Genomic DNA, 69,736 nt, shown 5'->3' on the forward strand with positions numbered 1-69,736 from the left:
CACATCAATAACCAATTCTGTTGAGCTCCTTGGATGTGTGTGATGTTATCTAGACCCTGAAGAGCTTACTAAACAATAGTCACTGATTTTTCTGAAAAGAAAGATCTGAGAGTGCAACTTCCTCAGATTGATAGTCACACTTCATTGCATTTTGACTCTTTTCAACCCGCTTCAATACCCGCTCCTTGCCCCATCCAGCACCCACTGGGCACCCTCCCTCAGGCACTGGAATCTCTCATCTCAGGAATTTTATTGGTTTCCTTCTGCTCCCACCACAGTCTCTCCATCCTCAAAACTCACAAAATCATTAGTTCTTCAAAGCCTTGCTCTCACTGAACTTTCTCCAAGAAACCTTCCCAGATGTGCTCCTTGTCAACCCAACACCCCCGTCCTCCCACTGCCCGTGATGAACACAGACCCTGAATTGTTCTAGGAAAGTCCTGATAACAAACACTCCCATCATCCCTGTAAAGAGCCTCATTTCTCAGACTGCAGGTACGGTTGCCATGCCCCTGGGCTTTTGTGCCTGTCATTAGGGAAAAGGCTCTTAACAGTGTGTGTGCCATGGTCCCCTTTGACACACAAGCAAAGCCTATACACTCAGGATAATGTTTCTAAATGCATAAAATAAAACATACAGGGTTACAAAATAAGCCAATTTTATTAAAATAGAGTCATCAGAAATGACAGTGCAGAGTTCCCTTTGCGGCTCAGTAGGTTAAGAACCCAACTAGTATTCATGAGGATGTGGATTCGATCCCAGGCCTTGTTCAGTGGGTCAAGGATCTGGTGTTGCTGCAAGCTCCGGTGTAGGTTACTGACATGGCTTGGATCTCCCATTGCTGAGGGTATGGTGTAGGCTGCAGCTGCAGCTCTGATTTGACCCCTAGCCCAGGAACTTCCATATACCACAGGTGCAGCCCTAAAAAGAAAAAAAAAATGACAAAGGGTATTATATAGTAAATGTGCTTCTTTATTAATGCATCAATTAATAAGATCTAACAGTGGCCCTATAGACTACTGACATTTCTAAGTGGCGATGATTGTAAATATGTTGAGATGTCTGAAACAATTGTAATGGGATACAAAATACCTGTGATTTCTTTTTTTTTTTTTTGTCATTTATCTTTTTTAGGGCTGCACCTGTGGCATACGGAGGTTCCCATGATAGGGGTCTAATCGGAGCTACGGCTGCCGGCCACGGCCACGGCCACAGCCACAGCAACGCCAGATCCAAGCTGCGTCTACGACCTACGCCACAGCTCACCGCAATGCTGGATCCTTAACCCACTGAGCAAGGCCAGGGATTGAACCCACAACCTCAGGGTTCCTAGTCGGATCTGTTTCCGTTGCGCCACAAAGGAAACTCCAAAATACCTGTGATTTCTATAAGTGATGAAATCACAGGCACCACTAAGAGTACTATGATCTATGTTTGATTCCTAACTTAGTCATAAAAAAAATGAGGTTTTGGTTAGGTTAAGTTAGTGAAAAGATAAGATATAGATTTTTTTTCCCATTGGCCTTTTGCCAGATTAAGAGCATCTGCGTTAGAGCGTCTGTTCCCCTCACCACACTCTGAGGTCCCATGAGAGGGCCCAAGAGACCATTTCTACACCAGTATTCTTGGGTCATCTAGCTCGGAGCTTGCACATAGGCGTCTCCACACTGGTTTGCAGAATTAAAAAGAAAAAAATTGAGGAGTTTCTATCGTGACTCAGCAGTAACAAATCCAACTAACATCCATGAGGATGTGGGTTTGATTCCTGGCTTGCTTAGTGGGTTAAGGATCCAGTGTTACTGTGAGCTGTGGTGTAGGTCGCAGTCGCAGCTTGGATCCCATGTTGCTGTGACTGTGATGTAGGCCAGCAACTGCAGCTCCGATTCAACCCCTAGCCTGGGAACCTCCATATCCCACAGGTGTGGTCCTAAAAAAATAAAATATAATATAAATACAAAAATGAAAAGAATTGAGTACCTCCCAACTCTCCTAGGTGAGGAAACTTAATTCAGGTCTCCTCCGGATTTTGTTCCCAGACGCGATGTCCAGGAGAGGCTTCCTCCCCTCCCCCAGTGGCTCCCGTTGGGTGGAAGGAGTTAGCCAACTCTGGGGACCCAGGCACGTCAGAGGAAATCTCAAGAGAAAGGATGGCAGCAAGTCGAGCTGGTTATACATACACGATGAAAACAAAGCAGGAAAGGGAAATGACATCACTCGGTTTGTCAGCTTCGAGGACTAGGAACTGAAAACGCACTGCTTCTGGTGGAGTCAGCTGCTCCACCCATCCCCACCCTGCAGGGAGGTAGCAGGGGCTGCAGGCAGGTGAAGCTGCCAGCACTGCCGACCTGAGAACGGGAAAGGCTACCACCTGCCTACCCAGTGAGCTGAGGTCCTTCCTCCGGCGGAATCTTCATGGCTCCGTGTTTCCTTCCAAAATGATGCACCTGGGCAGGAAGCCCAGATGCCAACAACTGTGACATCATCCCAGACAGGGAAAACCCTAAACTGCCAACTCAGGACTTGCCTTGGGAGAAAAGGAGTGGCTGGGTTTTCTTCTTGGTTTCTAGAAAATTGTTTCCTGCCTAAAAATGGCTTGGTTAAGAAGCCGAGTTTATTTCATAAGACGGAATGCCTCTCTCTCCTCTGCCCAGCTTAGCTTTTCAACTACACAGGCCCTGAGGTGATGCTGACCCCCAGCATGGAAACTGCATTTCTTAAAGTTAGCTTGATGAGCTCAAGATATGTACCCCCATTTTTCCACCACAACCGCATCATCCCCCATCCATTCCATGTGAGCTCTGGCTGTGTGCCAAGCACTGCACTGCCCGTGAAAATCTCCCGGTTAGCGCACAGCTATTATCAAGGTCTCACTCTAAGACCTTACGTGGCTCCCTATTGCCTCAAGGTAAAAACAAGGAATTATAGCATCGAAAGGCCGAACTGAAAGAGACCTGAGAAATTATTTATTTCCCCCAATTCACAGAGGAGGAAACTGAGGCCCAGGGAAGGGAATGGGTTTCCCCAAAGCCACATGGTGGGGTGAAGGTGAGGCTAGAGCCAGTCCACAGGCTTCTAGACAACCAGTCTGAAATCACGTTTCTTGGCATGACATTCGTGCTCCTTGGTGACGCAGCCCTTTCTCCAACTCGATCTGCTGCTCCTCTACATGAAATCCAGCTCTTGCCAAGACAGTTCACAGACCTGTCTTCATACCTGTGGGTTTTGTTGCCCCAGTCATCTCTGTCCTGAATGCTCTTTGCTGGGCCCCACTCCTCCTACCTTCCCTTCTCCAGAGTCTTTGCCCATTTAAATTCCTCCTGTCCTTCAAGGCGCAGCTCAGGCCCTCCTCTGGGCACCTCAGCTGGTACCTTCTGCTCACTCAGTAGTACTGATTTTCTCTGTGGTTCTGCAAACACACGCCTTATTCCTCCAATGAGGTTATAAGTGGCCTGGGGCCAGAGACCTCCTGAGGCATCACTAATCCTCCCAGTGTCCAGCACAGTGTCTTACAGATAGTGGGCATTTAGTAAATATTGATGGAAAGAATGCCTCAGACACAAGGAGTCACGAGGAGTGATAAAAGTATATTTTCATGCTTAGAGGTTTGCATCACTATATATATATATATATATTTAAAATCCTCCTGACAAAACAGTGGGCCAGACAGGCAAAGTAGGGTGGTTTTTGGTTTTTTTTTTTGCCTTTTTATGGCCGCTCACTCTTATGGCATATGGAAGTTCCCAGGTTGAATTAGAGCTGCAGCTGGCGGCCTACGTCATAGCCACAGCAACGCCAGATCCAGGCCACGTCTGTGACCTACACCACAGCTCGTGGCAATGCTGGATCCTTAACCCACTGAGCAAGGCCAGGGATCGAACCTGCATCCTCATGGATACTAGTTGGGTTTGTTAACCACTGAGCCACAGAGGGAGCTCCGCAAAGTAGTTTTATCCTCCATTTTATTGATGAATCAGTGAATGCCTAAAATGTAAGGATGGGTCTTGGTTTATCCAAGGTCACCCTGAAAGTTGGTGCTGAGAAAGTGGGTATGAGAACAGGGTCGGTCTCCTGGCTCTCAGTCCCATGCGGTCCCTGGTCAACACCCTCTGTGCTGAGAAAGCTTCCCTCTTAGTCTCATTTTTCAGGGACCCTACTTACTGCAGAAGAATAGTTCATAATGAGCTAAAAATGTCATGGAAGAGGAGATCCCGGTGTGGCTCAGGGTTAATGAATCCGACTAGGAACCATGAGGCTGCGGGTTTGATCCCTGGTCTTGCTCAGTGGGTTAAGGATCTGGCGTTGCCGTGAGCTGTGGGGTAGGTTGCAGACAAGGCGCAGATCCTACATTGCTGTGTCTCTGGCGTAGGCCAGCCGCCACAGCTCCGATTAGACCCCTAGCCTGGGAACCTCCGTATGCTGCAGGAGCGGCCTTAGAAAATGCAAAAAGACAAAAAAAAAAAAAGTCATGGAAGAATACTTGATTGATTTTTAACTTCTGAGTCTTCCATTAGCTGGGTGACCTTGGGAAAGTTACTTAACCTCTCCAAACCATAGTCTCCCCATTTGTAGAATGAGGGCATTGGACCAGATGTACATGAAGTCCTTTCCGGCTCTAACAGTCTGGGAGGGATAGTCTATAATTAAATTAAAAAAAATTTTGCCAGGGGATAGAATTCCCTAAGCCAGAAGACTCACAAACCTTCTAGGTCCTATTCGAGAGGACATAAGAGGTGCCCACACATTAAATTATGAGATACACACATTGCAGACCACTGTCTTCTCTAGAGGATCTGGGATTTTACCGGCTGTCAGGGGCCAGCTTGCTATGGGCAGAGACTCACAATAAAACCCCGTGTCACATTTAGCCTTACGTGACAACTTGAGAAGGGTCATGTTACAGATAGTGTGGCAATAATTTGCAAGGATTTCCGGCAAATATTTGCAGCACTGAATCAACATGTTCTTAGAAAGATATGATTAAAATTAATGCTCTAAGAAAAAGTGAATTTCATTATATTGGGAAGTTTGAAAACCTTCTGATTTCAGAATGGTTGCAACAGTTCCTTGTTTGCTTCACAAACTCTGTAACTACACCCATCCTGTGCTTTGCCTGTGCATTGGGTCCTCAAGCAGCTGGGTATTGGCTACGATAGGATGAAATTATCCTAGTGATTCAGGAATCCTGGGAGGGATGGTGAAAATTGCTAGAGTGAGAAAGATTGTATTATTGTGGGTTCAGTGTGTTAGTTTTAGAAGGTTCTCAGACAAATGAGATGGGTGGTCTGTTTCTTTGTTTTTGTTTTTTTCCTTTTTCTTTTAACAGCCCCACCTGCTGCATACAGAAGTTCCCAGGCTAGGGGTTGAATTGGAGCTGCAGCTGATGGTCTATGCCACAGCCACGGCTTCACCAGATCCAAGCCGTATCTGCAACAGATGCTGCAGCCTGCAACAATACTGGATCCTTAACTCACCGAGCAAGGCCAGGGATTGAACCCTCTCTCCGAGACTGTGCCGGGTACTTAATCTGCTATGCCACAATGGGAAATCCTTTTTTTTTGGCCACAATGGTGGCATACAGAAGTTCCTGGGCCAGGGATTGAACCCAAGCCACAGCAGTGACAATGGCAGATCCTTAACCTGCTGAACCACCAGGAAGTCTGGTGCTTTGCTCTCTTAACTAAACATCTTGTCAAATCTCTCCCTTGTACAAAGGACCAGAAGCAGAACTGGGAATCCTGTCCCCTGCCACATTCATACCATTTTTCCTGGGCTCTCTTGTCCCAGAGGACACACAATTTAACCTAAAGAGTAATACATTCCAAATTAAGAGACCTAGGCTGACATCTCCATTCTGCTGTGGTCTCTTTGATCTTCGTGTTAACTCCCTGGGTCTTCGTATCCTCACATCCATAACAGTGGTAGAAAGAGATGCTATTTTTTGAGTAACTTCTGTCATTTACTGGCTGGGGGAACTTGGGAAAGCCCTTCAATCTCTAAGTTTCTTCATCAGAAAATTGGGTTAGGAGATCTGCCTCAATGAGATTTTTTATTCAACACATACTTATTCAAAGGTTACTATGAACTGGGCTTCATTCCAGGCATTTGTAATATAGTGGGAGATAAGACAGACACAATTCTTTTTGTTCTTTTGTTTGTTTTTTGGTCTTTTTAGAGCTGTACCTGCAGCATATGGAGGCTCCCAGGCTAGGCGTTGAATCTGGAGCTGGAGCTGCCAGCCGACACCACAGCCACAGCAATGCAGGATCCGAGCTGCATTTGCGACCTACATACATCACAGCTCACGGCAATGCTGGATCCTTAACCCACTCAGCGAGGACAGGAATCGAACCTGCGTCCTCATGGATTCATTTCCGCTGCACCATGACGGGAACTCCCACATGAGAATACGCATATTATACATGTATTAGTATATACACAATATATGTTTTATATATTATGATTATAATGTATAATTCATTATAATTATGACTATAATGAATATTTAAGCCCATGTATTAGGCTTAGGATACTCTCTAATAATTATTGTAATAATACTTATTAGGTTGAACCATATGACAAGGCCATTACCAGACCAGTCTTGACCTACACTTTTGGAAATTGCATCTGTTCAATTTAGCAATATTTTGACTGTCTTTGATACCTCCTCTCCTTAACCTGCATATTTAATCAGTCTCTGAATATTTAAAAAATGCGTTTAAATTCTCTCAAGTCCAACTACATCTCTCTCTGCTGCTGCTGCTGCTCCTAGTTCAGGTCACAGTTAAATCTCTCCCTGACTATTGCAATGGCTGGCTTCCCCATCTCGGGTCCTCCCTGCTTTGGGTTGATTTTCTAGGGTGCCTCTCTGATCACATGGCTCCCTGCGGAAAGCCCTCATATCTCCTTGCTTTTGGATAAAGTACCAATTTCTTAACATGACCAGTCCTACTTCTGACCTCCACAGAAGTAGCATTCACAGCATATCTTTCACTTGCATGTCCCCTTCGTCCTATTTCACTCTAATTTTAGGCCATCTGGCCATTACTGATGGGTTTCTTTTTTCTTTCCTTTTTTCCCCCTTTTTCAGCTACCCCTGAGGCAGATGGAAGTTCCCAGGCCAGGGGTTGAATCCAAGCCTCAGCGGCAAACTACGTCACAGCTGCAGCCACCCCATATCCTTAACCCACTGCACCAGGCCTGGGATCAAGCCAGCACTGCCACAGAAACCAGCTGGATCACTTAACCCACTGTGCACAGTGGGTGTCTGTGTCTCCATGTTTAGGTTCAGCTAAGCCTGAGATCCTGTGGTTTTAGGATGTACAGAGAAGGAATTTTTAAATTAACATGTGCATTCAATAGGTGCCAAGTTTTGGTGTTTTTTTAAATTTATTTTAATTTTTTAGTTTTTTTTATTTTATGGTGAACCCTCAGCATATGGAAGTTCCTAGGCCGGGGACAGAATCCAGACTGCAGCTGTGACCACATGGCAGCTGCGGCAATGTCAGACCCTTTTAACCCACTACACCAGCCAGGGATTGAACCCACACCCTCACAGTGACCCAAGATGCTGCAGTCAGAGTCTTAACCCACTGCACCACAGTGGGAACTCTGGCACCAAGTATTAAATGAGCAACTACTAGGAGGTGTTGCGTGTTGGGACCACAAAGTTGAACAAGGATCTCTTGTGGGTTACAGATAGGTAACCAAACATTGCAATTCACTGTGAAAAGTACAAAAAAGGTATATAAAGAGGAGGTTCAAAGAGGTGGGGGATCAAATTTGCCTTGGTAAATGGGGGTGAAGAGAGAGAGAATTTAGGGTGAGGCAAAAGAAGTTTTTTTTTTTTTTAAATAGCAGGTAAGTTGCATTGGTGTCTGTGCAGAATATGGAATGGGATCTATTTGAAAATAATAAAGTATTTTGATAGAGGAAACAGAAAGACTTGGTTATTAAAGTAAAAAGTAAAATTGGGGTTGCGCGAGAATAATTGTTTACTTAATCATCACGGGTAACTTAGAACAAAAGCGCTGAGTTCTTGGTTAACAGAAGGGAAGCGCTTATATTTTCTGAAAGTTTGGGATTCCAAATATTCTTGTCAGATCATGTTTCTCAATTTTACTTTAATCGCAGTTATGGCTGAGAAATTGTTTACTTAGCACGAATGATGGAACAACAGGCACGAGCTCAAGAGAGAGTTATATTCGATATTCACACATATTTTCACCATGTGTCACGCATTACAATGAAAGGTTATGGTCTTCCTTCTCGAGGAACTTTGGGAAGACATTAAAAGGAGGGTTCTGATCAAAAGGTAGAAGAGCAAAGCACCCTAATGACACTGAAAGTCCGAATGGGAAAAGATCTTCTACTTATCTAGTCTATTGCTCTCATTTTACTGATATGTACATTGAAATCCAGAAAGATGAAATAATATGCCAGTCATCCTGCAAACTCTGGGATCCCTCGACTCAAGCACAGGATTTCAGAGTGTGAGATACTGAGGAGGAAAAAAAGTTGCAAAGGAATTTATTATACTCTCTCCCATCTTAATAGTTTTCAAAGCATTGCCTGAGGTTAACTGCAGGTGCCTTGATTTAGTTTTGTCTGGATGTGTGGTCCTGCCTGATGGATTAGTTCCTGTCTATGAAAATCTTCCAGTGCCATTAGAGACAAAAGGCTAAGATGCATGAAAACATTAGATTCCCTTGTGTGTCAAAGAAAAAGCTGCTACTGGAAGTCAGAGAAGGGAGGGATGGCTTTGGACCAGAGTAGGTCAGGAATAATGAATTGGGGTGCACTCTTAATGGTAAATGGAGGGAAAGTAGAGAAGCCCTTGTTGGAAAGGAATGGTGAGAATAGCAGAGGCAATGGAGAAACAGCAGGGGTGAGCCCACGGTGTCTGGGGCTGGGGAGAAAGCTGGTTTTAGGTGAACTGGATTTAGAGGAGGGGGCAAAGTCACCTCCTGGAATTCTCTTCTGGTTTTGTAATTCCGTGATTTTTTTCCTGTCCCCATGACCTTTTTTCCCTTCCTTCTGGAAGAGAGCCAGAAAGAGGCATCCTTTAACCAATAACCATAACCAGCAATCTCCAGAGACATGCTTCTTAAAGGAGGAAGGTGTTGAGGTAATCCAGCCTGCGATTAAACTGCCTTAGGCTAAGAGGAAGTGCAGTGCCACCAGAGAAATTCCAAGGGAGTTTCAGCCTCACCTGTGGAAGCTGACTTCCTTCCTTCATGGGACATATATATACACACAGTGGGAAGCCTGCTTGTTTGAGATACTCCTAGAAGACCAGAAGCAGCAGTGCTTCCTGAACTCAGGTAAGAGAACTCCCTACCTGCTACACCGTTCACACACTTCTGGGGATCAGCCCAGTTCTCCCAGTCGTTTACTCAGGGGTGTTCAGGGTCATGTCTAAAGGATCCCTTTCCATTAGGACAAGATATTCTGGAGGATGGGGAATTATCATGTTTATTTTTGTACTCCAGTACCTAGCATGATATTCAAGACGGGGGGTACTCAATAAATGATAAATTGTTGAATGTGAGATATATTTACCATACACCCACTATGTTCAAGGCAACTCACATCATTCTCTATTTCAAATGAATCGATCACTCTACTGGGTGCTTGGTGTATAAATCATGCATCATTTTATTTACATGTCAAAACAAATTTCTGGGGTAAGTTTAAGTCTCACCATCTGGGGGCTAAGAAAACAAAACTCCGAGAGGTGAGCAGGCTTGTCCAAGATCACATAGATGGAGAGTGACTAATTCAGGCAGATTTACCCGTGACTTTTCTAGTTTAAAAAGTGAAAGTCCTACATCTTGGATCGCACCCCCCCACCCCAAGTCCTGGGAAAACTGGGATAACCTACATCGGTGGGGACTTGTAGAGCAGGCGTTTGGACTTAATTCTCAAACCCAGAGGTCTGATACTCTTGGGCTTGGCTTTCTACATGTGGCAGCATTCCAGGTCGACACCAATGTAAAGTATACCTAGCCTATTACCTGGCATGTAGGAAAAAACCAGTAAGCGGTAACGATTATTAATGTATGCTGTGCCAATCCATACTGAAGCTTAAGACAAAGGGGAAAGATCCACGTATCGATCGATTGATTGATCGATCTACCTACCTATCTATCTATCTTTATATATTGTTTTTATTATTTTATGTATGTTATATGTTTTTATTATTTTATTTAATAAAATAGTATGTTCTATTATTTTATATAATAAAAGAATATGTTTTTATTATTTTGTATAATAAAATAATACACGTTTTTATTATTTTCTATGTGTTATGTGTTTTTATTATTTTATGTGTGTTACTATATATGTTTTTATTATTTTATGTATGTTACTTTTTCCAGGACTTTAAAGTAGTTGAAAATCATTAAAAAAAGGAAAAGCAGCTGTATTGCAACTCATATTATTGTTAATTTTAAATGTGTTATTTATGTCTCAAACAGAACTGATTATAATTTTACTTTCTGGGTTTTAAGGGAAGAAAACTCATCATTAATATTTTCATTATAGACTTCTGGGAAAAATTAACCACTAAAGCTACCTAAAGACATAGATGTAGATAAAGATACATAGGTAGATACAGATGAGTGGATAAACATATAAATATAGATGGAGAGATTGATGATAGATAGGTAGATAGGTAGGCAGGAGCTCGCGTTTTCCCTTTTGTCTTGGGTTCTGAGACGGCTCAGCTTGGCATTGTCAGATCCTGCCTTTATTCAAATTGTTGAAATTTTATTCATCATGGATTTTTTTCCATTAATTTTGACACCACATTGAAGTATTATTTATCTTGATTTTTGTCCCCTTAAATTTTGTACCTGAGTACTTCACTCCTTCCTACTCTCAGCTCATTATCATTTGATCTTAAAACCCAGCGGATACTGTAAAGTGCCCTTTTACAGCCTCTCCCCAAGAAGAAATGTGTTCTCTCCTACCTTTCTTCGCCTCCTTTCGGCATCACTTAAGTGATCTTTCATCTGAGTTAGGCTAGGAAAGTGCATACTCTTGGATTAGTCCTATGTGTGCTTGACTACAGTCTTCCTGCAGAGGGCACTGTGGAGTCCAGACACCTCAAGAGGGTGGGGAAGAGTTGGGTGGAATCAGGCTGATTGCCCATGAGAACTTGCCCTTCCCTGGCAGATGGATTGTTATGAAACCAGTGACTTTCTATTTGCCTCTGGGGCTGAAATAAATTTGTTATCCCCAAATAACCAATCTGATCTTAGACAAATGCCAAATACAGCTAAGCTCCTCTGCTCTGGGGATGGCCAGATAATCCAGACATTTGCCCTAAATGGCTCAGCCACAGTTGCTATGAGGTTGTGTTTTCCCCCAGTCCCCTGAGAGTCCAGGGGGACCAGAAGCGGGAGCTGCATTGGCATTCTGGAAGGGAAGACTGTATACGTCAATTCCCCAAAACAAGTTTTAACATTTTCCCCGAAATGTCATCCTCTCTCTACTCACTGCAAGTACCTGCTGCTTCAGGTTTTACGTGCTGGGCAATGACGATGAGGTTGGGATGGGGACAGAATAAAGGAGCCAGGGGCTGTAGCACCAGCACATACTTGGTCCCTGAACAAGCACTTGAAGGCTTCTCTTCCAGAAGGCTCAGCAGCGTTTCATAGTAAGTTAGATGAATGGGCCAGACAGTCTGAAGCCAGATAAAGCTATTAGGTTTCACCAGGAGACACTGGGGATGGGGGGGTTGGGGGGGAGGCACTCCTTGGTGACTGGATTGGTTTCTTAAGGCCTGAAAATGGGAAATCATTAAGTCATGCTCTTTCCTTTGAATTCCTAGCTCTTGTGGTCTCCAAATTTTGGCACAAGATGAACCGCTCTGGTCTTCCCCTCTGCCTTCTCTCTGCTGTGTTTTATCTCTTTTGGACACCTTCTGCCGGGCTGAAGACACTCCATTTGGGAAGCTGTGTGATCACCGCAAACCTGCAGGGAATTCGAAATGGATTTTCAGAGATACGGGACAGTGTGGTAGGTGAGGGAGGCACTCTCCCTTTCTCTACTTGTTTTTCTCTGTCGCCCAGCAGTGTGATTACAGAGGAGGCAGGCGGGGAATGCATTCCCAGGAAACAACTGTAGTTCCTAATTTAAAAGGGTTTTGGAGACGGACTCTGCCCACTGGGTCGTGGCAGAAGGGGGTGGAAAGCCTTGACGTCTAAGATTCTGGCAGCTGTCACTGACCTGTAATTTCTTGTCTTGCCTTCTGTTTAGCAAGCCAGAGATGAAATCATTGACATCAGAATCTTGAAGAAGACTCAGTCTTTGCAAGACACAAAGGTAAGTGCTTGGTCCATGTGAGTTCTGGGAGGAAATATGAGTCTGGGAGGGGGGGCATCTCAATCACCCCTGTCCCTGGCCCCATCCTCTGCCCCCAACATCTGGTCTTCTTTGTAGCCTGCAGATCAGTGCTGCCTCCTTCGCCATATACTGAGACTCTACCTGGATAGGGTATTCAAAAACTATCAGACCCCTGACCACCATGTCCTCCGGAAGATCAGCAGACTCGCCAACTCTTTTCTTACCATCAAGAAGGACCTCCGGCTCTGTGTGAGTAAGGGTCATGGGTAAAATGACCCATCTCAGCACATAGCTTCAAGGACTTAGCAATTAGGCGCGTTCTTAGCTCCACGTAGTGGATAGAAAAACTGAGTCCAAGAATTCTAAGAATCTGTGTTGAGCCATGTAACTAGGCAATAAGAACTCAGTTATATTCACTTTGGTGGCAACATTTTATTTTATTTTTATTAAAATATTGTTGATTCACAGTGTTGTGCCAATTTCTGTACAGGAAAGTGACTTGGTCATACATATATGTACATATACATTGCCTTTCTTATATTATCTTTCATCGTGGTCTATCTCAAGAGACTGGATAGAGTTCCCATGTTCACTTTTGGATAAATACTCCATGAAAAATGTCTCAAGAGCTATTTGATGTCGCTGATGATTACCTGGTATCCATGAAATTATGCTTCTTCTGTAGGCAAGCTATCCTATGGTGTACTAGTGCATCCTATGTCCAGGCAACTCATCAGCAGACCACAGGAATGAATATCAAGATAGGACCCAGGGATCCAGTTCTCTCTTCCCACGGGGGCTTTCTGGAGGGAATTAGACTAGAATTGGGCCGGAGGTGCAGGACAGGTGGGATATAGTAATCAGAAATATCTTCCAGTGCTGCCTGTTTCTAGAAAGAAGAAATGAGCTCCATATTTGAACCAAAAAAGCTGGCTTCCTCTTCCAGCTGATGACTAGTTCAACAGTCCCAAATAATAAGGTCTGAAAGGACTTTTGTAGGTGAAAGAATAGAATGCCAACCTATGGCAAGGGCAGAAAATCAGCATCTTTAATATAATCTATCATTCTTTGGTATTCTTTTCAGCATGCCCGTATGACTTGCTCTTGTGGGGAGGAAGCAATGGAGAAATACGGCCAGATAATGAGTCACTTCGAAGAGGTATGTGCAGTTTTGGCCTTGATTGGGATGAGGATGTTTTTAGAACTGAGATTATAGAGGGGTGGGATGGGCACTCATACTCAAAGAAATCCTACAGCCCCCAGGTTAATTGCTCTCTGAGCTCACATGGCCCATCCCTCTGGTTTTACTCAAGGAATACTCATTCAGGCTCTAGAAGAGTATTACCTCTGAAAGATCTCTGGGAATCAAGAAGGAATAGCCATGATTTCCATCAAGTCACTTCAGACACATCTGGACCTTCCAGCTATACAAACAAGAGGCAATTGTGTTCCGACATTCGCACACTTATCCATACCCTCAAAACAGTGGTTCACAATTTCACACAGGCCCACACCATGATGTTTCTCACCTCAATGCCTTTGCACATCTGCCAGGAAGGCCAGAGTCCTTTCTTCACTCACTAATTCCTACGCATCCTTTAATACTCAGCCTAGGCATCACCTCCAGGAAGGGTACTGTCTGCCTCCCTTGGAGTCAGGTGTCTTCTTGCCATCCTGTAGGGATTCTCTCATCTATTCACCACACTACATTTTAATTCCCCATTTCTATTTTTCCCCCTCAATTGATTATACATGCCCTGTGGCCAATGGCGGTGCTATTCATCTCTGAATCCCTAGCCAGCCAAATGTCTAGCACAATACGTATTTATTCAACTGAAGGATGCACGTAGGCACACACACACACACATGCATGTGAACGCACACACACACACAGAAACACACATCTTGCTTTAAAAAACAGCCCGCCTGATTCAACAGGCTTGGATTGTGGTCCCAATTTTGGTACCCACCCTGGGGTCTCAGTTTCCTGGTGTAAAACTAGGGTGATGGACTCAATGATTTTTCCTTCCTCTTGTGAGATCTTGAGGTTCCATTACGTCCTGGAAGCTTTTCATTTTGGAAAAAAAAAAAAGCTCTGCTGACAAGCCCCAACAGATCTACCAGGGAAAGGAGAGGATTAACTTGGAGCCCATGTTGTCTCTTCATGAGCTGCTCATCACTTCACTTTGTGTCTTCCAGCTTCAGCCTCAGGCAGCAGTGGTGAAGGCTCTGGGGGAACTAGACATTCTCCTGCAATGGATGGAGGAGACGGTCTAGGAGGAAAGTGATCTCGGCCAAGACTCCCAGGCTTTGCACCCATGGAGGCGTGACTCCTAACCATCATCCCTTTGTTATGTATATTATTTATTTATCATTTGTTTCCTTAGTGTATTGTCTTCATGTGTTTCTACTGTTATTCCAGAGCACAGTTTTGTAAGATTTTCATAATATCTTTTCTACTGTTGAATGTATTTATTGGCTAATATATTTATTTATTTTTGCTATTTAACTTATTTATTTTTGTATTCAAAGATAAGACTTTTAAAAACAACTCACAGATTGTATTTATAACCTGACTAGAGCAGGTTTTTCGTATGGTAAACAAACCTCTAAATTCTAGAGGAATCGCTAGAATTTGATTAAGGATGTTTACTGACTGCTGATGCTCTATGAGACATTAAAGACTCAACCAATGGCGGGTTGTGGAAGAGGAAGTTCTGACATGAAATTATAGCTTTGTCTTACAAGTACTGACCACTCCAACTCAACTCCCAGCCCCCAAACTGCTGTATCTTCTGGCTATGGAATCCCGTGTAGCCGGAATGTATTTTTACAAATAAAGTTTTCTTTGTATAATGTCTGCTTGGAGTTTGAAAATGCTTCCAGGGCAGAAGCAATGGTGGGAATGAGCTTGAATCTCATCACTGAGAGACCTCTTGCTCCTTTGGGGAAGGTGATGCCAGAGGGAACCACAGCCTTCTCTCCCCTGCAAATGCATTCCCAGCTCCATCTCCTGATCCATCACGGCTCTGACCCCACGACTCTGCCTCCCTTATAAAGGGACTGTGACTGGATGAGGCCCATCAGCCCTCCCTGCTTGCGCCTTGCTGGCGTTGAGCACTGTCTTTTCTGTACTGCTGCTTTCTTTCTCATTTCAGGCTCTCACACTTTTGCATCAGAGGTCTTTTTATTTTTTTCTTTGCATCAGAGGTCTTGATTGCGGCACAAATCACAATGGCCGGGAAGCTCTATTACAAGGGTTAAGAACACACAGGTGCAAAATGTAGTTCCTAAATCCAGCCCAGGGAGGTGCATGAACCCTCCCTTGAGGCCTTCCCATTTTGGATTCTGGTCAGCTCCACGGTCTAGGTCATTCCTGGATCAAGTTTTTGTAGGTGGGATCCATTATTAAGTTAGTAGTGTCTTTCCAGGCCCCTTTTCCAAGGAATGCTGAGCTTCCCTGGGCTCCAATGAGCCAGAATTCTGTCCTGCATGGCTTGCTGCCTCCCTTCCCAGCTTCCTCTGAACTGCACTTCAGCCTAGCAGTTTCATCTTCTCAATTTCAGGATTAGCTGACCAATGTTTCAATAGTGGATTTTCCTTGCTGCTTCTGGTGTCTGCTCTCTGTCCTCATTCCCAGTGAAGTTTAAGTCACTTTATTGATTTTTTTCTCATTGTAAAGTAAACATACCCAATAGAGAAAAAAATTTGGAAAGTACAGTGAAATATAAAGAGGAAAATTAAAATCACTCATAATCTGGAGTTCTTCCCATTGCAGCTCAGTGATAATGAACCCAACTAGTATCCATGAGGATGTGCCTTTCTTATTGCTGATGTCTGCCACCCTTGTGGCTGAAGTTGGTATGGGGGCTTGCTGTGGGCTTCCTGATGGGAGGGACTGATGCCTGCTCACTGGTAGGTAGAGCTGATTCCTATCCCTCTGGTGCCTAGGGCTTTGTCTCTGGGTGAGATTAGAGGCGGCTGGCTATGTGCCTGGGGGGTCTTTAGGCAGCCTATTTACTGATGGGCGGGGCTGTGATCCCACCCAGATTGTTGTTTGGCCTGGGGCTTCTCAGCACTGATAGGTGGAGCCAGATTTTCCCAAAATGGCCACCTCTTGATGTGGCCTCCTCTTGGTCTTCTGGAGTAGGTTATCTTTTTGAAAGTTTCTAGTCCATTTGGTTGAAGATTGCTCAGTATTTGTTTGTAAATTTTGTTGTTTTTAGGAGAGCAGTTGAGCTCCAGTCCTTCTATTCTGCCATCTTCATCTCATCTCCAGCATCTTGTGTTCAGAAGCACAGTAGGAAGGAATAAATGAGTTTGGGCTTTATAGAGATATGAGTGAAAATCATGATTCAGACACTATCTTGGACAAGTGACATAACTATCCTTAATTCCTTCATCTGCAAAGTAGAAACTATACTACTTACCACAGACGTACCACACTGGATTGATGTGAAGATTAAATGATTAGTTATTGTCATAGCTAATTTGTACAAGTACGTGTCAAGTATCAAGGTATTGCTCTAAATGTGTTGCAAGTGTCCGCACGTTTAATTTACACAAGAGCATGAGACAGGTGCCATTGTTATTCCCACTTTACAGATGAGGAAGACCAAAAAGTTTAAGTATCTTGTTCAAGGTCATGCAGCTAACAGGGGTGGAAGTCAAATATGAATAGAGTAGACATCCTGGAGAACCATGCATTCGGCCACTTTGCTTTGCTGGCTGGTTAGAGAGAGCACGCGATCAATAGAGGCTCTGGCTAGAGCAGGCATTCTGCCTAGAGAAGAAAGTGATGAGCCTTCCTGCCAAGCTGCCAAGCCAACTATTGACTTGGTACAGCTTATCTCTATGACATTGGTATTGAACTTCATTTTTCCGTGTCTCCTCAACAAGTGGAACAAGTTCCTTTGGAGGTGATAGGATAAATGGTGCTAAACCTCAGGTTGACCTATCAGTTTTGGTTACTCTTAGCCCTTAGGCCTTGGATAAGAATCTTAGACCACTCTATTTCTCTGCATCTCAGTTTCCGATGAGTGATTGCATGTAATAATGGACAAGGGCTAGACCATGCATAAAAGTAGAACTCTAATTCACAATCTGCAGCAACCAACCCAGGAAACCAACCCATTATCTGCAGCAAGCAGCCCAGGAAGTCAGTTTGCCATCTGTAAGTCAGACTTGGATGGAATCACACCACAGTCTCTAGCAGCCTGCCTAGGAAGCCAAACTATAACTTCTGTAGCCACTGGCCCCAAATGGCCAAGACTTGATTAAAAACTGATGACTTCTCTAATTTTTGTCCCTGCTTGAACTAGAAAAAGTCAAATAATGCACCTCTCACCAGTCACATAAGATGCTCTGATTCTAGTTGGCTTAGAACTAGAATGATGACTCCCCCATGCCAATAGTCTCCCATCAAGGGACACCTGAAATCTTCCTTGTTTTCTCCTGTAAAGCTTTCTCACTCCTGCAGACCTTCGAGTCTGCCAACACAGTGGCTGACTCCCTTGCTATCACAAGCTCTGAAGAAACAGCCCTTGCCTGTTCTCACTTGGTTGGTCTTCATTTATTCCACACTGCATTTGTAAAATGAAAGAGTTGGAACATGATTCTGAATTCTAGAAACAAGATGTGCTACCTCTGCCTCAGGAAATCAGATGTAGCTACTGATGCCTTTATTACCAGAAGGGGCTTGCATGGTTCCTGTACCACTAGTTTGGATTTAGAATTTGAGGTGAGCACATCTGATTGGAAAGACCTAGGAGATGCCCTAGATGCCAGGGAGGCTGGATATGCTTTAGCTCTGATGGGAGGTAGGCTCAGAAGGAAGAGCATCTCCTAAACCTAGGAATGAGATCCAGATGCAGCATGACACAATACAATTTAAAAAGTCTGTTGTGTCTCTCACTCCCACCAAGCCTTCGGATTGTCTCAGTCCCCCATTTTCAAGGACTCAGGCCTTCTCCAGCATGGTCCAGTGCAAATTTGTCTGCCCTTTCCTCTTCCATAGAGATGGGGAGCTAAAGGACAATTCCCTCTCTGGACTCTAAAGTTCCTGCAAGACAGGACTGTGTGTTTTAAGCTCTCAGCATAGTATAACATTGCATTATAGATAAGGACTGCATTCAACAGCAGGAGAATGGAATGTGCTTTTAAAAACTGAAAAAAAAAAAAAAAACCAAAACAAATCCCAACTAAAGGAAATGTTTTTTTCTCTATGTGTGGCCCTTCAGCTTGTTTTTTCATGAATTAAAGGTTTTGGCTTCTGCTAGAAAACAAATAACACACCTTGCAGTCTGGGCCTTTCCAACAGGAGGCAGCAAAACAGTTGGTGAAAGAATGACTTATAGGGCCGCTCCCCTATTTCACTGAAAGGTTGGGAGGAGAAAAGGTGACACTCTCTGATTCAACCCAACTGGCAGGAGCACAGTGAATCAGTCACTTAACGGGAAGAGGGTGTGACGCAGAGGCCCGGAGGCAGGAAGCTGTGGATTACAACCAGAGTGCTAATACATCTTGGAGCACATTGTTTGTCTCACTGAACATTAGTTAGAGGTGGGAGAGAACTTACAGTTCACTTTACAGGGTGAACTGGGGTTCAGAAAGGGAGGGTGCCTTGGCAAAGTTTACACAGTGAGTTATGGCAGAGTTGGCATTAAAACTCAGGTCCCTATACTACCAGGACCACTAAATCTCAATTCATTTCAAGGAGAAATAAGTCACTCAGATTGGAGTTCCCATTGTGGCTCAGTGGGTTAAGACCCGACTAGCATCCATGAGGATGCAGGTTCAATCCCTGGCCTTGCTCAGTGGGTTAAGGATCTGGTGTTTCCCTGAGCTTTGGTGTAGGTTGCAGATGCAGCTCAGATCTGGTGTTGCTGTGGCTGTGGCATAAGCAGGCAGCTGCAGCTCCAATTAAACCCCTAGCCTGGGAACTTCCATATGCCGTGGGTTTGGCTCTAAAAAAAAGAAGAAAATAAAAGTCACTCAGATTGGAAATGAAGAAGTAAAACAGTCTTTATTCAGAGATGACACGCCCATCTAGGTAGAAATAGTCAATGGATTGTACAAAACATTAATGAGAAAGAATCATTTGCTGGCAGAATATAAGATCAATATACAAAGATCAATTATATTTTTATACACTAGTAACATACAATTGGAAATTGAAATAACAAAATCCTGTTTACAATAGTGTCAAAAAATTTGAAATCTGGAGTTCCCTCTGCAGCACAACAGGATCATCAGTGTCTTGGGAGCCCTGGGACACAGGTTTGATCCCTGGCCCGGGGATCAAGTTAAGGAACCAGTGTTGTTGCAACTGTGGCTTAGGTCACAATTGAGGCTTGGTTCTAATCCCTGGCCCAGGAACTCCATATGCTTTGGGGTGCCCAAAAAAGAAACGATTTCTTTTTTTGAAATCCTTGGGGATAAATTAGGAATGAAAGGTGTAAAAAAGATCTCTACACTCAAATTTCCCATTGCTGGGAGAAATGAAAGATGATCTAAGTAATGGAGAGAAATACCATAATTCATGGGTTGGAAGTCTCAATATTATTAAGATGTTGATTCTTCCTGAACTGATCTATAAATTCAATACAATCACGAAAAAATTTCAGCAGCTTTTTTTTAAAGGTAGAAATAAAAAAATTCACTTTAAAACTTGTATTAAAATACATCATACCTAAAATAGATAAAATAATTTGGAAAAGAACAAAATTGGAAGATTGATATTTTCAGATTTCAAGACATATATGGCTATGGCAATCAAGATACTATGTTACTGGTGGTGAAAATAGATAGGTCAATGGACCAGAACAGAAAGTTGGAAAAAGACTCACATGTCCATGTGCAGTCGATTTTCAACAGCCATTCCCCTGGGGATGGAATAATATTTTCACAAAATAGTGCTATAATAATTGGATAGTGTATAGAAAAAAATGAGCTTGAGTCTATACTTCATATATACAAATTAATTCAAAATGGACCATCAATCAAAATGTACAATCTATAGCTATCAAACTTCACAAAGAAAACCAGAGGAAAAAACCTTCGTGACTTTTAAGTTAGTCAAAGATTTCTTAGATACAACACTGCCGGAGTCCCGCTCCAGCTGGACCAGGGTTTCCCGAAGGATGGGCAGTGTCGGCTTAGGAATGGACACAGGTCTGGTGGTTATGCAGGACTGCTCATTTATTATTTGCACAGGCTCAGCTTATATACAATTTTTGTTTCCTTATATTATGCGTCACACATCCTTTGACATTTTTTGACTTTCCAATCCATCAAATATCTCCCCATGATTTTACGCATTAGGGGGACATACACAATGTTCCTTTTTCTTGTACCTTCCTCTTGACTGCTTAAAATCAGATGTATTCATGATTACGACCTAGTTCTCATACAGCAGAAAAGTGCAAACTTATCAGCTATCTTACTACAGAATCTCTTTGTTAAGTCTTAACTACTTTCCATAGCAAAGGTAAGCTATATTTATCAAAGGTTATTTTGATTCTTATAGAACTAGAAACCATAGCACTGACACTGCTTAGGGATGGGCCAATAGGCCTGACATATCAGCTCACAACTGGTTGGCCTTCTGCAGCAGCCCAATATTTCGCTAACTTGTTTCCACTTGCTAGGTACTAACCCGACCAACTTTCCTGGTGTCAGTGCCCAGTAACAATTTGTAATTGTCCACCATTCCCTGGCAAGGAAAATGAGATTTTCTTTGTAAATTGAATGACCTATGCCCTGGCCTATTATCAAACTTGCATGAGTCATACAATTTGTACTCCAGGTCTGTAAGCATTCTATTGGGGACCTTTTTAGAAAAACAGGGGCGGGAGGGGACCTCAGAAACAGATGATGATCATAGAACAAGGGGACAGCAGGAATTTTTTTTTTTTTTTTTTGTTGTTGTTGTTGTTGTTGTTGCTATTTCTTGGGCCGCTCCCGCGGCATATGGAGGTTCCCAGGCTAGGGGTCGAATCGCAGCTGGAGCCACCGGCCTCCGCCAGAGCCACAGCAACGCGGGATCCGAGCTGCGTCTGCAACCTACACCCCAGCTCACGGCAACGCCGGATCCTTAACCCACTGATCAAGGGCAGGGACCAAACCCGCAACCTCATGGTTCCTAGTCGGATTCGTTAACCACTGCGCCACGACGGGAACTCCGACAGCAGGAATTTGTAGGGAAGCACGAGGCCCCGATGTTTACCCTTCCTGGGGTCTTTTTTTGGGGAATTTTTATTTGACAGCAATTCCCCCAGCTCTCACAGTTTTTATTAACAGCATAAGCAGGCAGAGAAGAAGAAGTGGGACCGTCGCTTTCCCAGACATGCTGTGCAGACTGGGGTCCTTAGTCTCCTGGGCTTTGTCGGCAGGCAGAACTTCACAAACAGCTCCCGGCACAACACCATAAAGAAATGGAGGAGTTCCTGTTGCGGCGCAGTGGTTGGCGAATCCGACTAGGAACCATTAGGTTGCGGGTTCGATCCTTGGCCCTGCTCAGTGGGTTAAGGATCCGGCATTGCTGTGAGCTGTGGTGTAGGTCACAGACATGGCTCGGATCCCGTGTTGCTGTGGCTCTGGTGTAGGCCTTTGGCTACAGCTCCGATTCGACCCCTAGCCTGGGAACCTCCATATGCCGCCGGAGCTGCCCTAGAAAAGGAAAAAAGACAAAAAAAAAAGAAAAAAAAAGAAATGGATAAAGTTGACTTTATTAAACACTTCTGCTCTTCAAAAGACACCAAATGAAAAAACCTCCCATAGTCTGAGAGTAAACATTTGCAAAACCTGTATATAATAAGAAATGTATGTCTAGAAAATGTAAAGAATACTCAAAACTCAATTATAAGAAGACTCCCTGAATAATAATAAAAAAAAAAGGAGTTCCCATCGTGGCGCAGCAGAAATGAATCTGACTAGGAACCATGAGGTCGCAGGTTCGATCCCTGGCCTTGCTCAGTGGGGTTAAGGATCTGGTGTTGCCATGAGCTGTGGTGTAGGTCGCAGACAAGGGTGGGATGTGGTGTTGCTGTGGCTGTGGTGTAGGCCGGCAGCTGTGCACCGATTAAATCCCTAGCCTGGGAACCACTATATGCCTCAGGTGTGGCCCTAAAAAGCAAAAAGATAAAAAAAAATACTAAAAATAAAAAATAAATAAAAGCTTTGAATAGACACCAAAGAAGATAAATATATAGCCAAGAAGAAAAGCAGCACATGAAAAGATGCTCAACATTATTTGTCATTAAGCAAACACAAATTAAAACCACAGTGAGATACTACATCATACTTATCAGAATGGGTATACCTAAAAAGATCAACCATACCAGATGCTGGGGGAAGGTGTGGAGGAACTGAAACTCATATACTGCTGTTGGGAAGGTAAAATGATGCAATCCCTTTGAAAGTAGTTTGGTAGTTTATTAAAAAGTTAAATAAACAGCTGCCCTATGACCCAGCCATCCCACTTCTAGGTATTTTTCCAAGAGAAAAGAAAGCTCATGTTCATGCAAAGACTTGTACATGAATGCTCACGGAAGCTTTCTTTTTTCTTTTCTTTTTTTATTACTCAATTAATTTTATTGCATGTATAGTTGTACAATGATCATCAACAACTAAATTTTATAGCATGTCCATCCCAAACCCTCAGTGCACCCCCCACCCCCCGCAGAAATTTTATTTTTAATAGCCCCGTATTTGCAACAACCTAAATGTCTACCAGGAAATGATGGTTCAACTGTGATGAATGTGTTCCTTATCTAGATGGCGGTGAAGGGTTTTCAGATGTTTAAGTATGCCAAAACTTATCAAATGGTACATTTAAAATATGTGCAGCTTGGAGTTCCCGTCGTTGCTCAGTGGTTAACGAATCTGGCTAGGAACCATGAGGTTGCGGGTTTGATCCCTGGCCTTGCTCAGTAGGTTGAGGATCCAGTGTTGCTGTGAGCTGTGGTGTAGGTCACAGACGTGGCTTGGATCTGGCAGTTGCTGTGGCTCTGGCATAGGCTGGCGGCTACAGCTCCAATTAGACCCCTAGCTCAGGAACCTCCATATGCTGCAGGAGTGGAAAAAGGCAAAAAGACAAAAATGAACAAATAAATAAATAAAATAAATATGTGCGGCTTATTGCATGCCAGTTGTGTATCAGTAAAACTCTTTTAAAATAACTCAGTTTGAGGTAATTTCTCCTTTTAAGCATTGTGGAGGTTAAAGGCAGATAAAGAGTGACGCTGGTAACAAGTCACTGCCAGCAACATAAGACTCAGTGTGACTAAGGAAAGACATCCAGGTGGGGAGATGACAGAAGGCTTTTGAAGGATGAGCCAGGTGTCGAGAGTGGCATAAAAGGACAAAGGACCTTGAAGTCCTGCTACTCCACGGAAGTGATTCTGTCTTCTGCTAATATCAGTATTCACTGTCACACATACAGCCCACAGCAGTTCAAAATACATTTACTTATTTTATTTATTTATTTATGTCTAACCTTCTATCAAAGTGATCCAGAATACCTCATAAGGATACAGACAAGATTGAAGGGAACTGGATGACACACTTGGAACACAGCAAATACAATGAAGCTGAGCTCAGATTGTGCCACAAAGGATGTGTCATAAAGTTCTGAATCATAGGATGCTAGAAGGATCAAAATTTGGCTCTGAGCTGTATTGAGGCTGGAACAAAGAGGGAAACACGTTTATTACAAAACTCACAAAGCTCTTGGTCTGGGTTATCTCATTTGATCCTCGTGGATCATGCCTGGCAGGTATGTCTCTCCTCCCAGTGGCAGGATACAGTGGTTTTTCTGAAGCTGTTGGGGAGCTGGTGAACATGTGGAAGAATCCTCTTCTTCATCTCTTCTGCCTGAAGGAGGAAACTTCTGCTGGCTTTTAGATGAGATTATTCACTGAGAAGAATTCAAGAAAAGTAGGAAAAGTCAGGAAATACAAAACAAACAAACAAACACCCCCCCCCCCAACCCGTTTGAAGGTTTTAGAGAAAAAAACAAGACAAGCATAATTCCAGGGCCAAGATTTGGGAGGGAGGAAATCCAGAGGCGTGAGCCTCTGGGGATGGCTTTTCCCTGAGTGGGGGGGGGGTCATCAAAATTTAGAAAAGTTGATGAAAGGTTGGCAGACTGAGAAGTGCAGAATTGACCTCAGATTTACAGGATCAGGGCAACAACAGTGGGTGCTCTGAGTCTGCTGATGAGGGACCCTAGTAATTTCCCTGCCAAGCTTCGGGTTGAGATCCCAAAGTGCTACCCTCTAGGCGTCATGGTAATCCATGGTAACCCCTACCAGGGACAGGAAATCAGCCTTGAATCATCTCAGTCTATGACTGGATTAAACTAGTATGAAATTACCAATCCCCTACCCTCCATCCAGAAGCAAATATAAATCCACCTCCGAGGAAGATAATACTCTAAACTTGAAAATATTTTTATAATTTTTCAGGTACAATGCCCAGAAACAGTCAAAACAGGCAAATCTATAGGGACGGAAGGAAAATGAGTGGTTTCCAGGGACTAAGGGGAGAGAGGGGTGGGGTGTGATGCGGATGGGGATGAGGCTTCCATTGGCGGTAACGAAGGCGTGCTGAAATCAGATAACGGTGCTTGTTGCACAATTCTGTGAACATATTGAAAGCCACTGAATTGTACACTTTAAAACAGTGAATTGTATTTCAACAAGGCTGTTATTATGACGATGTTTTTTTTTTTTTTGGTCTTTTTGTCTTTTGGGGCCGCACCCATGGCATATGGAAGTTCCCAGGCTAGGGGTCCAATCGGAGCTATAGCTGCCGGCCTATGCCACAGCGACAGCAACGCCAGAGCCGAGCAGAGTCTGCGACCTACAATGCCTACAAGTCTGCGATCTTGGCAATGCCAGATCCTTAACCCACTGAGCAAGTCCAGAGATTGAACCTTCATCCTCACGGACGCTAGTCGGGTTCATTAACCACTGAGGCTTGACGGGAGCTCCCATTTCTATTATTTTTAAACAGGAAGATGAAATAAAAACATTCAGATCAACTAACTTTAGAGGAAAGTAGAGGTAGTTAGGGTATAATGATTTTAGTACAAAAAGATTTGGCTTATTAGGAAATGATTTAGTTCTCACGTACTTTTATTACAACTGTTAATAAAAAAGAGCCCACTCAAATGAATCTGGTCCTGAAGTTTCCATATCGTATTCTCAAATGATTTCTCTTGGGGCTGGACTATTATTTTTTAAAGCTTTCTTAATATTTTTCTTTATTAATTGAAGTGGAGTTGACATACAGTAATATATTAGATTCAGGCATATGACATGAATGATTATGAAATGATCCCCATACGCAGTTTAGTTACCCTCGGTCACCTTATGAAGTTATTACAATAATGTTGACTATATTCTCTATGCTGTAATTACATACGCAGGACATTTATTTTGTAACTGGAAATTTGTATCTGTGATCACCTTCATCTATTTCTCTTACCCCCATTGTCATTTTAAAACAACTTTGTTCCACAAATAGACTGATTAAAAACTGGGATTAGTCACAGTATATTCTAGTATATTATACTGTTTCCATGTGGGATACTGTTATGAACACTGGGAAATTTTTTTTCTAAACAGGAGTTCCCTTGTGGCACAGTGGGCTAAGGATCTGGTGTTGTCACCGCTGTGGCTCAGGTCACTGCTGTGGCACAAGTTTGATCCCTGGCCTGGGAACTTTTGAATGTCATGGGTGTGGCCAAAAAGAAAAAAAAAATCTTTTCCCAAGTATAAGATCATATACTTAGAGGGTAAAAGTTGTTTGTAGCCACCCAAGCTCTTTTCATTAATAAAGGCTTTATGGTAATGTATAAAAAACAATTGTAGTAATATTTTAATAATAGCGACCCTTTCTTGTACTTCCTAATATGTTAGACTGTCTTCTATGTACCTTGCATGTATTTTCTCATTTTATCCTCACAAATACCTATGAAAAGGATAGTGTTGTTATCTCACTTTCCAGATAAGGAAAATGAAACATGGAAGAATCCAGTGATGTACCCAAGGTCACACAGCTAGTAAGTTGCAGAGCCAAGGATGCACACACAGAGTGTGACTCTATGGCTACACACTTTCTAGTGCACAGTAGTGCTCCCATACACCTGGGCTTGGAGTCAGAGACCTGGGGTCAAGTCTAGAGGGTTCCATCTGCTACTAATATGAGCTTAGACAAATTGCTGTTCAGTGAACTTGGCTTTCTGATCGATAAAACGGAGATAAAGATCTAGCCTCTGTTTCATAAGGGTTTTGTGAATATCAAATTGTGGAAGTATTTGCTAAACTACTACACAAGAGGCTGGTTTATTGGATTAGGGCAGAGAGGTACCCCCAAGAAATGATGAATTCCAGTCCCCTGCTACCAGAACCTGTCCCAGACCAATCACTCTGGAGGTATGTGGCACCTGGAGCCAAGAAAGTCTCAGTGTAACTGGGAAAGCTGCTTACTGAACTCTGTGATACTTTGGGCTCAAATACTCCATGAGGGGTGAGTGTGACCTTGCAGCATTTTTAGGCTGGAACCAATTGGCACTGAGTACCTAGTGAGGAGAGTCCCACTCTCAGATCTCTGGGACAGCAGCTGGAGCTTGCCATCATTGGCTTAGTCAGCCCTGATGGCACAGATGGTTCATAGATAAACTTCTGAGAAACACCTCTTTGCAGATTCTCAAAACACTCTAGAGAGCAGAACTCTGCAAGAGCCTGCTAGCTTTGCATCAACATGTGGGACTGCAGCACTTCAAGATGTTTTTTGAGAATTTTATTGTGTTTTATTTTTTTGCCTTTTTTAGGGCCACCCCCCCCCCCAGCATGTGGAGGTTTCCAGGCTAGGGGGCGAATCAGCTACAGCTGCTGGCCTATACCACAGCCACAGCAACGTGGGATCTGAGCAGCATCTGTGACCGACACCACAGCTCACGGCAATGCTGGATCCTTAACCCACTGATCGAGGGCAGGGATCAAACCCGCATCCTCCTGGATACTAGTCAGGTTCATTACCACTGAGCCACAATGGGAACTCCTGAGAATTTTAATTTCCAATTTTTCATCATAGGTTAATGAAGGGTGGACATTCAGATTCTGGTAATCCAGGTTATTTTTATTTTTGGAAAGCAATCCATTCAACCAGGATTAAGCAGCGAGATCCATTAGATCTGCTTGCTTGTGGGGCCACCTATCTGATTTGGGAAGAGGTGGGTGAATTTTCAAGGGAGGAAACACTCACGGGGAAAACACCCTCTCTTCACTTGAATGAGTAATACATTTTCCAAGAGGATAGTTTTTGGAAGTTAGAGTCAAAGTCTGGGTAGAGAGCCCCGCCCACTCTTGCTGGAAACAGCTTCTATTCATCACCAATCAATTGATTTTTGATGATTCTCTGGATTTAATCATTTATCTGTGGGCAAAAGGCTGTCAAAAAATCTATTTTGGTTTAAGAGTTCAAGTCATTTTGCATTTCCAGTACACTATGTAAGCCTTTTCAGGGATATAATTGCTCCTTTTTCACATTCTGGGGCAAGATCAGACTTGCTGGACTTTAGCCTGTCTTTCTCTGCCAGTTTTAAAATTCATATAGTGGAGTTCCCTGTGGGCTCAGAAGGTTAAGTATCCGTCATTGTCACTGCTGTGGTATGGGTTCAATCCCTGGCCCTGGAACTTCTGCATGCTGCAGGTACAGCAAAAAAGAAAAAAAAAAATCCATGTAGTAAATGAGTAATGTGAGCATGTGTGGTGGGAGTTTGTATGTGCGTTGGCTTCTCCGAAACTTTTCACTGGCACCTGCAAGTAGAAAGGTTCCGTCACTCCTGCTGAGAACACAGGGCTTTCCCCTGCAGATAAGGTTTTCAGACTTCCATCCATGCTCCATTCCAGAGCTGTTGCCCCGTTATGTGACTCCTGAATGACGGAGCAGCCAATTCTTTGATCTCAAAGTGGTCAGTGTCCTGCCATAACCTGATCTCATCCTGCTGCATGCATAGTTTACATAGCATTTAAGGAGAACACAGTATATTCCATCAAAGAAGGATTTTGAGACTCTCTGTGACTTATTATGAGTTGTCTAAATAGCATGTTGGATAACGGTTTTGCCTAGGGCAGAGTCTACACTCATTTTCTGAGGGTTGAAAGGAATTTAAAGGTGTTTAAATCCCTCTCCCCTCTAACATTCCTTCTGTGTTAGTCAGGTTAAGCTAAGTTATTTTTATTTATTTATTTTTGGCTTTTTGTCTTTTCTAGGGCTGTACCCACCAGCATATGGAGGTTCCCAGGCTAGGGGTCTAATGGGAGCTGTAGTGGCTGGCCTATGCCACAGCAACGCGGGATCCGAGCCGTGTCTGCAATCTATACCACAGCTCACAGAGACACCGGAGCCTTAACCCACCGAACAAGGCCAGGGATCGAACCTGCAACCTCATGGTTCCTAGTCGGATTCGTTAACCACTGAGCCACGACGAGAACTCCGAGGTTAGGCTAAGTTATGCTGCAGTGGTGAACAATACCTTAATCTTTCTTCGTGAATTATCATAACAATAATAGTTCTTTCTCTCTTATGTTCTGTGTCCAATACGTGTTAGCATGGAGAATCTGCTCATTATGGACACTCAGGGACCCAGGAGAAGGAGACGCTTCCATCTTATACTGCTGCCATCTCAATGAAGCAGGAGATGAGAGAACACGGAGGCATCTACACTGGCTTTTAAATACTTCTATCTGAAAGGAGACATGATTCTTCTATTTATTTTTCCACTGGTCAAAATAGTCACATGGCCGAGCTGAGCTTCAGTGGAGCACCAAAGTGCGAATTTCCTGTCTTCAAAGAAGAGGGAAATTGCAAACGTGGGGAGCAGCTGCAGGGTCTGCCATACTTCCAAGTGGCTACCCCACCTAGAATACTTTCAGAGATTTAAGCATTCTTTATTCATGCGATGAGATTAGCTCACCAAACTGCAGACTCCACATCATTCTGAACACTTTTCTTATTGAGTGTCTTACTATTGGAATTCCCATCACGGCTCATCAGAGATGAATCTGACTAGTATCCATGAGGACACCGGTTCGATCCCTGGCCTCTCTCCGTGGGTTAAGCATCTGGTGTTGCCATGAGCTATGGTGTAGGTCACAGATGCAGCTCGGATCTGGCATTGTGTCTGTGGCTCTGATTCAACCCCTAGCCTGAGAACCTCCATAGGCCGCGGGTGAGCCCCCAAAAGGACAAAAAAAAAAAAAATCTTACTATTTATTTATTTAGTAACCTATTCTGCTGTACTGAGCAATGTGAAGAAAAGAGAAAAACGTATCTGTTCCTGTGCCCACCCAGGGTCCTCGGTGAGGAGGAGGTGTGGGAGGGGGAGGGAAAGAAGAAGGAGGGGGAAGGGAGGGAAGAGGAAGGAGGAGAGGAGGAGAGAGATGAGATTTGATGCCACAAAAATCAAATCGCTGTGGCCTTCAAGGGTGATAACAATTCCTTGCAGCTTTTGAGTGTGGTTTCAAGGAAGAGACCCTGAAAAACTGGTAACATACTAATGCAAGTCTCTCTCTTTCTCAAATGGTAGATGTTTGCTGAGTTCTTTTGTTTATACAAAAAGTTAATGTTTATAGATGCCAGTTATACAAAAAGTTTAAAGATGAAAGTAAACATGTACCCAGCCTGTAATATTATTCCTTCAAAATAAATATCATTAACAGAATGCATGTGTGTAGGAGTGTATATGTATGAATACATATATATATAAATGCAATCTGTTTTGGGCAGTCAACAACATATCACTGCCTCTTTTTTTTTTTTTTTTTTTTTTTTTGCTTTTTAGGGCCCTATCCACAACATATGGAGGTTCCCAGGCTAGGGGTCTAATCGGAGCTACAGTTGCTGGCCTATGCCACAGCCACATCAGTGCAGGATTTGAGCCACGTCTGCTACCTACACCACAGCTCACAGCAACGCCAGATCCTTAACCCACTGATCGAGGTCAGGGATTGAACCGGCAACCTCATGGTTCCTAGTCGGATTTGTTTCCATTGAGCCACAAGGGGTACTCCCTCACTGTCTCTTTCCATGTGGAGGCAATAGATGGTAGTTATTGTTCGGCAGGTGGTAAGGACATCCAGGTTCTGGGAGCAGGAGATGGAGGTGGGCAGCACAGTTTGGCCGGGAGCATGATGAGCTGAGGTGTGGGAAGAGATAAAGCTGGAAAGGTGAGTAGACCAGGTCTCAGAGAATGTGCACTTCCATGCCAGGAATTTCAATAATTTTCTGTGGGCCATGGTGAAACTAATTATTTATTTAAATTTTAAATAACTTTAAAAAAACCTTATACCTGTATTAAACTTGTGTAAACTTGGAAAATACAGGTGAGGAATTCCCTGGTGGCTCAACAGGTTAAGGATCCAACGTTGTTGGTTCTGTGGCTCCAGTCACTGCTGTGGTGCAGGTTTGAGCCCTAGCCTGGGAGCCTCTGCATGCCCTTGGTGCAGCCAAAAAAAAAAAAAAAAAAAAAAGGGAAATATGTATAAGCTATAGAAAAGGAAAACAGTCATTATCTCACCACTCAAAAATAATCCCAACATCTTGGTATTTATACTTCTAGATCGTTTTCAACACATACATATGCTCACTTTATTTTTTATAAAAGTGGGACCAAACTGCATATGTCATTCTGCAATCTGGTTTTTAAGCCTAAAACGTTATAAAAGTTTTTTTTTTTTTTTTAAGAACGTAAAGACAAATTATATTTAGTGACTGAATAGCATTCTGTAACATGGACTCTTACTCATAGAAATAACCAATTGGAGAGCATAGGAAAGTAAAAATCCATTTAACTTATCCTTCCTTTTAAATGCAATTAATTTACCTGGTTCTGAAATTAAGAATTGATTCAAGAACAACCAACCTATCACTATAGACTAATTTTAGGCCATTCTCCTTATCTACCCCTCAAAGAAACCTTGTACTCATTAGCAGTCTCTCTTAATTCCTTCTGTCTACCCAGTCCCCCAATCTCCAAGCCCTAGGCAGCCAGTACTCTATTTTCTGTCTCTATAGATGTGTCTTTTCTTGGCATTTTACATAAACTTTATCATAGGCATTCACTTCTTTGTGTAGCCTCTTCTGACACTCAGTAGATGCTTAGGGACTGTTTGGTCAGGAAGTGAGGGAATACACACAAGATTGAGAAGCTGACACAGAGCAGTGAAGAGGAAAGGATACTGGATTGAGAACCAGAAGACCTGCACTCTAAGTCTGATTCTGTTGTTTGTTTATGTGACCTCAGGAAAATTATTCGACTTTTCTGACTTGTTGCTTTTTCTTTATTTTTTTTTCTTTTTCTTTTTTTTGTGGCAAGCAAGTGAAGTTTTTATTACAGGAAAGCAAACAGCTCCCAGGATAGCTGGGAGGGAGGAGAAGAGCCCCCCTCTCTATTGTCTTATAGGGGAGTTTATCCCTTAAAGATGAGGGGGTACCAACATGGGGTCCACAAAGATGTGGTTTTCTCCCATTGGCCTTGCCCAGTTTCCTCTATCAGTCCTTGTCCAATAGGGGTCTTAGGGGTGGAAATGTCCCCTAAGTCTCATGGTTTCTTTGCCCTTCTCTTTCTGTAAACTGAGTCACAGAGGGCTAGGGATTAATGTCCATCTGGGCGTAGGTACACTCCCTATAGCAAACAAGGCCTGTGGGGATGTTACTCCCTGGAGCCCTTAAGCCACAAATGTTAATCAATAGCCCTATCAAAGAATGCCTCGAAGCCCATGCTCCTGAACTGACTACCTGAGTGACTCTTCTGTTTCTAATCTGCAAGACTGCTCATAATATCTATCCTCCTTCTCTCAGAAGGCTAGGGTCACTCTCAAATGAGAAAGATTACTTGGAGGTATTTTGTGCATCTAAGCATGCTGTGCAGGAGTTCCTGTTGTGGCTCAGCGGTTAACGACACGGGTTCGATCTGGCGTTGCCATGAGCTGTGGTTAAAAAAAAAAAAAAAAGACGTACAGATGTAAGAATGGTCTACATTTGTTTTCACTCTCTTCATTTGAAATGCCCGAGATAATAAATCATTTGTCACACCAGTGACAGAGGACAAGGTGGAACGGCCGAGTGACAGTGTAAGGGGGCCAAGCAGTGGACAGCCACCCCTCATCTCTGCTCCTGGAGCGATGGCAGCTGACACAGGGAGAACACTAACAAAAGCCCAGGAATCCCACATCTATCCGTGTGTGTTTCCCAGCCAAATAAGGAGATAACAATCTATCTTTGAAGATTAAATCAGTTCACTGGAAGAAAAATGGTGATGTAACTTTTTTTTATCTCTTGGTGCTCAGGAAATCCTAATTCATATTTTCATCACTTCTGTCCTGCAGGGCATTTCCATCAGTCAGAAGAAGGGGAGGGGATTCAGGTTTACCTGTGAACTATTTACTGCCTGCCTTACCTGGGAGTGGAGAAGGCACCCGGCTCCTGGTTCAGTTTTTTTTCTTTTTTTTTCTTTTTAGGGCTGCACCCGTGGCACATGGAGGTTCCCAGGCTAGGGGTCGAATCAGGGCTATAGCTGCCGGCCTACGCCACAGTCACAGCAATGCGGGATCCAGCCATGTCTGCAACCTACACCGCTGCTCTTGGCAACACAGGATCCTTAACCCACTGAGCCTGCATCCTCATGGATCCTAGTCGGATTCGTTTCTGCTGATGGGAACTGCAAGGGTTCCCTTCTTATCCTTCGCTGTTCCTAGGTCAGATCTTTCCCCTGTAGCCACTACTTTCCTCTGGTCCAGGATTTCTTAACCTCAGGACTGTTGGCATTGCGGGGAAGGGGACACTTGACTCATTGTGGTGAGGGGCAGTCCTGTGCTCTGCTGGGTGTTTTAGCAGCATCCCTGGTCCATTTCACTACCCGTCAGTAGCACTTCCACTTCCCACCCCCATCCCTGTTATGAGAACCTAAAATATCTCCACATTGTCAAATGCCCCTTGGGGCAAACTTGCCCCATTGAGTATCCCTGCTCTAGTCCCTTATTCTTCACTTGAAGTCCTCATTTGTTAAGCCTTTACCCTGTGAAAGATACTGGATGGTCCTCTGTGGCTTTTATGTAAATTCTTATCAAATTTTAATATACACAAGAATCACCATGGGAGCTTTTAAAAGGCATATTATGGTTCAGTAGTTTGGAGGAAGGGTCTGAGATTTTTGCATTTCTTTCTATTTTTTTTTTCTTTTTTGCTGCCTCATAAAATATGGAAGATCTCTGGCCAGGAACTGACTCTGAGCCAGAGCTGTGACCTATGCCACAGCTGCAGCAACACAGGATCCTTAACTCACTGTGCCACGGTGGGAACTCCCAATTTCTTACAAGCTTTTATTTATTTATTTATTTATTTATTTATTATTTTTCTTGTCTTTTTGGGGCTGCACTCACGGCATATGGAGGTTCCCGAGCTAGGGGTCTAATCGGAGCTACAGCTGCCGGCCTATGCCACAGCCACAGCAACCCCAGATCTGAGCCACGTCTGCGACCTACGCCACAGCTCACAGCAATGCCAGATCTGTTACCCACTGAGCAAGGTCAGGGATTGAACCCGAAACCTCATGGTTCCTAGTTGGATTTGTTTCTGCTGCACCACGATAGGAACTCCTTACAAGGTTTTAGATATTGCTATTCTGCTGGAGCACAGACAGACCACAAGTTGAGCAGCAAGGTTCTCTCTGTGTCTGTGGCCCCATGAGCACTCGATTTTACAGTTGAGGAAGCTGGGGCTCAGAGAGCCCATAGGGGCTTATATTTTGGACCCAAGTTTGCTTGCATGCAAAGCTCGTACTCGTAACCAGCGATCGCAGTTGATGTTGGGCCAAGGTCCTTGAGTTCTTCCCTTACCCTCCCTTCCTGGGGAATCTTGCTCTGATAAGCCCTGCCAAGCCTGAGACGCAGGCACGTGTTTGCCTGGAATATCCATATTGCATTATTCTTCCCTTAGACAGAATGAGCTGCTCATGACCCCAGGTGGATATCCTGGAATTACTGAGCTCTATCCATGACCTCATGCCTCTGTCCTAGCCTGCCCTGCTAACAGCTCATCCCTCCTACCCTCCTGCCTATCAGCAGACGGTTGTCTAGGACTGCAGCTGCCCTAGGGGCTTACTTTTCTTCTCAGCTTCCTGCCTTAACTGTGGAGTTTCTCCAGCCCTCCTCTGCCTCCCCCTCCTCTATTGCCCCAATACCCTTAAAAAAATTTTTTTTGTTGGACTATAGTTGCCTTACAACACACTGTATTGTTTTCAGGTGTACAGCAAAATGAACCAGTACTGCATATACATAAGTACATTTTTTTCAGATTCTTCTCCCATGTATAGATTATTACAGACTATAGATTTCCTTGTGCTACAAATAGCTCTTTATTAGTTATCTAATTTATATATGGTAGTGTGTATATATTTATCCCAACCTCCTAATTTTTTCCCTCCACCACGCTTTCCCCTTTGGTAACCATAAGTTTGTTTTCTATGTCTGCAAGGCCATTTCTGTTTTGTACATAAGTTCATTTGTATCACTTTTAAAGATTCCACATATTAGTGAGCTCATATGGTATTTGTCTCTGTCTGACTTACTTTACTTAATATGATGATCTCTAGGTCCATTCATGTTGCTGCAAATGTCATTATTTCATTCTTTTTTTATGGCTGAGTAGTATTCCATTGTCTATTTGTACCAGATCTTCTTTATCCATTCCTCTGTTGATGGACATTTAGGTTGCTTCATGTCTTGGCCATTGTAAATGGTGCTGCAATGAACACTGGGCACGTATCTTTTCGAATTCTGGTTTTCTCTGGATAGATGCCCAGGAGTGCGCTTGCTGGGTCATTTGATAGTTCTGTAGGTTTTTAAGGAACCTCCATACTGTTCTCCATGGTAGTTGCACCAATTTACATTCCCACCAAAAGTATAGGAGGGTTTAGCGCCACAATCTTCTTGCCTTCTCCTCTGTCTTATCAAGCCTCTTGGCATCTTCTTCCCATCATAGTTACAGATTTTTAGGAATGACCTAGACACTGAAGGGGAAAAGTGGGGGTGATGTGGGTCCCTGTCTAGGACTAGAGGACAAGACTCAGGCTTCCGAGAGCAAAGGACCCGAGTATGGTCTCTGTGGTAGCAGTGGCCAACAGGCCAACCTGGGGGCCTCAGCACATATTTGCTAAAGAAAACAAACAACATTGTGTGTGATGGAGGGGAGGGGGGCTGGTGCTAGAGAGATTAAGGGTCTACCACCTGGAAAGATGGGAAAGGGCTGCTCCTCCCAACATTTGTCCCCTGTTCTTCCTTTCCACCAAGCTGGTGACAGTGACCCTGCCACTCCCATCATGTTTCTACTCCTGTGTCTTTGCCTGGACACAAGTTAAAGGAAACTCTTAGAATGTTTGTGCAGGGAGGTAATTCAGAGCAGGGCTTGGCGACCTCTCTCTGTAAAGGGCCAGATAGTAAATATTTTTGGCTTTGTTGTCATACGGCCTCTGTCATAAAACTACCCCTCCCTGCCATGGGAGTACAAACCAGCCCGAAGCCACATGTAAACAAGTGGTGATGGCTGTGTCCCAACTCACATTTATTTATGGACCCTGAGATTTGAATCCACATATTTTCATTGTCACCAAATACATATTCTTCTTTGGATTTTTTTCCTCCTAATCATTAACACATATAAAAGCTATTCTCTTGTCACCGGGCTAGGCCCTTCTTAGCATATTCTTGGCCAGGAGTTTGCCAATTCTTCATTCAGAGTCCTGTGTTTCTCAAAACATGTTTCTCAGGGTCATGGTCAAATAGTTGTAGGAAAGCCTGGGTTAAAGAAAGTTAAAGAGGAGTTCCCTTGTGGCATAGTATGTTAAGGACCTGGTATTGTCCCTGCAGCAGCTTGGGTTGCTGCTGTGGTGCGGGTTTGATCCCTGGCCCAGGAGCTTCCATAGGCCATAGGTGCAGCAAGAAAAAAAGAAAAGAAAAGAAAAAGAAGAGAAAAGAAAGTTAAATGTATGCCTGGCCCCCTGCCTCTCCAGGGCACTACAGCCTTCCAAGAGGGGCTAGAACACGCCAGCCTTCTCTAAGTTACTGACAGTGAACTCCCTGTTGCACAGAGAGTCTTGCAGACAAGCATCCCTCAGGGCTGGATTCTGTGGCACATGCTTTGGGGACTTTGCTCCAGCCTGCCCCTCATTTTACACACGGAGAACCCGAAGCCTCAGCGCCTAGCTAGCTGGCACATGGCCAGGTCGCTTGATGGCACTGGTGCTCCTGACACCCCACACTGCCACATCCCCTGGGTGATCCCAGGCCGAGCAGCAATGGCCGAGGTTAGGCCACCAGCACACCATGGTCCCCAAGCTTTCCAGCAGCTTCCTTAGTCTTCCTGAACCCAAGACAGGGCACATGTCCAAAGGGTGGGTATACACCCGTATGTCAGGAAACACGCTTAAAATTCTTGTCCTTGACTGATTAAAGAAAGGGAATTTCTCGGCTATCCTTGGCCTCTGGGCTACTGTCACATCATAAACAGGGCATAATTATTGAGTGATTCCAGCAGTAAGGGGACTAGTGCACCCTGTACAGTAATATTTTATTTCCAGGTGTATTGGATTTACAAAGCACCTCTGTGTCATTTTCGCCTTTGCACCTCGCACTGCCTTCTGGGGGTAGCCAGACAGCTTTTTGTTTGCTTGCTCATCCTATTTTTATGGATGCAGAAACTGAGGCTCAGGGAAGCAGAAGTAGAACTCAGATCAGGTCTCATCTCACCTCAGGGGCTGCTTTCTGCATTGCCCATTGTCTCAGAGTGAAGGGTGACTAGGCAGTGAAGTAATTCTCTAGGAAAGCATGACCAATTTCCCTTTCTCCACCTCCCTCTTCTTCCTCCGCCCCTCCCCTGCAGCCCCCATATATATGAAGCTCCACGAAGCCCTGCTTACCTGCACACCTTTGCTTTTAAAACAACTTCCAGAGCTGGGACAGGCACCTGCAGTTACCCTCTGCGATCAGGTAAGGGTGCCTGACCAGCCCTCTTCCTCTACCGCGGGAGCCAGCCATCGCCACGCAGCAAATCCTCAGGCATCACTGCCAGGACAGGAGGTGAGTGATGGAGACTCTGGAGTACTTGGCTTTGAAGCCTTAGACCACTGCCTTTTGGGGACTGGGTGCTGGGGGCTGGAAACAGGCAACTTTTCCAGAAGGATGAGATAGATTGTGGAAGAGAACTGCTCTTTTGGGTTTAACACCAAGAAGAATTTAGGCTGGAGAGTTCTCATCGGGGCTCAGCGGTCAACAAACCTGACTAGGAACCATGAGGTTGCAGGGTCAAATCCCTGGCCTCGCTCAATGGGTTCAGGATCTGGCGTTGCCGTGAGCTGTGGTGTAGGCTGGTGGCTGCAGCTCTGATTTGACCCCCTAGCCTGGGAACCTCCATATGCTGAGGGTGTGGCCCTAAAAAAAAAAAAAAAAATTTAGGCTGGACGGGAAGAAGGGCAGGAGGATTATGAGGCCCAGAGAGGAACTTGCAAGAGAAGCTGCAGAGCCCGTGGGGTTTGAAAGAAGGGAATGGAAAGACACTGAGGGAGAGGCTGAAGCGTATTGCTGCACGCCGGGCTGGTGCTGGCCCTGGGCCCACTTCTCTGGCCCCCGCGTTGGCAGGCACCCTAGAGACAGGCCCTCTCTCCACTTCCTGCCCAGGCTAAGGGTGGAAGTCTGAGCATCCTCAGGTGTCAAACCAGTGCCAGGAAGTGAGAAAGGGAGAGAGGTGTTGAACAGTAGAGACTGACAGAACACTGTCAATCAACTCTAATGGCAAAAAGAAACATCTTAAAAAAAAAAAAAGAAAGAAAAGAAAAAGGGAGGGAGAGAAGGAAGACGGAAGGAAGACAAGCGAGGGGCAAAGCGTCAGGGAGAAGAAGCCTCTGCCTACAGTTATGATAGACAGACAATGGGCTTCCCTTTCTCTGGCTCGGGGCTCTTCACACAATCATTCAGTGGACGGTTTTCAAGGTGATTCATCTGGAAACCCGACTCCGCCTCTCGCTCAGTTACCTGAAAAGTTAATTCTCAGAGGCAAGAGTGAGTGGGTCAGCTGAGCTTATGACCGTGACCGTGGCCTACCCGCTGCGCCCCTCCCTGTCGGCTAGAAGTAATCCCACGGCTCCCTCGGGATGAGGTGTCCCAGGTGGCCTTTTCCTGGGGAGGGAACAAAGACCTGCCCACGTGCGCCTGGGGACAGAGGGCAGAACTCAGACAGGGAAACACCTAGTTATGCTCTCTATCCTCCTGCGTCTGGGTTCTGCCTATGTGACATTATAATTCTCCACTTCTTCACTCTGTGGGGTCAAATTTGGACTGGCAGCTTGTTGGCTAGAGGGGACCATGATGGAGCAAGGAAGGAAGTGCAGTGTGTGTGTGTGACATGGATGGGCGGGGTTGGGGGACCACAGTGGGATAGCTGGACCAGTGGCTGTGAGACTGAGGGGCAGAAAGGCCCTTGACCCATCCCGCGGCACCCCAGCAATGTTTGCAATATTCTAACATGTTTGCAATATTCTAACCCTGGGAACCTACCCCAGTCTCAGGGTTCCCATCTGTGGGCCCCCAGGGCTGGCTGAGGGCAGAGCTAAGGAGTATTTCTATGGGATAAACTCCTGCTGGGGCAGAGGCCTGCCTCAGTGGGATACCTCCCTTTCTTTCAGATGGGCTCTCCCGTGCCCAGGGCTGCCCTTCCCTGCCTGGGTCTGATCCTGCTTCTCTGGAGCCAGAGGCCAGGGGTCCAGGGCCAAGAATTCCAATTTGGACCCTGCCGAGTGGAAGGTATAGTTCTCCAGGAACTATGGGAGGCCTTCTGGGACATGAAGGATGTTGTGGTGAGTGAATTGCTCTTCTGGACCCAGATGTGGCTATGATTCTGGGTGGAGGGTAATTATTTTATTTTATTTTATTTTATCTTTTCATTTCATTTTTTCTTTTTAGAGCCACACCCGTGGCATATGGAAGTGCCCAGGCCAGGGGTCGAATCAGAGCTACAGCTATTGGCCTACGCCACAGCCATAGCAATGTGGGATCCAAGTATAATCTGCAGCATGCACCACAGCTCACAGCAATGCTGGATCCCCGACCTACTGCGCAAGGCCAGAGACCGAACCTGCATCCTCATGGATACTAGTCGGGTTCATTTCCAATGCACCACAATGGGAACTCCGAGGGTAATATTTTATGAGCGTGGAGCTCTTTGCAGCCTGCAGATCATTTTCCTATCTAAGAACTTGGTGAAGTCAGTGGAGTCACAAGCCCACATGTCCTCGTGCACCTGAGAAAGCTGAGGCTCAGAAAGATGTGGCTGGTCTATAGGGAAAGAAACACAGCTCATGGGGAAGAAAGAGAGCCTGATTCATTTCAGCTTCATCGATGTTCCAGGGGACCTGAGACTCCACCAAAGGGAAGTCACCAGAAACCCTCTGAGACCTTTTGGAATTTTCACCTACTGCTTTGCCAGGTTCTGCTGGTCTGTTCCCACCTGCTTAGGCTTTAGCTCAAGGTCCAAAACATGCTTAGTGCTGAGTTGACAAAGAATGATGAACGAAGCTTGTGGCAAGTACTCCTTAAAAGATAATTCAAGAGTTCCCATCGTGGCGCAGTGGAAATGAATCTGGCTAGGAACCATGAGGTTTCGGGTTTGATCCCTGACCTCGCTCAGTGGGTTAAGGATCTGGCATTGCCATGAGCTGTGGTGTAGGTCGCAGAGGCAGCTCGGATCTGGCGTTGCTGTGGCTACAGCTCCTATTAGACTCCTAACCTGGGAACCTCCATATGTCATGGGTGCAGTCCTAAATAGACAAAAGACCAAAAAAAAAAAAACCCAAAAAACAAACAAACAAAAAAACAAACACAAGATAAGGCAGCTGCAAGGTGGGAAGGGGGAGCTTGACAAGGCAGCCTGGGAGATGGGAGAGTGCTGTACCTATGTGTAATCTTGACCTTGAACCAGTCACTCGTGCCTCCATCAATTTCCTTAATTGCACAGTGAGGAGGTAAGATGAAGGAGCTCTAAAGTTCCTCCCTCCCAAGAATTCTTTGGCTCAAAAATCCAAGAACTGGATGAGTGGTTGGCTGCAGGGGAAGCTCCGAGGTGCAGCCTTCCCAACCTCCTGTGGAGTCTGGACGGAAAATTCTGCCCCTAGTAGGTACTTAAACCAAATGCTTATTGCTTCCTGCCTCAAGGGACCAAATGGATCAAACAGGTCCCTCACCAAAGCTCTGAGAGCTCCTGGGATCCCATCTGCCCCTCAGAGTGACATTCAGTGGCTGGAACCTTATACCCTGCCCCAGGGGCAAACTCAGCATGGTCCTTCCTGGGCCCTCCCATGGGCCTCTGAGATCTCAGACTGGACAGATTTAGGGGCCTGGGGAAGCCATATGTATTTGCGGGATGGGTTTCTATGCTGACCCCCCCCCCAGAGACACCTGCTCTTTCTGTTCCCTTAGCAAGCTCAGGATAACGTCACGAATGTCCGGCTGCTGCGGAAGGAGGTTCTGCAGAATGTCTCGGTAATCAGATGCAGGGGAAAGGGGGTGCCTCCCCCTGGGTGGCTGATCTTCTATGGGCGGGGGCTGAGGGGTCCTAGGGGAGGCTGATGGAAGACTTTACTTCTGGTCCAGGCTGAATGTACCCAGAACAGGGCTGGGGTGTGAGCCAGAGAAGGCAAGTCTGGGATCATCCCCCCAGTATCTGAGCTATGTGGGTATGTGACTACATGGCCTGGGACAAGGGGCGGGGATTGAGGCTCGTAAACACCTGTCTTCACTCAGCCGGAGCTGCCATCAATCTTGATTTCTCTTTTGCTTGTGTCAGCCCCAGTGGGTGTGTGCTTAGGCCTCTTCCACGCCCTTCCTATTTTCTCACCCGTAACTCATCACCCATCTAGGCAGTGAGCACTAACAACTGAGCGCTGAGCCCTGAGAGATGCTGAGCTTCCCTCTGTGACAGCTCAGGGGACCAGGATGCAATCCTTGTGCGCAGGGGGCTAGTTTCCTTTTCTCCTCCTTTCTTCTTCTTCCAAGGCTTATTTTCCCCTGCCAACTCTCAACCAAACAAGATCCGATGCTTTTCAAGGTCCATCACCTCCCGTAGCTATTAGAGAGGCCATGTGGTGCAGAAAAATGTATACTAACGCAATGGGAGTCAGGAGTTCCCGGGGGCTAAGGGTGCACCTGCCAGTGGGTCCAGCCATGGGACCCTGGGCAAGTCCCTCCCCTGGGTCTGAGGTTCCTCCAGCCAACAGAGGCGCCTGAAGGCTCTTTCAGATCTAGCATTTTTGAGCATCTCCGAGAAAGTTCCTGCCTCTACTGTGGTTATCTCGCTTGGGGTGGGTTGTTCATCCAGAGCTGGGGTGGGTTGTTCATCCAGAGCTGGGGTGGGCAGAGGCCTCGGCTCCACAGTGACCCCGTCCCTCCCCAGGAGGCTGAAAGCTGCTACCTCATCCATTCCCTGCTGAAGTTCTACTTGAACACCATCTTCAAAAACTACCGTGAAAAGGCAGTTAAGTTCAGGATCCTGAGGTCATTCTCTACTCTGGCCAACAACTTTGTGGTCATCATGTCAAAACTGCAACCCAGTGTGAGTTGAACAAAGCTGGGACTGGGGCCCCCGCACGCAAGGCCGTGTTTTCAGAAGACTCCTCTTCCCATGTCTGGTCCGGGCTTTTATTCCATGACAGGGAGCTGCAGGGGTCATGGGAAAGAGAGCAGGCTCCGGACACCAGCACTTCTGGGTTCAAGTCCAGGTCTGCTTTAAACCAGCTGGGTGTCTGTTTGCCAGGTGGGCAACCTCTCTGGGCTTTGTTTTCTTATCTGTAAAATGCTGATGATCTCCCCCACCTGGCAAGACTGCTGTGGGGATTCAAGGAGGCAGCCCCGGAATTCCCGTTGTAGCTCAGCGGAAGAGAATCTGACTAGCATCCACGAATGCGGGTTCGATCCCTGGCCTCACTCAGTGGGTTAAGGATCCAGCATTGCTGTGAGCTGTGGTGTGGGTCACAGATGCAGCTCAGATCCCTCATTGCTGTGGCTGTGGTATAGACTGGCAGCGACAGCTCCAATTGGACCTCTAGCTTGGGAACCTCCATATGCCTCAGGTACGGCTCTGAAAAGACAAAAAGACCAAAAAAAAAAAAAAAAGAGGTTGCCCCAGCGCACAGTGGTAATTCAGCATTAACACCACCCTGGGGTTGTGGGATCTAGAGCTGTCCTCGCAGGCCCTTGGGACTTCCTCTGGCATCACTAGGAAGCTGTGGGAGGGGGCTTGCCTCTGTTCCTACCTGACACTGGGCATTTTTATTTTTTCTATTATCCAGCAGGAAAATGAGATGTTTTCCATCAGTGAGAATGCACGCAGGCGTTTTCTGCTATTCCAGCGAGCATTTAAACAGGTATCAAGGCCAGGAACTGTGAGCTGCCCAGCCGGAGGTAGACTTAGCTGAACTGTCACCCAAGGGTGCCCCTGCAGAATTGTCACACAAGGGAAATCCAATGCAGAATTCAATGCAGGTGACCCCACCCAGATTGCCCCAAGGTCACTCTACTTTGCAGGCATACAGGTATAGCTGTATTAATTGCCATATATGCTATATCAACATCACGCATGACATGGCTTATTTTTCTGCCAGTTTTCACGTTTAAAATGCTATTATATTTCCCTACAAGATGATGTCACTACTGGGTACATTCCCAGTGAGAGTTTTATGGGTACCTGAGGTGAGCAATTGGAGTCAGAAGTGAGGGAGGAAAAAGGGAGAACCACCAACCCTGACACACATCTGCAGTGTTTTCCATAATGCTCAGTTGTGTGGCCTTTTCCCAAATGACAACAACAAAGAAAATCCAGATTTCATACCCAGCTCCTCCCACAAAATGTGTACAATTTTGATCACGTTTTGGAGAACTGGATGCCCCAGCATGTAAATAAATGGTGAAGAGCAATAACACACGATGGAAAGAGGCCACATGGGCTTCAGTTTCATCATCTGCACAGAAGACTCAGTAGGTGGATCAGACCCACCTTGCGCTGGGATTCTGATTCTCATGGTCAGGGACTCCAGAAGCTTTCCCCTTGCTCTTTATCTGCTGCTGCTCACTGGCCCATTGGTCCTCACCCCCGGAGCAGACAACACACACAATGGGGAACAATGGATGGGTCGGTGGCCTTGACAGAGGCCATCCCAAAGGGGACACAGCCCTTAATGTGGAGTCAGGCCAAGTTCGGGGTTGGAAGGAAACCTATCCTGTGACTAACATGACAGATCTTCAACTCGCCTTTTCTTTTAGTTGGACAGAGAAGTGGCTCTGACCAAAGCCTTTGGAGAAATGGACATTCTCTTGACCTGGATGGAGACATTCTACCAGCGCTGAAGGCCTAGACCAGGAAACCCTCCTTGTTCTCCGTGTCATTTCAAATGGGTGTCCCTTTCCGTGATGTTCTCTGGGCACTTCACATCCTTGACCATGGGTCCTGTTCTTGGCCAAGGCTTATCCTCAAAGATTTTGTTCTTTAAGTGGCCCCACCAACCAGTCATGGGAGGTGTCCCTCAGATGCTGTGAAGAGTCTACAGAGCAGATTCCTCTATTTATTACAACTCTATTTAATTCCTATCAGTGTTTTAACTGATGCCATATTTATTTGTCAGATTGAAAGTTGGGTGGAGGCTGCAAGGATGGTGCCCCCACACATCTCTGTCATCCTCCACCATTCTTGCTGCTGTGTGGAGTAACGATGGGTGCTCAGTAAATGCTTAATAAATTGGATGTTTTGAAACCTGTCTTTGAATGGTTGAGGAACAATGAGGAATGTCGGGATATGAAGTGGAACTTTAGGGCATGGAAATCACACTGTCATAACATCTCCAGGAACAGAGGTGAGGGCTCTGGTTTGAAACATAAATGATAAAGGATATAATATGCGGGGGGTGCCCAGTACAAAGAAGATGCTCCCTAAACACAGCATTTCTTACCCGCTCCTCCCCCCTACACTCCCGCCATCCCTGCCCTTTGGATATTCTCTGTCTCATCCTACTCACTCTTCCCTTATCTGCCACTTGGGAGGGTACCAGTGCCAAGCTGACTCTGTAGATGGTGTCATCATACCGGGATGCACTGTCCCACCTGTGATGACATCCCCTGCTCATAAAAGGCAGGGACCTCAAGTTGGGAGGCTTTCCTTTCTATCACTGGACAAGGGTCCAGTGAAACTGAGGTATGTGTCTGGGAAAGACCTTCCTCCCAAAAGCAAGATTGGGTATTCTCTAGTCTTAAGCTCTGGCTGAACTTGGTAGCTGATTTCAATCCAAAGATAGAATGTCTGCCTAACTCTGCCCTTGCTCGGAACACTTAAGAGAATGAGTAGGTGCAGGAGGTGGGATGTCTCGTCTTCCATGACGTGAGTGCTACTGCAGAACACCTGGCCTTGCGGGAATCCCAGATCACTTTCCTGCCCCACTGGGCTCTAAGTTGCCTAGACTAGCAAATGGATGAGGTGCATTTTGAAAGCAGAGATGCAATGGTTTTGGACAGCTCACATAGACCAATGCTAGAATAAAGGCACCCATTTCAGTTCTAAGCTATGGAAAAAGGATAAAGAGATGACCAAAACGATTCTATTTCTAAAAGAAGGGAAAGACCAGAGTTAGTGTACTTACGTGCCTTAAGGGAGGCAGACTTAGAGTAAAGAGGATATATACATCCATCACCAGCACTAACAAGCACGGTTCTGAAAATTTATAGCCCTTCATCACATCAAGGTAAACTGCCCTGGCCATCGGACTTAGGATGAATAGAAGCTCACTAGTAAGCGCCAGCCCTAAGGTCAGGGCAAAGTCAGGGGTGTTTCATAACAAGTCCCCTTCCAAGCTCAAGGCTGAAGCATGTCCTCACAAAGCAGTCCAGGCACCTTCAATTGGTGTGAAGCTCCAGCCTGAGAAGGGCTTTCAAAGCAACAGCTCCAGCTTCCACGCCATGGGGTCTAGAGCCAGGGCAGTAAAGACCCTGGGGTCAAAGATACATACAAAAAAAAAAAAAAAAGGAGTTCCCGTCGTGGCGCAGTGGTTAACGAATCCGACTAGGAACCATGAGGTTGCGGGTTTGATCCCTGCCCTTGCTCAGTGGGTTAAGGACCTGGCGTTGCCATGAGCTGTGGTGTAGGTCGCAGACGCGGCTTGGATCCCGTGTTGCCATGGCTCCGGCGTAGGCCGGTGGCTATAGCTCTGAGTAGACCCCTAGCCTGGGAACCTCCATATGCCGACAGAGTGGCCCTAGAAAAGGCGAAAAGACAAAAAAAAAAAAAAAGACACTCTGCAAATCCCACAACCTGTGTGACTTGGAAAGGAAGCAGGAGGCATCAGGACATGTGCTCTGTGCTCCCAGAGCCCGCCTGAAACCCACAGGGGGCTGCAAAGATGTTTGAGAAGATCTGGGGGAGGGGGGACTGAGCTATGCCTCAAGGCAAACAGATGGAAACTTGAGGTGGGATGTGGGAGGTAGTGAGGGCTGGGAAAACAGATGGAGCAGGTGCTGGAAACCAGCAGACAGACAAGATTCATTGGCACCAAGGTCTGGGCCCAGGGGGACAGCTGGAGCGGAGGGTCCGGCAGGGAACATTGACATAGTCATCAGAATCGGTGTCCCCCATCTCGGCATCAGGCTGGTGGTAAAATCTCACATATTCACAGCCGATCCTCAGAGACGGGGCATGGAGCCAGGGAGTTTCAGTCACCTGGGAACAACCAAAGAAGAAGCATCACTGGATCTGAGTACTGTGATTGCAGCAGCTACAGCGGGCCATGAAGAGCGTGTTGGTGGTTGTTGACTTCTAGAAGGCAACACACAGAGGTGGCTGAGCTCCACTGGGTGGCTCAGCCCTGGGGATTTTCAGGGCGGTGTCTCACCCTAGATAACTGGAAAAGACTTAGATCTACTGTGGCAGGAAATGCCTTAAAGGGGGCTCAGACTGAAATCATGTGACTAAGCACTGGTCTGACACAGAACCAGCTGCCAAAGGAGTTTCCACTCTGGGATTAGGTGACATGACTTGTGAAATAAATATGCATCTTCCTAGGGAGTTATTTAGAAGTAGGATGAGTCATCACCTGCACCTCCATAGGGCTTTTATCCCTGAATGTAGTAGGCACTGAGTAAGTGCTCACTTAAAAGGACCTGTTACTTTTTGTACTTTACTAGAGAAGGAATAGGCAGCAGCTGAGTTCGAAAATGTATCTCCTGGAGTTTCCCATCGTGGCTCAGTGGAAAAGAATCTGACTAGCATTCATGAGGACGCAGGTTTGATCCCTGACCTTGCTTAGTGGGTTAAGGATCTGGATGGCTGTGACCTGTGGTGTAGGTTGCAGATGCAACTCGGATCTGACGTTGCTGTGGCTGTGGTATAGGCCGGCACCTGCAGCTCCAATTGGACCCCTAGCTTGGGAACTTCCATATGCTGCAAGTGCGGCCCTAAAAAGCAAGCAAGCAAGCAAACAAACAAAGAATCACAACAAAATGTATCTCCCGCTGCCTGTTACAGTTCACCATTTGAGATTGATTTACTTGGCTTGAAAAAATTAAGATACCTCCTACGAAGTCTAAAATATTCAGTCATGAAGCATATGCACCTTTTCCTGAACTTGTTCCATCAAAAATTGTGTCTCTGAGAGTGGGAATGTGAGTTTCAAGCAGGGAGGAAGAGTCAAATTTGAGCAACGTACAGGCCCAAGCGTGGTCACAGAGCAGTTCAAGAGAAAAGGGCCCATGTGAAGTTAGCCACCGGACCTGTGAACCTTCTCCAGAAGCGCTGAATGAGGACCAAGTCGAGAAACTGGATGTGACTGGGGCAGAGTTGTGCCCATTGCCAGGCATCACGCTCCCCTTTTTAGCGAGGCTCATGTTTGCAGAACTGGGGAGATGGTTCTCAGCCTCCCTTGAAGGCAGCCGTGGTCACGTGACTAAATTATGGCCAATGGGATGCAAGTGGAAGTGATGGGAAACGCCAGAGTCCTGGTCTAAAAGAAGCAGCCTTCTGTTTCTTCCTCCTGTGGGCTGGGATGGAGACTCCTTGCTGGTGATTGATTGAGCATTGACCATGGACAAAGCAAGACTCCATGGGACAGTGGAGCAACAGGCCAAAGGCATTTAAGGCCCTGGATGACCCCTCAGCTCAGGCTACCCCTTCCTGGCTCCCTGCCTTTACTTGAGAGGAAAACAGGTCTCCATCTTATGTGCTTGTGGTTTAGGGTTTGCTGCATTAGCTTAGACCACACCCTAATTAAAACAGGGACATTTGCGCACTTCAGTTTTTTCTGGTTCCTAAAGTAATAAAGTTTTTTTTTAGCTGCTATGGGCTAATTTAGAGAATAAAATGTTTTCTCTTCTTAATTTGGGGAAAACAAAGATGAATGGATAAAGGCTTTTCACTCATCTGCCAATGGCCATCAACAGAAAGATGAGTAAAAGAAAAAAATAGAAAGATGAGTTCCTGCGTCCATTCCTAGATTTCAAGAGGAATCTTCCTCAGGCAGTGTTGAATCTTACCTATATCTCTAGGCTAAGCTTACCTGCCTTCAGTCAACAACCTCCTTTCGCCTTCAAGAGTTTACTAGAAAGTTCTTCCTCATATGAAGGTGAAACTGGGTAACTTCCACCTCCTTAAGACCTCCGAGAAATCAAATCTCTTCCTTCTGAAAGCCCTTCACAGTCATCTGTAAAGTTAACATCTACCGTCCTCTGCTAAGCTCCCATTTACCCCATGAAAAATGCTTAGCTCAAAGCCATGTAACTGTCCACCACAATTGCTGGGTGGCCGTCTACGGACACCAGCCAAAGACGAAACTGGAAGCTGGTACTCGTCCGTTCCCTGGCTCTGGGTCCCAGAGCCGTTGGCAAAGCCTGGGTGGTCCAGCTCAGCCAAGGCTCCAAGGCTCGGGCTGGGGCCGCACCTGCCAATCAGGGGCGGGGCGGAGCTTACCTGCGGCGGGGCCGAGGTCGCCAGCGCAGCGGAGCCTGGTGGAGGTGCCGCCCCTTGACCTAAAGGTAAAGAGGAGGGACGACCTGAGGGCGTGGCCGAGTGGCCAGCCCCACCCCCAGCTCTGCCCGAAGCCCCGGGGCCAGGAGCCCCTCCCGCAGCACGCTGCTGCTCTGGAGGCGCGGTGCTCCAGAGGCTCCCTCCCTGGTGCACGCAGTGGCTGCGGCTCCAGCTAGGGCGATCGGCCGTTCCGCCCTGCCCCGCTGATTCCTTCCCACATCCCCGCGCACCCTAATCTCCCCCCAGCTTCCTGCCCGCCCCGCTCTCCCCAACCTGCCCTGCTCTCCCCCACCTACCTGCCTGCTGACCACCAGCAGCGTCCGCCCCCCGAGGGCGCCGAGGGCAGGCACTGTAGACATTATTTTGGGTGCGCGCTCTCTGCAATATGCGTGGCCGCTGGGAGGCTTCCAGGGCGCGCATCCTCACCGCCAGTCGGCGGACCCGCCTGGAGAGAGCTTTTCAGCAAAGCCACAGGGAAAGAGCAAGAAAAAGGGCGTCAGAGGCCCAAGGCTAACCACTCGCGGCCCTCAGGTCTTTGGAAACTACAGGCTCTCTCCTTACCCAGTGTTTGGCAATGCCTGACATGTTCAGAATCTAAGAGGCTCAGCGTTGCCCTCCGCTGATGACCACGGGGCCCAGGCCTCACCCCTCCCCGTCCCCATTTCCAAAGCATTGACTCCCATCTCACGTTCTTCATACCCAGCCTGCTCATCTAAAACTCCCGACTCTCCTCGGGAGAGAAGAGGGGTCTGAATGCTCCGGACTCTTTGGGCAGCTCAGCCCAACCCAGCTCGACCCCCTCACCTTTCCTCCTTTGAAAGACCCTTCTCGCCAGCAGCACCAGAAGTGCCAGCAGGATGAAACCCAGGGCGGCAGGGATCAGGACGTGGAATCCTTGCTCTCGCATCCTGGACACCGGACCTAGGCGTTGGTTGAAGGCTCTGAGGAGGGAAAGGAGGGAGGTTTAAGGCAGCAGCACGTAAGTGGCCAACTTTTTCAGAGGTAGTTCACAGGTTTGTCTCTTTGTTAATAGACTCCTCACCTCCCCCTCCTCACCCCAAGAGCTTGTCTATAGAGTCAGAAATACTTGCCTTCAGATTTAAGTTCGGCCTTTTACTGGCTGTGTGATCTTGAATTAGTTTCCTAACTTCTCTGAGCCTCGTTTCCTGGTAAATAGGCTTAGTAAAACCTATTTTACAAAACTGTTTAAGGATGAAACCAAATAGTGGGCAGACATTGCAGGGCCATGGTTGGAACTGACTACTGAAGTGGTCCAAGCCACAGCAGTGACAACGCCGGCTCCTTTAACTGCTAGGCTAGCAGGGAACTCCTGCTTTCAACTTTCTGCTCCTCAGTTTCCTCACAAGAATATCACAAATATTAAATGAGTTTCTTAGAGCTGTGGAAAAGAGGATTTTTTTGTGCATGAGCTCCCTCTCCCTCCATTTTCTCTACATATTGAAACCTTACTTTCCTTAACCAGCCAGTAGATAAGTCCTCTTTTTCTGCAATCAGAGTAAAACAGAATCAATTTTTTTCTCTGTGTCACCACTTTTCCTGTTTATACTGCTTACAACCTTATCACAGTCAGACTTGCATTAGTTAGTACATAAGACTTAGATAAGGCCTGTTTTCTTTATTTAACTTTTCCATCTCCAGGATGTTACTCTGATGCCTGGCATTTAATAGAGATTTGAGAAAATGTTGATTGAGTTGACTAGAACTCTGCTCCACTGGTTATAGTTTAATGAACTAGGAATCAGGAGTCCTGGTTCTATGTGGAACCACTTAGCTTTCATGGCCTCAGTTTCCCATCTATAAGCTCCAAATGGTGTTCGATGCTCCTTCTTCACTAAGGTGTTTGTCTTTGCTTAGGTGTTTGTAATTCCAATAGGGATGATCAGTTTTCTTTGGGGTCTGCTCCAATGCTGTCCCCTAGTGGCGGATAGCAGCACTTTCCTGGGTTGCACCCCAGCCTATAGACTAGTGCTGTCTAATGGAAATATAATGTGAGCCTCATAGCTAATTTTAAGTTTTCTAGGAGCCACAATGAAAAAATGAAAGGAAACACGCAGAGGTAATTTAATTTTTTTGCCCACGCCCATGGCATTCAGAAGTTTCCAGGTCAGGGATTGAGCCCACACCACGGCAGTGACCCCAGCCACAGCAATGACAATCCCATAACCCAGTGAGCCACCAGGGAACTTTGGGAAGTGATTTTAATTGTTAATAGTTTAGTAGCTAATTTTATACTCATTTAGTTCTTCATCAAAACAGATTTGAATAAATACCAAGTGACTGAAAGATTTGGGTCTCTCTTCTCCAAGATCTCCTGCTGGGGCATTGACCAGTGTGTTCTCGCTAATACGACCAGTGAGTTAAAGTGCTGTGTTCATAGGTGGTATATTTCACAGCGGCTTCTAGAGACAAAGCCAAGAAGGATCGCTGCTGGTAGACATTTCAGGAAGATTTCAGTGGATCCCCTAACTCTAGACTATTTTGCCTGGTTTTAGCCCACCTTGGTTGGTTGAAGCCTCTTACCTCTGCCTGTGAAGCCGGGTTTGATGGTTGTAGCTGGCCGTCTGGGGCCTGAGCACTGTTTCCCGGGCTGAGGTTTTTAAGGCTGTGGTGGGTGGCAGGAGGGTTGTGGGCTCGGCCGTTGCTACCGAAGATGCCTTGGAAACTTGAGGGTGGTGGGTGACTGAGGTGGTGGGGGAGGTGTGGTGTTCTGGAGGGGCCTTGGTCCTTTGAGATGGTGAGGTTTCTGCGGGAAACAGCAGGAAAAAGTGGCCTTCCATCTAGACACTCTAGTTGCCAGCAGCAACGGATCCACCATTTCTTCTCTGAACATATTCTTCCCCTTTACCGACTACCTTTGTTCTTGCAGTTCTTATAGCCTGAAATGCCTTCTGAACATGCCATCTGCATCTAGAAAATGTGATCTAGATTTACTTCATGGCGTTCCCAGTGGTTAACAAATCTGATGAGGAGCCATGAGGACGAAGGTTGGGTCCCTGGCCTCGCTCAGGGGGTTAAGGATCCGGCATTGCCGTGAGCTGTGGTGTAGGTTGCAGATGTGGCTCGGATCCGTGTTGCTGTGGCTCTGGTGTAGGTCGGCAGCTATAGCTCCAATTTGACCCCCAGCCTGGGAAGCTCCATAGGCTGCAGGCGTGGCCCTAGAAAAAGACCAAAAAAAAATATATATATAGAAATAATAAATAAATAAATAAATAAATTTATTTCAAACTCTGTTTCCTACAGGAAGCCTTCCCTGACTTCCCAAGCAGAAGACCTTGCCCTACTCTGAGCCTGGAGAAGATCTTGATGGTAGTTCAAGTCCCACACTGCCCTGTATTCCATCTATGTGCTTGCCTTTTCTCCCCCGCTCCACACCTGTCAGTCACATCTTTGGGTACATAAGGAGCTCAGTTACATTATCCCTCTCTTGACAACCAGCAGAGTCCTTTAGTGTAACAATATTCAATTAATGAACCCACCTCATGGGCAGATATGATGGAATTATTGCATGTAAAATGCATTGAAGACAGGAAGCCGATATAGACGCGTATAAGTATCCTTAGTATAATCATGATTAATCTTTTTATGACAAATTAGAGCTGTGAAAGCACTGTATGCCGACAAGTGGAAGACAGCCTTATGGAGAGCCAGAGGCAAGGTTGGGAAACCTTGGGAAAGATTTGCCCCCTCTTGGTTTCAGCAGTCCTTCATAAAAGTGCTAGATTTTGTAAATGAAACACAAACTCTGTGGTGCCACCTGGTGGTGATGGGTCAGTTCTGCAACTAGTGCCATGTGTCCAGGCAGAAGGATGGGCTTGAAGGACATGGAAGGTGGTTCTCAGCGATAAACCCTCCCCTCGGGCAGGGAGATACACATCTGAGACTCGGCTCTGCTCTGCCAACCACTCTGTGGGCTGCACAGAGTGCAGCTCCTCACTCCTTATTTTCACAGTGCCATAGAATCTCCCCCACCTCCCCATACCCTGGCTTTGGTGAACTGACCTTTGGGTATGAATTCGAAAGGGCTGGCATATGCAGGCGTCTTGAACCAAGGAGGAGGCATATGCATTTGGAGAAACCTATTAAACCATGCTGGAGGCTCCGGCATCGGATCTGCTTCCCAGAATGGCCTGTAATCTGCCAAAGGCAAGAGGAGTCATTGGTGGTCTTTAAGACGTGACCGAGGGGCAGAGGGCAGTGAGGGGATGAGGGAGGGGTGTCCCAGGAGGAGCAGAGAAAGAACTGGGCTGGAGACTTCCCTGAAAGAAATACTCCCTTATTCTCAGCATTCCCTGCAAAGCCATCAGAGGCCACTGGCAGTCTAAGTTGTTGAATCAGTGTTACGTGTGTCTGAGGAAGTCAATGAAGAGGAGGAGAAAGGAAGGAATCAAGAGAAATAAGGAAAGGATCCGGGTCATAAAGTAGCAGGCTTGGCCAACGCCTCTCATCTTTCCTTTATACGTATCCTTGATATTTCTCAGGAGTCCATTATGGGGACAATTATGTCTTTTTGCCTCCAGTTTCTTCTAGTCTTAGAGCCCCTCCTCCGGCTCAACCCCACTTCCCTGGCCCCGTGGTAGGATGGGTACAGTACCACACAAGGAGCTGCCCATCCTGCTCCTTTTATGCAGTTTGCATAGGAAATCCCGTGGACCACGAGGTTCACTGACTTTGTGAGGTTTCAGCTCTACAAATCCAACTGGGTTGGCAGCAGTGTCAGAATCTGGGGTTGGCGGCAGCCCGATGGTTGCCCCAGCCTTCCCAGGTGGAAATGTTTTCTGGAGGTAGAGGGGGCGGGGGTCCTGAGCCTCCAGGGGCGGGGCACCTACCGCTGTGAACAGTCAGAGTGACCTGCTGGGTCTTGCCCCGATTTGTGTTCATGCCCACCCCACAGGCGTAGACCCCGCTGTCTCTCTCGGTCAGCTCTGTCACCTCCACCAGGAACAGTTTCCTGTCTGGACACAGCTCCAGGGTGACTCGGTGTTTGAATTCCTCCAGGACAAAATTCTTGTTGGACACCACGGTGGTGCAGGTTCCAGACAAAGCCATTGTCCGGCATAGATATAGCCTCACAGGTGTTTCAGGAAGTGGGCACTCGATGACAATGGATCCTCCCAGCACTCCTTCCAGCTTTATTTCTGGAAGGACTCTCAGAGCACCAGACACTGCAAGGGAAGGGAGGGAGTTAATGTAGGGGAAGCCCTATCCCCAGCCACACCCCCAATTTCAGCTTTCTTTCCAACATAGCCTCACACTCAGCGCTAGATCCAACCCCTGCCCCATTAGCAAGCCTCATCCAGCCCTTAGCCTCAGCCCTCTCCCAATCCCTAGCCTTAGCCTCATCCTCAGCCTCTTCCCATCCCCAGTCCTATTTGCATCCTTAATCCAGCTCTTTGTCCAGCCTCAGCCCCATGCCCAAGGCTGAGTCTCTCCTCAGCCCAAGCCTTAATATAATCCTCAGCCTCAGCACCAAACCTGAATCCACAGGGACCCAGGCAGCAAATCCCTGAGAATATAGTCAAAAGCACTGCCCTACTCCGTGTGAAAGAATATGCCCCGGTTGACCCCCAACCAGCACATGACTCCCCAAGCGATTTCACTGTCGTGTTGGGAGGCATGGTAGCATTTGCTACAGCAGGTCTTTCTGTTCAATTTTGTTTTGCTCAGATCCACCCAACCAAAACAACTTCTGACCTCTATTTCTTTTATTCAGTCCTTCAGCAAGGATCCATTGAGTGCCTTTCATGTGACAGGAAGATAGCTGGCCTCTCTCCCTCACAGAACAAATTGTTTATTGGGAGATAGAAATGGACAGCCACTCCACTCCTCTCCACTCCGGCGCAAGTGTAACGAACCCCATTGCATGATACACACGGCTCCTTGGAAGCAGCCAGCCAGGGTGCCTGATCCAGGCTGTTGTGGAGGTCGATGTCATTCGAGGAAGGCTTTCTGGAAGAGGTCATGTGTAAGCTGTGACCTGAAGGGCTGGGGGTCGGGGGCCACTGAGAGAATGATGGTTGTTTTCAATGAAGAAGGGAGCCCAGAGGGAACCAAGGATGTACTGGGTTGTGTGTGCACATTGTCTGGGCACCGGGGACGGTGTGGAGCCAGGAGGTATAAAAGACGTGGGTCCCGGGTCCTTGATGTCAAACAGTTTATGCTTTGGCTGATGGGTCTAAGCTGGAGACGAGGGGAAGGCCAAGTGTGACTGTCACCTAAGTGGATCCCAAGAAGCGTCTGTATATTTCTGGGAAGATGATTCAGAGGGTGAAGTGTGTGTGTTGGGGTGGGGCTGGGGGATCTGGGTGGAGGAGAGACCCTTCCAGATGGTGAGAACAGCCCCCATAAAGGCTGCGATGGGAGTTCCTGTCGTGGCGCAGTGGTTAACAAATCCGACTAGGAACCATGAGGTTGCGGGTTCGGTCCCTGCCCTTGCTCAGTGGGTTAACGATCTGGCGTTGCCGTGAGCTGTGGTGTAGGTTGCAGACGAGGCTCGGATCCCGCGTTGCTGTGGCTCTGGCGTAGGCCGGTGGCTGCAGCTCCTACTGGACCCCTAGCCTGGGAACCTCCATATGCCGCGGGAGCGGCCCAAGAAATAGCAACAACAACAACAACAACAATAACAACAACAACAAAAAAAAGACCAAAAAAAAAAAAAGGCTGCGATTGGAGGTGTTCCCATGTGGCTCAGCAGGTTAAGGACATGATGTGGTCGCCATGAGGATGTATGTTCAATCCCTGGCTTTGTTTAGCGGGTTAAGGATCCGGCATTGCCATAAGCTATAGATGTGGCTTGGATCTGCTGTTGCCGTGGATATGGTATCAGCCTCAACTGCAGCTCTAATTTGACCCTTAGCCTGGGAACTTCCATATGCTGCAGGTGCAGCCACAAAAAGAAAAAAAAAAAAAGGCCGGTACAGGAGAGAGGATGTGGCGTGTATGTGGCGTGTTCATGGCAAGAAGGGAAACTTCTAGAAATTCATCTGACCTCATCTAACCCTGCTTTCCTTCCAAAAGCCCCACCTCCCATTGCTATCACTTTGGGGGTTTGGGCTTCCACACATGAATTTTGGGGAAGCACAAACAGAGTTCATCATAGAGATCTGGGCAAAGCAGGGGGTCACCACCAGCAGCTCATCGCTGAGTGGAGTGAGGCCACGGGTGGGGTCTGCACAGGTGACGACCCCTCTCAGCTCTGCCTTGCCCTGCCCACTTTACAGCATCACATCCTTGAGAAAGCAGCAGGCATGCCTTTTTTTTCTGGCTGGGTTGGTTCAAAAACATTTGTGTGCTCACTCTCAGGTGCTGGGTGTCACACACAGGGGTGGCCTCTCTGGATACATGGGGCTTCCCCTGCCCCCCTCAATTGTGTCTTTGTCCTTTGACACGTTCCATTGGCACGGTCCAGTCCACGCACCTACCTCGTACCTCTCAGTTTCCAGCGGATCTGAAGCAGAGTTGGGTCGGGTATTTCTGTGAGGGGTTGCGTTGTCAGCTCATGCATGTCTGGCGGGCCCCTCTGCTTCTCCCTACCATGCTCACCAGCTACGCTTTCAGATCCTAACGTATTCCCATGCATGCTCCCCACACAGCCCTTCTCTAGCCTCCTGTACCCCCGTCTACTCTCCCACAGCTGTTTCCATCTCTTTACTGTTGTCCACGTTCTTCCCTTTCCCAGAATGTCCTCCTCGGGTCTCTCTGCTCATCTAGAAGCCTCCAGCCCCACTTCTTTCCTTGACCCCGTTCATTTGACCAAATGCCTTGGAGCTATCCTTAATGTGTGGTCTGCAGATGAATTTCTAGAAGTTTCCCTAGATCCGAGCCATATCTGTGACCTACGCTGAAGCTTGTGGCAGCACCGGATCCTTAACCTACCTCCAAGTACGGTTACTCTTCAAGTTGGTGACTTGATTTTCAGTGGTGATGGTAGGGGACAGGGATGCATGTGGCTTAAAAAGTCACTCTCAATATATAATTGGCTATAAATATATGTTTGGAACCCTGAGCTGTGGTCCCAAGTGGATGTCCTCTCTGGAACATGGCTATGTAGGGAGAAAATGGCCCCTGGTTTCCTGGCTCCAGCCTTTGGTCTATCTCCCTTCTGTTCTCATCCCTGGCTCCTCCCTGCACCATAGAGCATCCTGGTATATACATGGTGATGACCCAGCTTGCTTGTACAAGCTCCATCCACCTTCCTCCCAAACAACCACTTGTAACTACCCTTTTAGAGTCCAAGCATCACCCAGGATAGAAGACTCAGGATAGAGTCTCACACAGTCATTGAAAGTGGGTCCAGAGTCTTTTGGAGAGGGAATTGGGGTCTAGAAGAGGGGTTGTGGGTGGAGGCTTAGGGTGGGTACATCCTTTTGGGCCTTGAACTCCTCCCCTGTGGATGGGCACCAATGGAGAAGGCCCAGGCCCTGAGCAAGGACCTGTCTGGCTTGGCTAGAATGGCCCTATTGCTCAGGACAGACTGTGGTGGTACAGCTTAGGTACCCTTCCCTCCTGGAGATCGTCCATGTCCACCCGATCCCTCTTCTCTCTCAGGCTTATGTTTAGCTAACCATCCACAGTGCTCACTCATGTCCTACTCCCTCTCAGTCTGTTTGAAACTTCACTCCCTTCACTCCCTTGGGCTTTTAGGGCTTTCCAATCTTTGACTCAAACATTTGACTCTCTTCCAAAGAAAGCAAGTATGAATGAAAAACCACTTTGGGGATTTCCCTTGTGGCCTAGCAGTTCAGGATCCAGCATTGTCATTGCTGTGGTTCTGGTCACCCCTGTGGCATACGTTCGATCCCTGGCCTAGGAACTTCCGCATGCCTTGGGTGTGGCCAATAAACACAAGACGAAAACAAAAAACTAAACCAAAACACTGCTTGACCCTCAAGAAGCTGACCATTGAATCAATAAAATAAAGTCAACACACCCTGAACCACAAAACAAGGCAGAGAGGAGAGAGATTGGCTGCCAGGGTTCAGAAGAAGGGGCTCTGGAACATATACAAGGAGGGGGAGGTTGAGATGGACTTTGAAAGCCCCCTCAATGGTAGAGACAGAGGAAGGATATTCCTGGGAGAAGGAATGGCATGGGCAAGGGCCTGATGACAGGAAAGTCCAGCGTGTGTTCAAGGACAAGCCTGGTTGGCTAGAGGTTAGGGGAATACAGGGGAGCATGGTAAGCTCCCTTGTAAAAGGGGAGACTCAGGGAGGGGTTTGTTTATGGGAGTCGATCCAGTAGGCAGTGGGATCCATTGAAGGTTGTTAAGAGGGTGACCCTATGATCAGAGTCAAGATGAAGAAAGGTTGATCTGGAGCTCCAGGTGGGTCAAGTTGGATGAAGTGGGTGAGAGAGTTAAGAGGTGATCCAGTGTTCTTTTCCTTTCTATCCCTTCTGTTACAGCTCTAGTAGGAGCTACCATTGCTCCTTGTCTGGTAAATGTGAAGCTTACCAGGATAAGAAGTTTCTAAACTCTGTGTGCTGGCCATTGATTGGGTCCAAGTCTGGTGGGGGATAAATAGGAAGAGGTCTTAAAAAGCTATTCTGGTGTTTTGCGGCTAATGTCATAGGTAGTTAAGACAGAGGGAGCTGCTGCTTTGGGTGGTGACCAGTGAGGAATCTGGGGTTAGGTGTTAGGCCTGTTGCACATCTGATCTCAATGAGACATGGAAGGGCTAGTGCCCAGGGCACAGTGGTAAACGGAGACACGGAGCTCAGAAAATGGGTTAGGGCCACCAAATGGAGTGGGGAGTCTTCATTTGGATTGACCTTTGAAAATTCAGGAGTGAAAGAGATCCAAAGAAAGAGATGGTAGAGGCAAGCACTTTGGAGGCATTTGCTTTGCGATCTCATCTTAATCGGCTCGTAACGTCTGAGAGAGGTGATACCTTCTGCCTGTAGGAGTCAATGCCTGAGGCAAAGAGGAATCTGTGTGGCGTGGAGAGAGAGGCACCTGCTGCGGGTGGGAAGGCCTCCACCTTGTCCTGTCCTAGGCACTGACTCACACAGATCCCTCCAGAAACATCAGAGCTGGGAATACCTGCCTGCTCCCCTCCCTGTGGCCAAGTCAACCCTCAGACGACGTCTGAGGAGGGTCCCCATAGTACTCACCTGGCAGGAAGTACAGTGACCAAAGCCAGAGGTCCATGGCTCCTTTCCAGAACAAGGTCCCATCCAAGGGCCCCTGGAGAGGGGGACGGAGACCCACTGCTCACTGGGGAGCCCTTTGTGATGTGAAGCTTGAAAGAGATTTCTGGCTCCCACGAGGAGTAGGACTTGAAAATGAGGAAGCGACAACCCACCTTGTTTGCTTACGAGTCAGACTTTAAAAAGAAAAATAAAAAAAATAAAAAGAAGACATGAGCAAACCACAGCGGAAGTCAGGAACTGAGAAAACATGTTGTGTTGAGCGAGCAGAGGTCACCAGGTCCAGGGGACCCCAGGGCTGCTTCTAGAGACTCTTAGAAACTGCCAGGCCTGTGAGTTCTTTGCCATGGAGGGTCCTCCCATGCTTTACATGGGCTGGAGCTTTGTGCCTGTCTGCAGGGTACAAGAGCTTCCTTGTCAATTTCCTCCATCTGAGCAAGGCCGTAGGGACAGACACTTGGGCCTTAGGTCCCGAAAGTGCTGGTTTGACAAATGCTTTTGAGCCTCTAGCGGGTAGAAATACTATGCATTTTGAGCCATTCCACTCCCTTTCTCTGAGCCCAGATTCCTTTATGTGGAAAATGAAGGTGGCCCTAGATCCCCGACATCGCTTCTGCAGGACATCGTGGCCGGGGTCCTAACCGCAGCTCGTGCCGCCTCAGATCAGCCACCGCTCATCTCCCCCAACTGTCTCCCTCAGGTGTTGCCCTCTGGCCGGGATCCCTGGCCCGGTCCAGTGACCACAGGGGCCATGCCAGCACAGGGAGTGATGGGTCACTCAGCAACTCTGCCAAAAGTCACAGCAGCCTGGCTCAGCCATCCCTCGGGGCTGAGACATTGAGGGAAGTAGCCACGAGCCCTCCTGGAAGGAGCTCTGGGCCCCTGTGCACAACTCCGGTTCTGGTCCTGGCTTGGTACTTTGTAGCATGGGCCTCAGTTCTCTTCTGGATGCAGTGGGGGTGATGCCCACCCCGCCTCCCTCCCGTGGCGCCCCCGGGGCCCAGCTGAAGCCATGGTCCTGCAGGGGATTCTGAACCCCTCACACGGAGGCTGTTCCTGGTGAAAGGACTCCCTGGTCCTCATGCCTGGAGGTTGTCCACAGGTCTGTTCCCAGCCCCCCACGCCAAATCCTGTGTCCCCAGGAGACTCAGGCTGTTCCCACGCCTTTCCAGGAGGTTCCTCCAAGCCCCCACGCCCCCCACTCCCCACATTGGTCATGTGCTCACCAAAACACAAGCGACAACATCCGCAGTGGAAGCAGAGTATGAGGCTCAGAACAGGTGCAGAGGAAGCGCGGGTGGCAGCGGGTAGCCTGCCCCCACGCCTTTCTGGGTCCCCACCAGCCGGCAGCTGCAGTTGTAATTTCCTCCAACCACTATCAGCCGAGGTGCTGGGGGGCAGTCTCTGGGCCCCTGTTAGAGTGGGGGACTGCGGTGGAGGAGGGGTCCCATCAGCCTCCACCTTTCCCTACAGCTGTTCCACAGCTGGGCTCTGGGATTTGCTGGACTCAAGGCCTGGCATGCCTTGGAGAGAGAGTGAATAAATGAATGAATGTAATGTGTGTTGGGTGAGTGTGGGCGTGAGAGTGAGAGGTGAGGGATGTGTGAGTGATGAGTGGCATATGATCGTGTGTGTCAGTGTGTGAAGCATGTGTCACATGTGACAGTGTAAGGAGTGGTGTGGAGATGTGTTATGTGTGATGGTGTGTGATGCGTGGAGTCCTGGTTGTGTATATGCTGTTAGTGAGTGCGTAATCGTACGTGTGTGTGTGTGTTGTGTGGCTGTGAATGTGGGGTTGAGCATGTGTTGTGTGTGGCTGTGAGTGTGTGGTTGTGTGTGGTGTGTCGTTGAGTGTGTTGGTTGTGGTTGTGAGTGTGTGGTGTGTGAGTGTGCACTGCCGCGCGTGTGAACGTGGCGATGAAGATGTGTGTCGCCTGCGCTGTGGCTGGGCCTGCAGGCAGTGCAGGGGTGTGTGAGATGAGAGTGTGTAGGAGAGATTTTCGCATCATGTGTGGCCCAAAGAAACCCGTAGCAACGTCACACTGGGTTGTTAAGAGCAAGAAACAGGGACTTGAGGAGGGTCAGGTGGGTGAATGTCTGGAGCCTGAGGGATCAAAGCCCGCAGATCTGGGCCTGTCCCGTCTGTACCTCCAGGTGTCACCCTTGGGGCTTGAGAGTTGGGCCCCAAGGGAAGACTGACCCCCCCCCCCCAGTCAAATCACTTGGTGGGAAAAGTGTGCAGTCCTCCCTCTCCTCTCTCCGTCCTTGCCCATCCACGTTGTATTTCTCCTCTCTGACCGATGGGGCCCCTGGCGACCCTGGCGCTCCCACTCCAGGGGAGACTCCCCCGAGGAGCTGCAGTGCACTAACAGGCAGGAACCCTTGGCCTCATGTCCTCTGGGGCCAAGGCTTGGCCAGAAGGAATGAACTCAATGGACAGAATTCAGAGCCCGATGACAGGAAGGTGGAGGGAATAAGCAATGCCAGAGAGACTGGGAAGTGCGCTAAGTCCTTTAGGTCAATTCATTTATTCTCTGTAACAACTGAGGTCTCATTAGTCTCCCTCTGTTGCAATTGCAGTGAGAAACGCACTTCTCATGAGATTCTGTGCGGGCGGATGAGGCAGGCCTTACCAAGGGCTGGAATACAGTGGCAGCACCAAAGAGACTAGCCCTTGTCATCAAGGTGGAGCTTGTCCTCACGGGCTCTCTTTGGTTCTTGCATCACCCTGCTTTGACCTTCCCTGTGGCCAGCTTCCAAAGGGCCATCTCCTGGCCTTTCCAGATGGAGGGCCAAGACCCTCAGGTGGCTTTGGCCATGACCCAACATTGCTCTCCCAGGGACAGACTTTGAGAGGCCCCTGCCTGCCGGACTCACTAGGGAGCCCGCCAGGTAGAGGCACCTGGCACAGCATCCTGCAGTTCCCTCTTTCTGAGAACTTGGACCACAGGCTTACCTGCCCCCGAGGGCATTGCCCTGCAGAAATGAGGCTTTGGGAAGGTTAATTTTTACAGTTAATAGACACATGACTTTCTGTTGCAAGAAATGGTATCATTTTGGTAAAGTTTCTTTCCTAAACATGGCCATGTTCCTGTCGGCATTCTAAGGTCAGAACCCATGTCTGAGGGCATTTTGGATGACTTTTAATGTGATTTTTCTTCAAACACCTGGATTTTAGATTATCAACCACCACACACTTTTTTTGGGGGGGGGGGGAGGCACACCTGCAGCATGAAGTTCTAGGGCCAGGATCAAACCTGTACCACAGCAGCGACCCGAGCCACAGCTGAGACCCAGACCACAGTAGCGACAATGCCAGATCCTTAATCTGCTGACTTACAAGGGAACTCCTCACCTCCATGCATTTAAACAAAGACCCTTGGCTCTAGTGAGAGTGGATGGGCCATTTCTTTATCAGGCTTAGGCAAGGTCTACAAGCTTCTAGAACTCCTTGAGTTTTACAGCTGGACTGTCTTCCTTTCCTTTCTGCTTCAGCTCCTTGGTCAGCTAGGGACTTTGCTCCCAGTCTGACGTCTCCCTTGATGTGCTTCTGTCTGCTTAGATATGTAGCGTTTCTGAGATGGTCTCTTATTATTCCTATTGAAAGGCTCCACAGTAGAGCTGGTTATTTCAGAGAAGCTTGGGAGCAGGGGCATCCTACCTATTTCTCTGCCTTGGGGACCAGCCTCACAGATCACAGTCAGGGCCCCTCTGCTGTCTGCTGTTCTTATGAGAGATACTCTATCCTGGGTCTTGGGAAAGTCTTGGATAAATTATATACATATTTAATATTGTATCTATATCTATAACTATGTACCTTTACAAACCAAAAGCAATTGCTACAAGCAGATTCTCAACCACTATTGTTTTTCTTTCTTTCTTTTTTTGGCCTTATCCACAGCATATGGAAGTTCCTGGGCCAAGGGTCAAATCTGAGTGGCCGCTGTGACCTACACCACAGCTGCAGCAACACCAGATCCTTAACCCACTGCACCAGGCTGGAGAGTGAATTCGTGCTTCAGCAGCGACCCGAGACACTGCAGAGACAATGCTGGATTCTTAACCCATGGGAACTCCACTATTGGGTTTTACTAACGCATAATCATCATGGCATAATGGGTTTTTAAAAAGAAAAAAAAGCGAGATACTTCAAGAACTTGCAGAAGATTTTCTTGTCATCAGAAAGTAGGAATTCCCATTGTGGTGCAGTGGAAATGAATCTGACTAGGAACCATGAGGTTGTGGGTTCGATCCCTGGCCTTGCTCAGTAGGTTAAGGATCCAGTGTTGCTGTGAGCTGTGGTGTAGGTTGCAGACTTGGCTTGGATCCTGAGTTGCTGTGGCTGTGGTTGTGGCCGTGGCCAGAAGGTGTAGATCTGATTAGACCCTTAACCTGGGAACCTCCATATGCCGTGGGCAAGGCCCTAAAAAGCAAAAACAAACAAACAAACTGTGTAGTTCTCAGATCACTGTTATCTGGTTTATCATCCTCAACCCCATGGTTGATTATTACTCTCCTGTACTGGGCTGAATGGTGTCCCTCCAAAACTCATGTCCACCTGGAACCTTAGAATATGACCTTGTTTAAAAACAGAAACTTGCAATTCTCTGGTGGCTCAGCCAGTTAAGGATTCGGCATTATCACTGTTGTGGCTCATACTACTGCTATGGGGCGGGTTTGATCCCAGGCCCAGGAAATTCTTCATGCCATGGACGCTGCTAAAAAATAAATATTAATTAAATAAAAATAAAATGAATCAGAAACAGGAACTTTGAAGATAAGATTTGTGAAGATGAGGTCACACTGGATTAGAGTGGGCCTTCAATCCAGTGACTGGTGGCCTTAGAAGAAGGTCATGCGAAGACCCAGGGAGACCCACCAGGAGATGCCCGTGTGATGATGGAGGCCAAGGTTGGAGGGATGCAGCCATAAGCTAAGGAAGGCCAAGCACTGCTGGCAACATCCTGGAAGCCAGGAGAGAGACATGAACAGATGTCTCCAGAAGGAACTGACCCTGCTGACACCTTGACTTCAGACTTAGAGCCTCCTGTATGGTGAAAAAAAAAAATTACAGTCATTTAAAGCCACCTGGTTCATGGTTAGGGTGGCCCTAGGAAATTAATATACGCCTATAAACTGGTGACTTTCTAACTTATTCAATATTCCATTTAGGCTCTAGACCAGCTTCCTTCCTCATAGAAGCATTTCTCTGTCCAACATACTGCATGAGGAGTAGGTGGATTTGGGGCAGGACATATTATTAAAGTTGCTGTCACCTATTGACAATGTCAGTTAAGAATAACATAGGATTGAAACCTTAGGGACTTTTCTTGGTCTTTGAGTCTAGGAACTGGGATAGGCTGCCTGAGCTCAGGGTTGGCTTGTAGGTTATCACATTAACACAGAAGATGTATCTTTTTTTTTTTTTTTTCTTTTTAGGGCCACACCTGCAGTATATGGAAGTTCCCAGGCTAGGGGTTGAATTGGAGCTGCAGCTGCCGGCCTACACCACAGCCACAGCAACACAGGATCCAAGCCACATCTGCAACCTACACCACAGCTGGCAGCAATGCCAAATCCTTAACCCACTGATCAAGGCCAGGGATAGAACCCCACATCCTCACAGACACTATGTTGGGTTCTCGACCACAATGGAACTCTGCATCTTAATTTTTCTGCCGCAGCCATGACTCTTTGGTGGGTCTGAGAGTCACTTCTGGGGGTAAAACAGTGATAAGCTCTGACCTACTTTGTAGTTTTGGTTTTCCTGAATGATTTATTATCAGACTGGGGAAGCACATAGCATGGAAAGCATTATGTTCAAGACCTGGGTAGAAGCAAAATTCTGCCCCATATCAGGTGGGATATGAGGCTGGGGAGAACTCTCTCTTAGAGAGAAATCTGTACACACAGATAAGGAGGAGGAAGACTCTGGGGTGGCATGGGGGCTTATAAGGTTTAGCACCAGAACCTAGAAATGGCCTTGGTAGACAAGAGGGTCCTTCATCTAATCACTGTCTCCCAAGAGACTTTGGGTTAACTCTTTTGAAACCAAAGTTATCATCTAGGAGTTCCCGTCATGGCGCAGCGGAAATGAATCTGACTAGGATCCAAGAGGTTGCAGGTTCAATCCCTGGCCTTGCTTGGTGGGTTGAGGATCCAGCATTGCCATGAGCTATGGTGTAGGTAGCAGACACAGCTTGGATCTGGCATCGCTGTGGCTGTGGCTGTGGCCAGCAGCTGTAGCTCTGATTAGACCCCTAGCCTGGGAACTTCCCTATGCCATGGGTACAGCCCTAAAAAAAAGAGACCGAAAAAAAATTTAAAAAGTCATTGTCTAACTAGCCTCTAGTTGGTAGTCCTATGGCAGGAGTTTATTCATTTGGTTACTTGAATTCTGATTAACAGCTTTTTGGTCTTCAAGGATACCCCAGGAAGGCATGCCATTCAAGGCCAAGTATTCCATGGATGCTGTACCAAGGTTTTTTTTATGTCTACAAGGAGCTTATGCCTGCTTTCAGTTTATTCCATCAGAAATAATCTTAATTATATTTTCTAAGACAGAGCTTTGGGGTCTTGGCCATTGGGGTAGACCCCAAATTATTCCTTTATTGAAGATAATCTTGGTTCCCATTGTGGGCAGTCTCAGCCCATAACTGCAGGTGGGGGAAACTGGTGCAGACACATGTTTTGGGGTGCCTGAATGTACTCTGAAAGGGTCGTCTGGGAAATAGATGGTCCAGGGAACAAATGCACTCGGGTCCTTCTTGATGGCAATCACGGTCTTTAATGATTAATTAATTCACATTTTTGATTTGTCAGCAAGTGCTAGCTCATAGGTGCTAGTGGAAGTGCAGAGCTTAGAGGGAAAAAGACCCTAAACCTTAGCTCTTGGGACATCAGCCCCTCCCTGGCACCGTCAAACCTCCTCCCTCCCCCACGTCTACCCAGAACTCTTCAAATACAGGCGTTGTGAGTGTTTGGACATTCTTTTGTCCTCTCAGGTCTCTGAGAGTGACTGAAAGGGAAAGAGCTGTCTTCCCTGGGGGTGGGGGGCATGCGTGCGAAAGACTCGTGTCTATTTTTCTCTTCCTCTTCCTCCTTGGGTACAAGTCCATCTCTATCAGGAAAGCAGGGGGTGTTGTATAGAGACAAGAGATGCCAAATCTCGCTTGAACGCTGGACGATCTCCCTCGCTACCCTTGAGAAAAACCTCTTCGCCTCTCAGGACCTCAATTTTCTCAAGTCGAAGAGTAAGAATGTGTGTTAGGGATTCCTTGTACCTATGCCCAACGTTTCATAACCCTAAGGCCTCAGGACTCCAGACCTTTTATAATTTCTCCCAAAGCAGGTAGAGGTGAGTATCCCTGACGAGGATGTCAGTGAGGATAAACACACAGAGATGCTGTGGTTTCCCAGGATGTGGTGATGTTTACAGAAAGCCTGCTGGCTAAGTTTGCAGCCTGTCTGTCCCGGTGTCCAGCAGAGGGCTTGGGTTCTAGTGAGTATATCCACACACAGGTTTTTTGTTTTTTTCCTTTTCTTTTTATGGCCACACCTGCGGCCCATGGAGGTTCCCAGGCTAGGGGTCCAATCGGAGCTACAACTGCTGGCCTACACCACGGCCACAGCAATGCAGGGTCCAAGCCACATCTGCAACCCATACTACAACTCACGGCAACGCCAGATCCTTTACCCACTGATCGAGGCCAGGGATTGAACCTGCAACCTCAGGGTTCCTAGTCAGAGTATTTCCACTGTGCCATGATGGGAACTCCACACACACACACACAGGTTTTTCAGAGGGAAAGAAGAAGAGAAGATGCAAGCGAGGGGAGATGGAGAGATGCAGGGATGGAGTGGAAGAGAGAATCCCACTGGCATCTCCAAATAAGGGTGCAGAGAAGCCCAGAATGGCCTTCCTTTCTGAAATTGTCTCCCCATCCACCCTGGTCCCCTTTTTTTCTTTCTTCTGAGACACCTCGCTAGGATCTTAATCTCCTTCCACACCTTCGTTCTCTTGTTAGAAATAAGCCGCATGTGGGAATTCCTCATGTCACCTCAGCCCCAACAGGAACAAGTAAGCCGGCTTGGATGCCACTGAGAAGGGACCAACACACCCTCTGAGGACAGGTAGCAAAAGCCTAGGTGGGGTGTGTGCGTGCAGGCAGGGGAGCCCCCGGAGCTGAGGGCCCTGAGGATCAACGTGATTCTGAAGGTGATTGCCACATGCTCAGGGACGGGGCAGCCAGCGCTCTGTCTAGGCTTCTCTGGGGCCGTTCTGGGTAGCGGCGATAATGCTGTTGGCCTGGAGCAGGAAGGTGGTGAAGGCCTTGTCGGCTTCCTCCTTGGATGACTAGGGGGCAACAGGAGAGGTGTCAGTGTTTGGGGCTCGGGCTCAGGGTGTAGGGGCTGGAGTGTGGGGTGGGAGCTGCACCAAGCCTCCTAAATTCATCATCTCGGCCTACGAACCCAAGCCTGTGTGGACCCCCTCACTGAGAGGGACGGACTGTGAGAAACGGAAAGTTGCAGCTTCTAAAAATATCTCCCCCGTCTCACTACCGCCTTCCAACACATGGAGTGGAACCACCTCTGTGGCCCCGGGCCTGTCCCCGGAAGCCCTGCCCACGGTCACAGCCAAGGTGCCCTGGGCTGACATGAGGCACAGAGGCTTACATTTTCCTTCCTCTAGTAGCTCAGAGACACAACGCAAGGCTGGCAGGGGAACGCTGTCCCCAGGACTGACCCGTCCCCTAATTGTTCCAAATGCTGGGGTCTCTGCTGCCTCCAGGGCGGGTAGACATGATAATGAACATTAGTGCCTTGACATCAGGGAAGCAGAAGGAGAGGGTAACATATCACTCAAAGGCAGGTGTTGCCTCTAGTAGGATCTCACGTAATGTGACACTGCCAGGTGGGGGCGGAAGGGACCTCCAGGAGCTAGCATTGCCCCCCACGAGCAAATGTCTTCCAGGCCCACCAGGGGAGAATCTGGTCCCTGCAAACCATCGAGCAAGGGTGGTGACCTGAGTCTGTGGGTCCCGGGTGGCAGGGAAGAGCCCCCACCCAGTCCCCGGTGTTTGCTGTTTGACTTGCCCACCCTGCAGCTGAATCTTTAATGCATTTGCCTTTCTCTCCCCCCCTGCTCCCCCACCCCCGTCTCCCTCTCTCCTGCCTGTTTGTTTATAACCTAGAAACGCAGTTCACCCCCTGCCCCAGCCTATGCTACACAGCACCACAACAAAAAAGATAATGCCTCGCCCCAAAAAAGTCCTCCTGAAAACTTTTTTTTTTTCTTTTTTAGGGCCACATCTGCAGTATATGGAAAATCCTCGGCCAGGGGTCAAACTGAACTGCAGCTGCTGGCCTACACCACAGCCACAGAAACGCCAGCTCCAAGCTGCATCTGCGACCTATACCGCAGCTCATGGCCATGGGCAACACCAGATGCTTAACCCACCAAGTGAGGCTAGGGATTGAACCCGCATCCTCAAGGACACTCTTGGGTTCTTAACTCACTGAGCCACGATGGCAACTCCCCTGCTGAAAACTTTTTACACACTTTTCCCTGCTCTGGCACCAGCCTCCACTCTGAGACTGGTTTTCCTGATGTCTAACTGCAGGCTCTCATGCTGCGACTCCTCATTATCCATGTAAGGCATCCTTCTCCCTCCCACACTCTTACCCTTTTCGCCCTCTTGGGTTCTTTGTCCTCCACGGTATTCTCCATAGTGGTGGTGAACCCTGTATAAAGAGCAGAGGAGGGTAGATCAGCCTTCTCTGGCCTCCTATTCCCCCCCACACCACCCCCTGCACCTGGATGCAGAGTCTGGGCTAACTCTTGCCGCCTGGGGACTGGGCATTCCCTCAAGCGAGGTACGTACTATCTTTCCCTCCAAGAGATGTCTCCTGGGTATCTAGAGTGGCTCCCGCGTTGTCATGAGCTCCAAAATCCCGGGAGTTCTCAAAGTCCGACATGCTGATGTCTGTCCTGTAGCTTCTGATTGAAATCCGGTCTGGCCGGGAGAAAGAGGAGATGATGTGGCACTAGGGAGGGGCTGCCCATCCCTGCGGGGGAGCCCCACAGGAGAGCCCCCGGGGCAGGGTCCCTGCTGCTCGCCTCTGAGACCACCCAAGGCAGAATGAAACAGCTGAGTCTCCCCATCAGGCCCCTTTCATCACGGACAATCTAGACTCCACAATCCCTGACCTTTGTCACGCTGCGACCTGTCAATGCGCAGAATCTTGTTTTGTCCCCACATCAGCCCTTGGATTTGGTTATTATTATCCCTGTCTTGAGGTATGAAACGAGGACAGCTGGAGTCACACAGCTGAGTGGTTCTCGCACCAGGGGTCCCAGCACCCCTTTTTCCTGGCAGCCCTGCCTCTGAACTTAGACCCTGAATAATTGATGGGCTTCTGGCATTTGGACAGCACATAATATACGTTTGGGGCACGTGGGGGTTTATGGTTCCCCATCTCGCTTTCCTGGACCCTTCCTTTGAGCCTATAAAAGAGAAAGGACTGTGCCAGTTCCCCTAAGGGCCCCTGAGCCAGGACTGGGACTCAGGGATGGAGGAGGGGGTCAGGGAGCCCCCAGGGACTCACCGATATTCTTCCTGTGCCGGGCTCTGAGCACCCCAATGGTCACAGCCCCCACAAGCATCACCAGCGCCAGGGGCACCAGGGTGGAGACGACCGCTTTGGAGCCCCCGCCTTGGCCCACAGAGCTGGAGGAGGATGAAGTTAGTCAGTCACTGCCAGAGAAACCAGGGATCCCAGGAGGGCTTGGCAGGTTGGCTTCCTCCTGGGTGAATCCACTCCCCCTCCTCCTGCTAAAGCCCTGAGTTCCATTCTTCTAAGAAGCCCTCCCAGACTTGAGAAAGGAAAGGACTGGGCTTTCTCTGCAACCCAGGGGGAAATTGATCTGAATGGTAAACACCACCCTGGGCAGCAGAGAAGGGCAGAGAGCCCCAGCCGAGGCAGTGAGCACGGCCCACTGTCCAGAGGTGAACAGGCTCACCTTGGACCTGGTGGCCCAGTCTCAGGTCCTTGGCTTTTGGACTGTTCTCCAGGCAGGGAGCCCCAAATCTCACCTGCCGGGGGCTGCAG

The 69,736-nt window shown here is 47.2% G+C and overlaps 4 protein-coding genes across 6 annotated transcripts in view; 2 read left to right on the forward strand and 2 right to left on the reverse strand.

Moving 5' to 3' along the window:
- Window positions 1–11,826: 11,826 nt before the first annotated feature.
- IL20 (interleukin 20) lies at window positions 11,827–14,679 on the forward strand. 2 transcript variants are annotated; one of them, XM_047753458.1, is made up of 5 exons: window positions 11,827–12,022; window positions 12,263–12,328; window positions 12,446–12,598; window positions 13,434–13,508; window positions 14,549–14,679. In XM_047753458.1, exons 1-5 carry the CDS (start codon window positions 11,864–11,866, stop codon window positions 14,624–14,626), a joined length of 531 nt encoding a protein of 176 aa, XP_047609414.1. In that variant the 5' UTR covers window positions 11,827–11,863; the 3' UTR covers window positions 14,627–14,679. The 2 variants fall into 2 exon arrangements, with proteins under 2 accessions (XP_047609414.1, XP_047609415.1); XM_047753459.1 differs by lacking the exon at window positions 13,434–13,508 and having other exon boundaries at window positions 11,858–12,022.
- Window positions 14,680–36,713: 22,034 nt separating this feature from the next.
- Window positions 36,714–43,984, forward strand: IL24 (interleukin 24). The gene is made up of 6 exons (XM_047754386.1): window positions 36,714–36,722; window positions 39,096–39,266; window positions 40,885–40,947; window positions 41,858–42,016; window positions 42,753–42,827; window positions 43,723–43,984. Exons 1-6 carry the CDS (start codon window positions 36,714–36,716, stop codon window positions 43,804–43,806), a joined length of 561 nt encoding a protein of 186 aa, XP_047610342.1. The 3' UTR covers window positions 43,807–43,984.
- Window positions 43,985–45,153: 1,169 nt separating this feature from the next.
- FCMR (Fc mu receptor) lies at window positions 45,154–60,004 on the reverse strand. Its single transcript, XM_047752896.1, has 9 exons — window positions 59,851–60,004; window positions 58,589–58,800; window positions 53,308–53,643; window positions 52,481–52,615; window positions 51,002–51,224; window positions 49,265–49,401; window positions 48,757–48,915; window positions 48,404–48,462; window positions 45,154–46,162 (listed from the first exon to the last, which is right to left on the reverse strand). The coding sequence occupies exons 2-9, from the start codon at window positions 58,623–58,625 to the stop codon at window positions 45,986–45,988; spliced, it is 1,263 nt and encodes a 420-aa protein (XP_047608852.1). The 5' UTR covers window positions 58,626–58,800; window positions 59,851–60,004; the 3' UTR covers window positions 45,154–45,985.
- Window positions 60,005–65,391: 5,387 nt separating this feature from the next.
- PIGR (polymeric immunoglobulin receptor) overlaps window positions 65,392–69,736 on the reverse strand; it is a 21,789-nt gene continuing 17,444 nt past the window's right edge. For both annotated transcript variants that reach the window (XM_047753436.1, XM_047753437.1), the window contains exons 7-11: window positions 69,721–69,736; window positions 69,233–69,354; window positions 68,509–68,640; window positions 68,310–68,368; window positions 65,392–66,980 (exon numbers count right to left, since the gene is read on the reverse strand). The exon at window positions 69,721–69,736 is cut by the window's right edge and continues 165 nt beyond it. In XM_047753436.1, the coding sequence (XP_047609392.1) occupies window positions 66,885–66,980; window positions 68,310–68,368; window positions 68,509–68,640; window positions 69,233–69,354; window positions 69,721–69,736 (425 nt within the window). In that variant the 3' untranslated portion in view covers window positions 65,392–66,884. The remainder of the gene's footprint in view (window positions 66,981–68,309; window positions 68,369–68,508; window positions 68,641–69,232; window positions 69,355–69,720) is intronic.

Source organism: Phacochoerus africanus, chromosome 11 (genome assembly GCF_016906955.1).
Source record: "Phacochoerus africanus isolate WHEZ1 chromosome 11, ROS_Pafr_v1, whole genome shotgun sequence".
In the NCBI taxonomy this organism is placed as follows: Eukaryota; Metazoa; Chordata; class Mammalia; order Artiodactyla; family Suidae; genus Phacochoerus; species Phacochoerus africanus.

Excerpts from the sequence above, each read along its gene's own strand:
- FCMR (XM_047752896.1), bottom strand. The coding sequence starts at position 58,625 with ATGGACCTCTGGCTTTGGTCACTGTACTTCCTGCCAG. Across the intron at positions 52,616-53,307 it reads CACTCTGACTGTTCACAGCG|ATTACAGGCCATTCTGGGAA; the intron begins GTAGGTGCCCCG and ends TGCCTTTGGCAG. Across the intron at positions 48,916-49,264 it reads GGTCTTTCAAAGGAGGAAAG|CTCTCTCCAGGCGGGTCCGC; the intron begins GTGAGGGGGTCG and ends TTTGCTGAAAAG.
- IL24 (XM_047754386.1), top strand. Across the intron at positions 42,017-42,752 it reads TGTCAAAACTGCAACCCAGT|CAGGAAAATGAGATGTTTTC; the intron begins GTGAGTTGAACA and ends TCTATTATCCAG. Across the intron at positions 42,828-43,722 it reads TCCAGCGAGCATTTAAACAG|TTGGACAGAGAAGTGGCTCT; the intron begins GTATCAAGGCCA and ends CTTTTCTTTTAG.
- IL20 (XM_047753458.1), top strand. The coding sequence starts at position 11,864 with ATGAACCGCTCTGGTCTTCCCCTCTGCCTTCTCTCTGCTGTGTTTTAT. Across the intron at positions 12,023-12,262 it reads CAGAGATACGGGACAGTGTG|CAAGCCAGAGATGAAATCAT; the intron begins GTAGGTGAGGGA and ends CCTTCTGTTTAG. Across the intron at positions 13,509-14,548 it reads TAATGAGTCACTTCGAAGAG|CTTCAGCCTCAGGCAGCAGT; the intron begins GTATGTGCAGTT and ends TGTGTCTTCCAG.